The following is a 72089-nucleotide window of genomic DNA, read 5'->3' as shown; positions in this document are numbered from 1 at the left end:
GATCGCGAATAACTCCTATGAGAGACTATGATGTTGTAAACAGGCTCAACAGAGATAGAACAATATAATAAGACGAGACTCCGTATTGGATATTGATCTGAAACCCTACCCTATTTCAGGCTCAATTTGTTGCGAAATTTGGTACTAATAATGAGTTTATTATGGTTTGGGATAAGCTGAATGCCCTCAGAGAATGTATGATACGGTTGGTCCGTTGTTAGCACAGAGATTCGTTGTGTATGCTTATAACATTTAAGTACAACACGACTCTCATCAAAGCAGCATCCGAAAACTAATGATAAAGCATGGATATGTTCTTAAATCTGATTATAACACTCCATCGATTACATGATAGAAATCTGTTCGTCTATAAAACGCACACAAAAGAAGAGCCGATGCCGATACACGCGCATTGTCGCGTATAATTGTGGAACATCGTCACGCCCTTAATCATGTCACGGTCTCTCCATTTTGCATTACTTGTTTAATTTTTCTTTCCTCTTTCAGTCTGGACTCTGCAGTATGAAACGAGATTTATTTTATGATGGTAAGTAGATTTTACCACCATTGACTTCCTAGATTGCGTCTATTTTCATTAATGTACCGTATATTGAATTTGCATAAAAGCGAACAGGTATAATCTGTTACGGCGTTTAATACGAATTTTAATAGATACAGTTAAAAGACGACCAAATCCAGTTTGTTTTATCACAAAGCTATATTTTGATTATTTGCCGTGAAATAGAATACGTGTAAATGGTAATTTTGAAAATTTAGTCGCATTACTGAATTCTTGAAAAGATTCTTTATAACGCTAGAGTATTTGACCGACTACTGCATGGGTGACTAAATACAAGGTATAACTGATACAATTTTGAAAAAGAATAACTCAGCTTACTTAAGTACACGCAATAAATGTCCCGTATAAAGTTTATTTTCATTAAATTATGTGTATTAATAATACAATCACGTTAGGAAGATTTTATCGACGTTGCGGTAGAATTAATTCAATGACAATCTGAATAAATACAGCTGTTCATTATCACGTACCGCACGTTAATAGCTTTTTTTTTTTTTTATTAACATCTGATTTTAATGAGATTGATTCAATGATACATGTATAATCAGTTTCTTAAAAGGAAAACTCTCTTAATGATTTAGTCTGTTTTTTATTAATCGTTCTCAACTCATATTTTGATATTTTAAGTAATTTATCAATGAATCTTAAAAGCGTGAAATAATAAAAACATTACATCGGAATTTGTTTGGCTATGTTTTTGGTGTTCTTATGATGCGGGATTATACTTGACATTTTACGGTCATTACTAATCGTTTGCTTTTACAAAATTTACACGGAAAAATTACTCGGACATCATATATGAGAATGACAAATATGAGTCAGTTATGTAGAATGATTTTATCTCTAAAGTACGGTGTTTTTGTACCAAATGTATTGGTTTTTTGTGTTGCAGTTAATTCCAATTTTAGGACTTGACGACTGTGGGGCCTACTGATAACGGTGTCACCGAAAGCCAAATTAGCACTATGCAAACCACTGACCAGAACTGAAATCTCATTGGATGGCAACCTGTCACATGTAATCTAGGACTGATCATGTAAGGCACCGGTCTTGTTATGGGTGGAAATATCTTATTGATCACGTGACTAAGTTGGCTATCCGCGCCTTTTTTGTGCTTTAATTAGTAAATTGGTTCTGATAATTGTACAGAAATAGACACGTATTACTTGCTAGACCCTCCATATGTACATATATGTGTACAAAACCATCAACCATCAATCATTTTTATAGACACGGGTACGGGCTTAACTGCACATGGGATTGGGTCTATAACGTTTCGTAAGAACGAAACAATGGCGTCACTTGTAAGTATGCCAGTAACTGTAGTCAGATTTGGTTCATGTTATTACTCAGAGGGAGGGAAAATCAATAAAGGGTGATCGATTACGTCGCTCTGTAATGATTAATGACAAAACAAAATGTGTTTGACCATTGACCACCCCCAGGCACCATTGACAACGCTTATGGCTGAAATAATGGACACCCATGTACATGTATCACTGATGTTCCCTGTGTATAGAACATTGAGAGAATATAATAAATGATGTAAATTGGAGGACTGTGAATGGTATTGTTATGGAAAGATGAAAGTGAGGTTATACCTTCGGAAGATTGCGAATTACCTGTTCAAGCTTTTCAGACGAACTGAAATCGGATACCTCACTTGTGATGAAATTATGTGTATACCAGAAATTGCAAGGAATTAAGACACACCTTCCGACAAGAACATTGAAGCTACATATACAACGAGAACATATAGATTATTGCTTGCTGGCACACCCTGAATTAAGGATGCTACATCAAATGGAAACACCTAGCAATCCCTTGTCACTTGTTTAAATGTAAAAAAAAGGTAGTTTTGTAAAACGTGTTGTTTTATTGCATATGTTTGTATTACTAACATGTTTTCAACGAATGGGTGTTTTTATCTATTGACAAAGTTGGTTTTTAAGACAATACTGATTATTTACGTCTTCAATAAAACTTAGGTTAGGAGCATGTTCTAACAGAACCCGTGTTCAAATGCAATGCGTATGGGAACGGTATAACTATTCACTTGTATACATATTTTTTTATAAGCAAATGGTTTTATAATTTAAATGGCCACAGAGATACGACACTAGCATTATTTAGTTTATGTTTACTGCAGTTAATATGCAAAGCAGACCTTGTGTACCTTTTTGATACGTGTTTGCTGTTTCGTTCGAACGAATCTAGCAGTATTTCACTTTCATTGTCATTAGTGCTTATCTGTTTATTGTTTTACGTGTCGTTAATGGCGTTTCCATGTAAGTTCCAATATCTGTTTCATTGACGACATCGACTAATTGTTTAGTTCGTTTGAATTCCGGAAAACATACCTATTATAGGTAAAGCAGCGTTGTGCATATAAGTTTGGTTTACATTTAGGTCGTTAATAAGAAGTTTTTTGTGTGACGAAACACATGAACTCACGTGAAAATGTTGATATTAAGCAGGATATATAACATACTGCAAAAAAGTAAACATTTCGGGAGTTACTTTTTACGTCTTAAGTTTTGTTTTGTTTGTACGTTAATGGCGTTGTGTATATTTTTATTTGCGATTAGAAATTCACAATGTAAGTCTTCCAGGATATGGTGAAATTCGCATTATGGTAAAATGTGTTCAGCATCTTCCACACGCTTCCAACATCACTCACCGTGTATTTAATATCGAAATTAATTGAACAATTTCAGTATTGCAATGACCTATTTTCAACTGAGCCAACACGAAATCCACTTGCGACAATGACGTCACAATGAAACATGTGCATCCAGAAATTACATCATTGTTTCGAAGACAGCTTCTTTTCGAAAAAGATCATCAGTCACTTAAGAAATAAGAATTATTATATAAACATTCGTCAACAGTAGTTATAATATGCGGCGCAGTAGTTGCTGAAAATGAAGGATATTTGATGAATGTAGTATTGTTCGTGCAATATACAGTCATTAGTATCGATCATAGAGTATGAGTTTTTACAAGGCGGCAATACACTTAAATTGAAATACCTATAAAAAAAACATTGAAAGCATTACTCGCCATAATGCAATCAAATCAAGCATACTCTTCTTAAGGAAACGTTTATTAAAACATTCAAATTAATTTGCTTCAAATATACAGTTCTTTGGTGTGTATTATATGTGGGTCTTTATTTTTAATCCCTGATCATACATATTGTACTTCGAGTTTCAGTAAATATGAAAATCCCATGAACTAAATTCTACTATTTCATTCCGCAATGTAAAGCTTGGTTTAACTGTGACCTGCAGAGAATAGTTTTCCTACAATGTTCGTCCAATCTGCATAAGACATTTGAAGAATAAGAAAGTGTGATTTGTTACGATGTAAGAAGTATGACTTGTATGTAAAGTTCTGGCGTGCATGAACTATTAAGCAAGTTTAAGATTTTGTATGTAGAGAATGGTCGTTTTACGAGACATTTAGAACGATTTTGTAATAAATCACACAATTTGTCATGCAACGTTACAAAGAAATCACATTTGTAGCCGTAGTACAGTTACGGTAAATGCATATAAATGTAGAATGCAACTCATTATAGAGGTATACAGCTACTCTGATGATTTAGTTCTTTTGTTTGTGTGATTAGAATAGGAAATCACTAATTCAATATTAAGATTGACAAACTCGAGGAACATGGAGGGATGTTAAATTAATTTTGCTTCCAAGCAGTGTGTATTATTATCAAGTGGAATTTTATGATTAAACCTAATCACTTTTTGTTCGGTATTCCGATTACGAGATAACCAAAATATTCAGTTTGTGTCTCGATGAATCAGATAAAAACCCTAGTATTGATTTGTATCGAAATGTACACCGCCTGCAGTGAAACGGAATATCATAAGAATAACATTAAATCTTTTGTATTAAATTGTTTCTGTGTTTTATCATATATTTACTGGAGAGAAAACTAGATAAATATGTACTGATAGAGCGACAGTAATTGTTCCACCGTGACGTCATAGCTGTTAAAACAAACCTCGGTTGTTGTAACATTAATACAGACACAAGAAAAACCTTTTAATTGTCAGACTTGTTATCTTGAGATGTAACGCTAAAAACAGAGATTACGACTTTTACAAACAAATGGAAAGGGGTTAGATTGAAGAATCATTTCTGTTTTAGTTTAAAAAATCCAGCTTTAATGTAAAAGCTCTGATAAGGGACAAGATCTGTGGCTGAAATGAAAAATACAGAGACTATATTTGGTCTGTTGCCTGGAGCAGCACAAATAAGGCTGTGGACGTGAATTGAGAAGCTAAACTCTGAACAAACAATTTTCAGTTCACAAGGGAATATATCTTGCACACATCGTACTCTCTACTGTGAATGTTTGGCAACTAAACAAAAACTTAATTAGTGACGCAAGGTAGAGTTTCTATAAACTGGAAAGTAGCTAGAGATTATTTGATTAAAATCCAATCGTCAAAAAAAAAAATGAGCAATACGAAGGTTTTATAAAACATTAAGACTTTGCGGATACAGCACTGTCTCAATGGATAGGAAATAATATGTTAGTAAAAAGACGTAACAAATATACAACAATTTAAACATACGTCGATATCTTCTTACAAAAAGATACCAAAAAGGCAATATCAAAGGGCAACTACAAGAATCGAGGAAACAAACAGATTAAAACAAAAGATTTGGTTTTATTCTATTTATAAACAGCCAAGTAAATTTAAGGACGTGCCCCTAATTGTAATGTATGTGTGCTGGAAGCATGAAACATTGGTATAGTATATGCGTCGTCTAGTAATAGCAAGGATCGCATGCAAACTCACTGAAATACCTTGTCAAAAGCACCATGCAGAGCATTCCAACCGTTCACATGATACTGCCAACAGGCTTACTAGACATGATACTGACAACAGGGTTACTAGACATGATACTGCCAACAGGCTTACTAGACATCATACTGACAACAGGGTTACTAGACATGACACTAACAACAGGGATACTAGACATGATACTGACAACAGGGTTACTAGACATGATACTGACAACAGGGTTACTAAACATTATTACTAGACATTATACTGACAACAGGGTTACTAGACATGATACTGACAACAGGGTTACTAGACATTATACTGACAACAGGGTTACTAGACATGTTACTGACAACAGGGTTACTAGACATGATACTGCCAACAGGGTTACTAAACATTATTACTAGACATTATACTGACAACAGGGTTACTAGACAAGATACTGACAACAGGGTTACTAGAAATGTTACTGACAACAGGGTTACTAGACATTATACTGACAACAGGGTTACTAGACGTTGTACTGACAACAGGGTTACTAGACATGTTACTGCCAACAGAGTTACTAAACATTATACTGACAACAGGGTTACTAGACATGATACTGACAACAGGGTTACTAGACATTATACTGACAACAGGGTTACTAGAAAAGATACTGCCAACAGGGTTACTAAACATTATTACTAGACATTATACTGACAACAGGGTTACTAGACAAGATACTGACAACAAGGTTACTAGAAATGTTACTGACAACAGGGTTACTAGACAGTATACTGACAACAGGGTTACTACACGTTGTACTGACAAGAGGGTTACTAGACATTATTCTGACAACAGGGTTATTAGACATGATACTGACACCAGGGTTGCTAGACATGATACTGTCAACAGGGTTACTAGGCATGATACTGCCAGCAGGGTTAATAAACATAATACTGACAACATGGTTAATAGACATGATACTGCCCACAGGGTTACTAAACATTATTACTAGCCATTATACTGACAACACGGTTACTAGACATGAGACTGCCAACAGTGTTACTAAACATTATTACTAGACCTTATACTTACAACAGGGGTACTAGACATGATACTGACAACAGGGTTACTAGACATGATACTGCCAACAGGGTTAATAAACATTATACTGACAACATGGTTACTAGACATGATACTGCCAACAGGGTTACTAGACATGATACTGCCAACAGGGTTACTAAACATTATACTGACAACAGGGTTACTAGACATTATACTGACAACAAGGTTACTAGACATTATACTGACAACAGGGCTACTAGACATTAAACTGACAACAGGTCAACTGGTTGCTGCCATTGCCCCAAATGCTGAACGTTTAGTCGGGAGAAACAACTACCATTTTAAAGGAATGTGTATGCCCCGGTACGAAAACCAAAACATGGAAGTGAAGACATTACCAGGAAATTCGAACTCAAAATCCATCGGTCAACAGGAAGCAGCTGACCAGATAAATTATGATACCTGTAACTGGCTCTATAGAAGCAGATGAGTCTGCCAGCTCAAATATGTTCCCCGCATTAGGCCCCCAACGTTTCTTCATAAATAATATTATTGATAACTTATATTTCAAAATATAAAATCACTGGGTTTTTTAACATTAAGCTATCTATTTAGATATCTTTTCTCGTTGTAATGATAGTGAGTTCCCCGAAGGATAATAATTTTGTTTTCGGTCTGTTTTTAAATTTATGTTTATATTTTGACAGAATATATAGGTTTAAGACGACGATGAATTGGCCTTGGGGGATTTGGAAAACACATGATAACAGCAAGAACACAGACAAATAAATTTTCGATTGTTTAATGCAATATTTGATGTGATGGGAGATCGATAAAAGCATGCCGTACGTTATCGTATATTCATTACAAGAAATGGTACTTATTTGCATGAAATCAGATATCAGAGTCGGAAAACTCTGGCGTGGTAAAAAACAGACAATTTTATTCTTAATGTGTACTTACTGCAATCGAAGACGGAAATGAATATATTGTATTGCTGAATGTTCACAATCTTACTCCAATCATTGATTTTAGGCATGATCTTCTTGCAATGCAACGCTCTCCCATTACCATAATAAAGCAATTTATAATTGACCTCCTTAAGTAGCTGTTATCGATTTACAATAAAATTGAAAGCTATTTTAAACAGACGGCACAGCGTTCCTATTCATTCTCACATAGCCCTAGCGATATCTCTGTCAAGGTCACATGTTACCGCTCACAACAAAGGCAGGAACAGTGCCTTAATGGAAACCAATACATGTTGTAACAAGCAATTCATCAGTTAGAATGTTAAACGTTTACAACAGGAATAATGACCCATCATGTATATTGAGAAACGAAATTCGTAACACCCTGAAAAAAGAAAAACAGTAAAATGGCAAATACATCATATTTAACGTTACTTACATGTTGCTGTTCTTTAAGCGACCTAACTGTCTATACCACAAACGTATTTTATCGGTGCATATAAGATGAGAGAGATACGACAAAGAGGTCATGTGACAAAATTAATGGAAAAATCTATGACGACATACTGACTTTTACCGGTACGTACTATGCATTTTGAAAAGTCAATATACAGAAAAACGTTGGTGCAAGTTTTTAAGACATTTCCTAAAAAATAGATACAATCAGAAGAAGGAAAAGTGTGGATTTAAATGATGTGATATTTACATTGACGTATCTGCACATTGAATACAAAATAAAAAGCAGCAAACAACATAACTATAATTGGAACCAAACTTTTAAAGATTCGTTTATTAACATTTATCATTATATAGTCACAAGGAGGCAAGTACACCAATGCAACATACTCTGTCTCGAGCACCAATACACACTTAATAGGACGTTAAACAAAATCAAACCAAAACCAAACATTTATCATTATAATGATAAAATTTGTCACGTTCCTCGAATCAATTCACTAGAGAGAAGGTATAACAGTGACAAAATAGTTAAATTAGATGTTATTTATATATAGCTATAACGTCAACACAACAACACATACCCATATACGAACGAATATAAGATATTACATCGCCTTGATATTTCTTCATTTTTAGTTCTTTACTTCAGAGCTTCTTAGTTGACACATTAAAATGAAGTTTTGTACATATACTGTGTAAGAAGGCATATATCGATTTACTTCAAGACCCCATAGAAGAAACAAAAATAACAACACTTATGAGACTTATAGACATTTGACACAACCTAAATAATGTATATAAGGGAAAAAACATTATGCAATTATAGACCTCGGTTGTTTGGTCTATCCATACTTTACGAACATAGTCTAAGCAATATTCACTGAGGCTAAGTTGCTTGAAAATTAATTGACGTTGAAGATGAAGTATGAATGGAGATACTGGAGAGAAAATATAGCGGTGTTTAAATAGGTGTAGAATTTAAGTCAGTATCGAATTTTGCCGAGTTTCGAAGCACACATTCTGCGTTATTTTTTCTTCATATTCCACATACCTACACGATGCTTTTAGTGTTTTTAAACACGCCCGTCGAAAGACAGGACGTATTATGTTATCACGCGCGAAAGTGAGCTCGATATCTCAACTAATTTTCAATTGATAAACTTTAAACTTCACAGGTTAAATACCATAAATGAGATGGATAACCACTATTGTCCGACTGTTATTTACGGTGTTATGCCCCTTTATCCAATTGCTGAAACGGTGTCCGGTCGATATCTCTATTTTTGTCAAAGTACATGTATCATTTGACTGTAATTTACGGAGTTATGCCCCCTGAATCAGTGGATTGAGTGTAATCACAATTATCTGACCGTAATTAATACACTTATTCCCCGTGGTTTAATTGATGAAATAGTACAAGCATTCCAAGATGTTTTATTGCACTCTTTGATCTACCAGGTATGTTTTATCTCCTTTATCATGATCAATTACTCACATTTATTTCATATATTTCAACGATACAAACAACTGCTCATTCAACGTGATTACGGGTGTATTAAGTACCGCTTCGTGGTAACCTTGTTATATCATGGGTTACCTGAGAGACAAGAAATCGACAATAACCTTGTGAAGGCAATAAAAGAGCAGAAAAGGGGCAAAGTATACAGGAAGAATTTAAAAAATAAGCAAAAGCTTGACGATAATTTTGGTTTATTTTTCTTACCGGAAGCCTTGTCAATTCAATAATTGAATGGCGTCACGCATCCCACTAAAATAATGTCACATCACGTTTACAGATATTCACATAAAATGATTCTCGAAATTTGGAATGACTTTTATGAACTTCCTCGCCAGGGTTTAGAAAAAAACAGTTGTTCCTGAACTAAACGTCACCGAGATACCTATGTGGAATTAAGTAATCTCTAACACAGTGTAGGTGTTTTATGTGAGACATAAGTACAATGGATCTTGGTTACGTAGAGGGAGATAGGAGAAGTGCAAAGATACATATGTCATTTAAACTTAGTGTAGCCAGTAAACATCAATACAAATCTAAATAGAAGTGACAAAGCTCTCATCCTTTATCAACAAGCTCTTCGTGTGAATCTTCCCTCGAGGCCCCGGATGAAGAAGGCTGAAAATACTATGATAATGTATTAGAGCTTTTTTCGAAACTATAACTGTCTCTATCATTATGAAATATCTTAAATATGTTGGCCTGATCAAAGGGAAATAAGCCACCGTAGCCATTTTTCATGTTGAATTTGACGTTTGTCTTTTACCGTTTTGTTTGTTTGATGTCGTTTTCATTGTACACTTGTTTTATCAACCATTCACTGGCCTCACTGCACCCTCGTGTGTTGATAGGCCGTTAAACATGTAATAAAAGTCGCAACTTAAATTACGAATGATTCTTGCTTGGTGTTATATTTCATATATATACTAGACGATGTAGGAAAACGTGAAAGTATGCTGTGTCATCACATGTCATCAAACATGCCGCCATTTGTCAGAAACATTTAGGGGCACTGTAGCAATATGTCATCAAGGAATCTAGGAAATGATCTTAGCCATTTCAATTGTTGCATACAGACACAAAATGCCACTAAGCATCGTCTTTGTTTACACTGTATGTGCTAAACATTGCGCAGGTTTCAAAGGCAAATCGTAGGTGATGCATATTTGTTGCCTATGACTCTTTTCAGGCATCACGTAATAAGACGTCGCCTCTCAGGGTATCCTTAATCTTCCCCCATAAGTTTTTGTCCATCGAGCTATTTAGTGTGGGGGCTGAAAACGAGCTCCTCTCAATCTTCAAATAGTTATTCTCGACATTCCTTTCACCGTTTACATATCGCATTGGCTCCAGCTAGGACGGAAAACCTCACACAGAACGCGATGTGTTAGTATATAAATGTGTAGATTGGTGTCGTCCCTTTATGTAGTGTTCAAACTGTCTGGGGAATAATCAGGTCACTGGGGCAAATGAACAAATATCTGCATAGAAAAATGTCAAATGCTATATTAAATCGTTCCACATCCCGAAGCTTCTGTACGGTGTTGTAATACCATAAAAGCATTTCGATGCATAACATGTAATATCTTCGACAATCTAGCATTTATTCGTACCCAGATTCTAAACATGTAGCCAAGTGGTTAAGGCGTCTGACATTATGCTACAACTAACCATTCACCACTGGGTCGAGGGTTTGAGGCCTACGTTGGGCAGTCGCAGGTACTGTCCGTTGGTCGGTGGTTTTTCTCCGGGAATTCCGGCTTTCCTCCACCACCAAAACCTGGCACGTCCTTAAATGACCGAAGCTATTACATGTCATAGGACGTAAAACATAAACAACAGAACAAAACTAAAATTAAAATGCTTAATCGATTTAGCGCTTTAGAGTAATCTTACAAATTATATAGGGCGCTATATAAATGTTGTATATTGTTATTATTATCATTATTATAACGTCGTCTATATACTCCTTATACGTAACAAGGCAAACATAACACAACACCTAAATAGCAAGTAGCTGCTCGACCTATAGAATGTTTTTTCTCTGAGCCCGTGCCTCTGCCCTGGTAATGCGTTGTTCGTCCTCTGAATCGTCCGCCAAAGCGTTCGTCACATATTCGTCGAAGACTTTCCATCCTGTTTCCGAAGAATCCGCCATCTTTATCAATTTCTGCCTATGATTAACAATGTCTATACCTTCCTGAATTTTTGCCATAGCCCTCTCCGTTTAAACACTGAGGGAATTATCCTCCTGTAACGCTGACTGCGCCTCGTGTATTTTACTGCTGACTTTGGAATTTAGCTTATACTGCTCCTCGTACCCCTTCTTCTTAAAAGTATAAGCGGATATTTCCGCATTTTTGAAAGGGCCGGTTTCCAAAACGGCCCCTTCTCTGATTCAAATTTCCTGTTGGTGGTGCATTGCCCATGCCGTTGTGGTCACAAATCTATAAAGTATAAAGATTTAGGTCACTTGGTTTGTTTTTTATGGCTCCCCAAAGTTGTACCTTTCAGAAGCTGTCTAAGTGTTGATAAAATGTGCATGTTATGTAAAATATTAATGAAAATCTAATCAAATGATGGTCACCGTAAAGAATACATTCATGGCATGATTGTGACAAAAAATCATGTTTCCATCGCGCCATTTGGCTGTTTTATGGAAGAAACAATCTCAAAAATGCCATTTTCGATGATAACATTTTAGACACAAAAACTGTGTTTTTTAGAGAATACACCCTTTTATGGGCGTTGGATGCAAACCAATTTTTATCCTATTAAACAGTACGTAATATGCTATTGATGAGAGGAAAAATCATCAAAATGTAAGTGGTGGAACATTTTCAAATGTTGGGTTGAATTAGCCTATGGTTGAATTGCCGATTTTCGACTTTCTTTAGATAATTAACAAAAAAACGAGAGTATTTGCTCGGTATGTTGAGAATATGTACACAGATATGAAAAAAAGTGAGAGAAACACTTTTTCATAAAAAAAATCCAAGATGGCTACTTCACAAGTCCCCGTGGTTGAAGACATTGGCTGACAAATAGACAGAACAACAAACAAAACGTGTTCCTTATGATTTTGGTTGGTTTTCGCATTTACGGGAGTGTTCATAGCTACGGGCGATTGTATAATACCTATATTTATAAGTTTGGTTAGTCACATGGTAACGGGGATCTTTCATATCGAGCCCCAAACATACTTTCGACATATGCACTCCGTTGCCGCATGGAAAACTATTTCAAGTTTTGTCGGAATTTCTTTACCTGTGGTTGTAATGGTCGAGGGTTTTCCAGCGTCCTGTAATACCCAAGGTAGTACAAGATACTGGAGATGTGCGCACACATTCCCATCGTTCTCTCTCCAACTGGGCACTGGCAGTAGTAGTCCTTTATTGGGGCCTCAACATCGGGTGAAACGGTGAACCGTATCCAAACGTTATATTTCGTTTGGCTTTTGTGTCGAGAATGTATTTGACATCGGAGAAGGTCTGGGGAGTGCTGGTAAAGCCACACCTCATAGTCTCCGTCATCACTTAAATGTTCGGCGATGTAACCAGGAGCCAGAGATATCTGATACGTTCCACACGTAATGGTTCTCAAGTAATCAAGATCGAGACGGGGAAACAGTACGGAAGATGCATCCATCTTGACAAACTCGGACCTTGCCCGTCTAGATAGATCCGGATCTGTCTTGACTCTCTGAGCTAAACCATTCGGTGTTGTCAAACGGTCCTTCATACGTTCAGCCATTAGCCTATCTTTGGCATCTCTCTCTGGAGATCTCTGGTAGATCGGTCCTCTAATACCATTCAGACAGGCTGTGACGGTTCGAAGCAAAGCCTCGATGACATTGATAAAGCTGTTAGACACCAATTGCGTTCGGAAGAACGTCCAGTGTTTCAGACGACCATGATAGGATTCCACAATCCACCTCGATTTGGTGATAGTTCTGTCAAGATTTGCTTGGACGTCAGAATGTTGACTTTGACCGGGTTTCAGGTATGACGGCATGCTAGCATTGAGGCCAGAGGCTTCGAGAACTGGTAGGACATCTCTAAAACCTCGGTCAACGACAACGTTGTCGTCTGGTTGTAGCCAAGTAACTAGCTTGTCCATGACTTTTTTTGTAATTGTAGCATCATTTTCGCTGCCAGTGAATGGTCCTACTGTGTCCAGAATGTAGCCATCTGGTAAGGCGATGCTCATGAATTTGAGATAGTTTCTCTTCTTCTGGCCACAGTAGGACATTCTCTGGAGCTTGTGGTCGGAGCTTTTCTGGATATAAATATAGGTGCCATCTAATATGGCAGTGGCTTTATCTCCAAAAAATGCTTCTGAAAAGACAGTATTGTGCCCGAGCAACTGTTCTCTTGTCAAGTGATCCGGACCTAGAAATTGTGGGACTATCGATGTGTCTAATGCCTGTACTATGGAGTGGAAAGTTTTGGACACACTTGACTTGGAAATTCCAAAAAGAGAAGAACACTGACTCCAGGAAATGTCGGTTTTCAGTTTTACCCAGAACAGTAATAGAGCATCGTGTGTAGTCTTGGTATATATACCAGATGAAAGATATGGGGAACAGTGCGAGTGGATTTCGAGGAACTGATCTTTGGACCAACCTGTCCAGGCCATGCATGCCGAGTCATCAAGAGAAGAAAAGCTTATTGTAAACGCAGACTGGTTCTGTGAAAGGACGTGCGACACCTCTAGGAGGTCATTAATGATTTCGGACGATTTTGATGGTAACTGAGATTCCAAGGAACCTCTACCATCAAGGACAACCTCTGTAGACGGATCTAAGTCGTTACCAATAAGGTGAATGGAGCAGACGCGGGATGAGGTGGGACACCACAGTTTGTGTGAATAGATCAGGTGATGTCTTGCACGTTTTGGTAAGACTGATGATTTTGTTCCATTTCTTGCAAAGGTAACAAGACAGAGACAGCATTTTTTGTGTGAAGATGATCCATTCAAAAGATCATGAAGGGTCAGCAACGGCAGGATATGGGACGGGGAGTCGTCTTCTTCCTCTATTTCCTGGTTCTGCTCGGGTTCAGGTTCAGGCTGATTTTTGTTCCGAAGATACTTCATGTAGCACTTCTGGCAAATAAGTGCTTGTTCCTTTGCTGACATCAATCCTTGTTGCACCAGCGTATCTAGGAGCCATTTATATTGTGGACTATTTACATTGCGTGCACTTCTGTTCTTATTGCCACTACGTTTCTTGAAGTATACTTGACACCCTTCTCCAACACATTTACCCTCCATCTTGAAACAATAACGATTGGTTTATGAAGCGTCGATAAAGTAACAAAATAGCAAGCCACCGATGATTGCTGTAAACAGCTAATACTTAGTAGTTTGGTACAATTATGCGAAAATGTGTGATAAATAACGAACAACTAATTACACAAAATAACAAGACAATATAATAAATCACATTCAATACCTCCAAGAAGCGCAGAATTGATTGATTACTTAGAACAAAATAAAGTATTTCATATGGATAATCTATCTATTCGATGTGGCGTGGTCGGCAGGCACAAAGAAAGTGAGACAAGTCAGGGTCCCAACCCTGACAGAGCCACAACGCTTTGGAGATGGGACAATAAAACAAGGAAAGTGAGACAAGAATAGCTAGCGTCGAGTCAATGATTCCGTAAACGTATAGACAAAGACAAGAAGATACGGATAAATGTACAAGGCCACACGATCAGAAAATTCAGAAGAGGACAACTTGAGATAGAACAGTATTCATGTATCAGGGTGTCCTCAGTGTAAATCTTTATATCGATACTGTTTATTTAGTCGTTACACATCATAAAACTGTCATGAAAATATCCGCTCTGATATTCAATATAAAAGTTTGTATATAATAAGCTATATAATAGGGTTTCAGACAAGGTTGTTACTCATTTCCCCTTTTCTTTCAATTTACAACCACATTCAGGCGGCGATATGAGAACGTTCCACCACATGGAATTAGCTGATTTTTGGTACACATATGAAACAAGTAAAGCTCTATCCGATTTTCTGATGGAAATTTGCATCCAAAACTATATAACGGGAGAAAATTGCAATTTTATGGCATTTTTCTTCATAATTGTGTCTCTGCAAGTGCATTTTCATCCGAGAATATTTTTTTTTATGTTTTATGAATAAACACGATGTTTTGGAAATATTTATCAAAAGAAATTTATACTATGTTGCGAATTACAATTTCGAGATAACCTTCTTTTATTTACGAACTTATGTCTTTGATGCTGAAATTGACAACTTTATAAAAATACATTTTCACTGAAATTATGAAATCTGGGTGTCGGAAAGGTGTAAAATTATTCTTCGGAAAAGAAAAAACCAGTAGTTGAGCTAGATAAGAAATTATACGGGGGCAGGCTCCTATGGAGAATTAACATTACTGGAAACAGGCCGTTTGAACGGCCGCTATTTGCCTCTGAGATTCACCAATCTCCTCCTTAAAAGCCTCCAATTTGGTAGACATTAACTCCTCTAGTTGCGTCAACAAATTACTTTGCGAACTTGCCGACTCCATGATGTCTCAAACTGTACTGTGAGGTGCGAAGTGCGAAGCTAGAGCATACTCGTAAACTACCCTTAGCATGTGCCTCAATCTGATTGGTCAAAACCTCTTCACGAGACAGGGAACTGCCCTCATATACTCCGTGTAAACAGGAAAATATTTCCCGCTATTCTCCGAAACGCGGAAAAGTAATAAAGTCATTCGTCATCTGGCGACGATATATGACGCATAAAATATCTTGTATACCATACGATATACATACAAAGCGTCATTCGGAAATCATCTTTCAATATTGGGCGAAGCGATTTCCTTATAAATGTGTAGTACAGTGAAAGATGAAACTTGTTTCTATCAGGGTAGTTAATACTCCCTGATTAACGTTCAGCATTCAGTGGTATGGCAATAACTAGTTCACCCGTTGTCAGTATAATGTGACCGGGTGGAATGCTGTGCTAGGTGTCATCGGCATGATATTCCGGTGAGGTAGCTCTATAAAGCCGGCATCAGATCCGTGCTATCACAAGGAGGCAATTACAACAACATACCATGCCTAAAGTACACATACACAAATGCAAGCATACATAACACACATGGATGCACGTCCTTAAATAACTTAGTCGTTAAGCCTAATACAACCAACCGATATATCATACAAAAACAAAACACTCCATCTGTCAAACTACCATCGTGATTGATCCACCGTATAGCATTCCGAAAAATGCTGTGTGCGCAAAGTTCGACTTGTAAAACTTACCAGAACATCACAAGTGGTACCTATGCTAATTTTGACTCCTAACAAAGAACAAATTTTAACAGTACGGGTATTTTTGGAAAGATCTTGTATTTCAAAAAGCAACACCATTCAGAAAGCATGACATATCATTTGTCCACAATCAGACATACCCCCTGGCAAAATTGAGTAACATAAACATTAAGTAACAAACTTCGTACACATCAAGATGGCGACTGAAACAGAGAGGTCTATATTTTATAATATTTACAAGAAAAATCACTTATGATGTCACAAGATATGAGAACAAAAAACATTTAAGCGTAACGTTTAATCCAAATTCTGAACAGGTCGTGAAATACGTTGGCGATATCTATGTACACTTATATAGGTTGGAAGGCATAGAAACTGCACCTTTGTGGAGGCAAAATAAGCTGATATGTACTGTTTGTAGTATATTGCGCACAGTGCATACAACACTAAAGAGTGAGTATCACCTTGGTAATGGTATACAAAGCTGTTCTGGCCTGTTATACGTGGTACCAATCAAGGCGTTTTGTTTGTTTGTTTGGAGTTTAACGTCCTCGCAACATCCAGGTTCATATGAGGACGGGTGCCTATAGGGAGACACAACATCCAGGTTCATATGAGAACGGGCACCTAGGGAGACACAACATCCAGATCATATGAGGACGGGTGCCTAGGGAGACACAACATCCAGGGCCATATGAGGACGGGCACCTAGGGAGACACAACATCCAGGTTCATATAAGGACGGGAACCTAGGGAGACACAACTTCCTGCTTCATATGAGGACGGGCACCTAGGGAGACATAACATCCAGGTTCATATAAGGACGGGCACCTAGGGAGACACAACATCCTGCTTCATATGAGGACGGGCACCTAGGGAGACACAACATCCAGGTTCATATGAGGACGGGCACCTAGGGAGACGAATATACATCATAAAAGTCTGTACACCACACAAATATATATTTATATTGTATGTAGCGCAAACATACACATCACAGAAATATCGCAATTTGTATATGTATCACCAAAAATACATATCGCAAAAATATCACAAAATATGAATGATTGTACAGGAGACATGTACTTTATTATGTTTGGTAATAGACAAGAGTACACATGTACATTCACTCTCATTACCATCTATACATCTACATGATGTATAAAGTGTATCGTGCTGTCACCCAATTGGTAAGAAATATCATTACGTCACACTAATCATTTAGCTGTAATTGATATGAATAGAGTTTCTATCCTCATTAATGTTGTGACTGTGATGTTTATTTAGACAGAAATAGAACGACATGTCACGTACATCCTGTAGCGTTTTCCCGCAGGACCATATAAGGAATGGACAGGATAGACGTTTGTTTGATTTTGGTATATGTATAATGCTGATAGATGTTCCAGGTCAACTGTAAGAGATACGCTTTTATGTACATATCTTACATTGATGCGATTTGAGATGTCTCCTAGGGTTGTTTTGAAGTTTGGACTGAATTGAAACCCTATCTTATTTATAAACCAGTATGTTATAAAGCGGCATAAAACGGTCAAGTGGGATTTGCAGTTACGCATTTTCTGCCTTCTCTCTAACATCAATAACATATCTAGCGTAGCCCAGTTTCTTATTGAAACTAAAAAAAAATACGACCTGGCTTATTTTCTCCGTTAAACTACAAACAAGGTACAAAATGATCATTTTGTCACTTTAACTACAATAAAACATCATACAAAAATGCTCATTTGTGTTTAAACTACCGGCAGTTTTATATTAAGGATTGAAACTATTCTATTAGGTTGTCAGGACATTACAAAGTGCTTACAACTTATACATATAGTTGTTATTCCCTGCTCAACGTTCAGCATCTGGGGTTAGCTACACAACTGCTAAATCCGTTGTCAATACAATGTGACCGGATGTACACATTTGCTGGGTGTCTTTGACATAGTAATTCAATGAGGTAGCACTTAAAAGTCGGCTAAAGATCCGCGTTATCACAAGGGAGCAAATACACCAGCATACCGCATCAATCACACATACACACATGGAGGCACGTTCTTTCATGATTCAAGCTGTTAGTAGGACGTAGGACCATGCAAAACCTATATAATGTTGTATTGCTTTATTACTCACTGTACGGAATGTCTTTTGCAATTAGAAACAACAAGCCTTGGTGTTTCTTAGTTCTTATCGTATTTCATCCCTCATTTCCTCAATATATATTAGGTATACATAAGTATGTGGTAGACACCCCACTTGGTAACGTTATTCTAACAAAGGGCTGACCAATAGGTCGTATGAGAGAATTAGATGGGATGGAAAAGAAGAGATCCTAAATGTTGCAATTGGTACAATGTAGTTATTTTGGTAACGTCATTGTCCTCTAAGCAGAACCTCGTAAAAAGTAGAATCGGTGAATGGTATCCAAGCGATAGAGAAAACCGCCGAGACGAGGTTGTCCTAGCCCGTCTCCGGATGGATCATTCATACTTTACCTTTTCTTATGTATTGAAAAGTGGAGATTATTCTCAATGCATAGCATGTCACAAACCATTTACAGAAAATCACTTGTTATCAGATTACATTGACCTTTAGTCAACAATTGATAGTTTTTGTAATAATATTACAGATGCCAAATCTCTTTGTGAAACAGTAAGTATCTCTACAATTCAAACCTACCTAAAGACTGTTAGTCTATATATAACTCACCATAGCCTCTTTTACTTTCAAGTGGACGTTTGTCTTTTACCTTTTCGGTCGTTTGATGGGATTTCATTTAATATGCTTTGTCTGCTTTTTAATGGCCCTGTTGACCTCTTTTGTGTTGTTGGCCGTCCAGGCAGAACACTGAAAAGACTTGACATTGCGAGGGATTGCAAAAATAGCCACGTACAACAATTAACGCAGAGGAACGATCATCCACAGTTGACATGGGCCGATTACAGTTGAAGCTACATAACCCATACAACAATACATTTGTATACAACACAAATCAAAGATAATTGACACCATTCGATTCGTCTTCTTTATAGCGTCGTCCTATTGAGTCAGCTCTGTCAAAGTATGGGGCTTTGATGTTATTTAATCAATTGTAAATATCAAATGCAGCCTTGTGATGACTTTTTTTTTCAAACGTCAATTCATGCATGTGCAATAGATTTATTCTATTATTTCACCATTTTTTATTTTTTTATTTGTTTTGTATCGTTTTGGAGTAGACATTTCCTTGATGCTTTAGGGGTCGTTAACACTAATTGAATCATCTTACTTACATAATGTATACAAACATGATTATACAAATAATGTATATGAATATCATTGCCTGTGCTTCCCTTAATCTGAGAATTTCTTTGCGTAAATAGTCATTTAAAAATTCTATAAGGAATCCCGCAACATTGTTACAGGCTTGCGGCCACGTTATCCCTTCACTAACGATGTGATCCTCGCCAAGTGAAAACAGCCACCATAACATTGTCTTTAAGATGGTACATATGTAGCCGTACTTCCCGGCGTCGCTACTCATCAGAGTGGCGGCGTTCCCAATTACTACGGTATGTACACGGCTATAATCCCTAATCAACTAATGGCTGTCCGTCTTTATAAGCCCTTAATGTCGGAATTATCTACAGAAAACTGAGATATCAGCCAAACCCATTTGTTATTACTCAAGTAGGATGGGCTTTCCTGAAACACCGTTCACAACAGTTGACATTGGTTCTCCGATATTGCAATTACAAACGGGAAATGTAGATAACAAGCATTTTTGGTTAAAACACAATTTTGTTGTATTGAATTAGGAAATCCTTGAAAAGGGACTGCAGAAGACATTTCGTGGTAACAAAACTGCCGTGATCTACGCCATATTATGTGTTTTCAAGTAGAGTCAACAAAGTGCTTGTTACTCATGACAAAGATCTCACTCGCATTCAAACATTTAATGGACGGAGATTCGTTACGGAACAGATGGAACAAAGATGGCTGTTGCACAAGAATAATTATGTTTTCGTTTTTGTTTCATTACTGGTGATCAAATTAATAAATGCTTCCAGACACATTAAATGAATTGTTTTCCGATTGAACGTCTGAGTTACAGCAAAGAAATGTTTGGAAAATGTTTCATATTCTCCATTGGCCCGCTGTTGCAGAGACTTGTTAACTTGCGACTCTTTTCAGTAACATATTTGCTAATCCTTGATTACGATTTTAAAATGTTATGTTCAAAGTTGTATACAAATTCCACTGTCAAAATGCAGGTTGAACGAGAGGTAGCATCTTAAAACATAATGAATGGCAAGTATGACCAGACATTTCTTTCAAAGAGGTCTGACGAAGGCCACTGTTAGCGCGTCTTGTTACCAAAATGTGCACTTTAGCTATTCACGATATCAAAGTTGAGAAACAGACGATTTCATAATAGCTCCATTTCATGTGTCCTTCTTAAGTTGGAACTGCCAGATATCGTAAGAGGCGACTAATGTGAGGGAGGGGTGACCTGTAGATGTTAAGGGATCATTGAAGAAAACCAAAATGCAATTGCTGTCCCAACATTGCAACACGTGGAATATATTCTGCTGTATGTTCCTTTCTCATTTTTCTACGCTTTCATTCCTGTTATCTCTTTAGGTACCAGTCGTCATACGACCCAGGCTATTAAGAGTACGTGGAAGACTATGGACACGTGTTGTGGTTGCGATCATGATGTCATCAGGATATAGTTATTACGTTTTTTTGTGACATCAAGGTCGAAGTTTTTGAGTTTGCTCATCAATTATAGCTTGTTGTTTTGTTGTCACTTCCCTGGTTCCCGCTATGAGGACGTGACCTTTCTTGGATTTGACTTACAATTACTTGGTGGATATCGTCGATGAAGCAGATGACGCGCACCCTTCCGGAACACCTGGTCTTATTCTCGTTGTACTTTTCCATTGGTCTTCATGTAAATATTTCCCTTGTTCATTTTTTTGCCCTAGTTTTATCGATTTAGAGTTCAGAATAAGGGTTTGTTATTATTTCGTTGTTCTTTGGTATTTTTTTTTGTTTGTTGGATTATTCGGTGATCCTACATGTGACCTTCTCTAAACATGTATACAAGTATTTTAATATTATTTTGAAATAATTCACATCGAATTACCGTGGTCGTTATAAAACCATTATTGATTATCAATTATATCTTTGAATTATCTTACTTGAATCTTTTTTTTTCACGCGCGCAATCCCCTTGCGCTCGGTTATGCCCTCCCTCAGAGCTTTCACTCGCTTTCTTCCTTGTTGATCACCTTACCCCTTGAATGCTGCACAATATTTGCCACGAGCCCCAATCTTCCCGACCAATTTTCTGGTCATGTTTTCTGTCGAGATTCTCAACCTTACTCCATGGTCCCCCTGTAGCATTTACAAATTGAATTTGCCAATCTTGTTGAAGGCTCCGACCGTAAAGTAACAATTTAGCATAACATGATGTCTTCAAAAATGATATTCAAGTAAATTCACTTTACGTTTTGTTCAACTGTTGACAATCTAGTTACAAACTAATGTTCTTCCTTGTCTCCGGAATGTTCCAAAGAAATGATTTCCTCTGGTTTTAAGATTAACACTTAACTTTCGACAGACCATTTACATCAAGACACTTCAGAACGGGTTAATATGCACAAAGGCTCGGAAGTCAAAGATTGCTAGATAAACGTTTCGGGAGAATTAATTTAATACCAACGTACAAAAACCTAAGAATCAATAATTTCGTGGAGATTGGGATTTGTTGGGCTTAGTTATAAGCCGTCGTTGATTGGCCATTGGGCCAATTAGTTTGGATTTGTCCACAGGAAAAAAATGCATATCCCCTACATTACCGTGTAGGCTGTTTTGAAAATGGAAATTGTCCCGTGGGATTGCTTTCTGAAATCCCATTTTAATTTTAAGTGGTTATTATCCTCTTAGAGTAAGCTTGTCTCCGACTCACAGACTTATCTTTCATTCAATTACATGTGAACATAACCAGTTTACTTAATACCAAACACGTAATGTGTCAGTAAATAATTCAGACGTACGGATTTGGCGTACTTTAGAATGAAATATCTCATTATTCTGGGAAATTGAAGTTCAAGTCTGAACTTTTGATTACATGTTTATTAAATAATTTGACATTTTTGCCAGACTTATTAGCTTTCAATTAGAAATCTGGTACCTCAAACATTTGCACTTTTCTTTGGAGAAAACTGAAATCGTGTTACTAACTGCAAATCATTAAAACGAATTTGGGAGATAATTATTGTTTTACAAAGCGTTATCAGGGTAAAGAGTAATTGATGGTTTCTGTCAGAGTCAAAGTACATAGCATCACCACCAGCTTCGTGTCATTTTATCTAATGACAGTAAAAGGTTCCTGTACCACTGCCGAAAAACGATACCTATACACTGAAAACCGGGTTTTCCTGCCTGTCTATAGCTTTAATAAATAACTTCATAAATAAAAAACACACCCATGCACAAGTGTGTTGAAAACAAAACCAGGTCAATAACAGTGTTCCGAATGTAGGAATTCACCATGTTTACGACGAAATCAGTCAGTACAGGACAGAATACTGGACCTTAACTTGTTAAACTGTTAAAACGTTAACCGTTAAATGGAAGTACCCTGGACCAAATCGCTCTACAGTTATATCTACGGCTTACCATAGTGGTATTCTCTAGTGTTTTGCATGAAGCGGGACAAAGATCCTTCATACAAATGTACTTAGTAGAAGTTTTCTGGTACAGGATTAATAAATATCATATACAACGGACTCCAACATAATAGTTGAGTTATAAAAACAGAAGTTCATACTAGCAACACAATATATAGTTCATGGATCTGCTTAGAAATTAACAATAATCAGTATTTTTCCAGTATTAAATCTGATTCATTTTTGAAACAATTTAAATCGTTAGCACACAATACATTATGTGATAAGTTATTTCACACAGCTGCGGTTCGTAGTTAAAAACAGTTGTCTTTTACATGTAATAACTGTACATTGGTGTGGATCTGTTTATAGGGAATTACCCCTGTTGCTCGGTTGGTGTGATCCATCTTTCTATAATTTCAAGAAACCGTCGACATTTTTTCGTATTTTTCGTGAATTGTTTTCTAGCATCTCAGTGCAAAGGTATATAGTGTCGCCTGGGCCACTTTCCTAACAGTTCTTTATAGTTTCAGCGAACACGGAATAGTTCCCTGTGGGTTCTCACAATTCTGAAACTCTGAAAAATTGCTACAGTTTTTACCTTTATCAGGCATCACTCGCAATGGTAAAATGAACGCGTTTAAGTCATTGATCCCTGTGAACTTTCATAACGAACTTTTCCAACCTTTGAATTGGAGCAGGGCTGAATGAGTTAAACATAACTGCGGGTGACATTTTTACAGTTTATCTAAATCTCTAAAACGTCTAACGAATTTTCATGTCCCTGTGGTATCTTGGTGATTCCTAACAGTGACCATGTGTTCATAGTGGTATAGTAGGGTATAGGATCTAATGGTACATACAGGTTTAAAAAAGCATGGAATCATCAGAGTTGTAATGCTGGTTTCACAGTGACAATGATCATTACAGCATTGGGTTCCACATGGTGACGTCATTATATAAAGGTGGTACTTAGTGCTCCCTCGCATTACCATACCAACGTGTACATAGCGTCATAAAGTGAGAGGTCTTAATGGTATCTCACATTGTCAAATAACAAAGCGTCACAATGTTTTGCGGTCCTGATGGTTCCTAGCGGTGCCCAGGTACACAAAAAGCTGTCAGGGTTGGGTCCTGATGGTTCCTAGCGGTGCCCAGGTACACAAAATGCTGCCAGGGTTGGGTCCTGATGGTTCCTAGCGGTGCCCGGCCGGGTACATAATGCTACCAGTGTTAGGGTCCTGATGGTTCCTAGCGGTGCCCGGGTATATAATGCTACCAGGGTTGGGGTCCTGATGGTTCCTTGCAGTGCCCGGGTACATAATGCTACCAGGGTTTGGGTCCTGATGGTTCTAAGTGGTGCCCGGGTACATAATGCTACCAGGGTTGGGAACCTGATGGTTCTTAGCGGTGCCCGTGTACATGATGCTACCAGTGTTTGGGTCCTGATGGTTCCTAGCGGTGCCCGGTTACATAATGCTACCAGGGTTGGGGTCCTGATGGTTCTTAGCGGTGCCAAGGTACATAATGCTACCAGGGTTGGGAACCTGATGGTTTTTAGCCAAGCCCGGATACATAATGCTTCCAGGGTTGGGATCCTGTTGGTTCATAGCCAAGCCCGGATACATTATGCTACTAGGGTCGGGGTCCTGATGGTTCTCAGCGGTGCCAAGGTACTAATGCTACCAGAGTTGGGAACCTGATGGTTTTTAGCGGTGTAAAGGTACATAATGCTTCCAGGGTTGGTGTCCTGATGGTTCATAGCAAAGCCCGGATACATAATGTTACTAGGGTCGGGGTCTTGATGGTTCCTAGCGGTGCCCGGGTACATAATGCTTTCAGGGTTGGGGTCCTGATGGTTCTAAGTGGTGCCCAGGTATATAATGCTACCAGGGTTGGGGTCCTGGTGGTTCTAAGTGGTGCCCAGGTACATAATGCTACCAGGGTTGGGGTCCTGTCGTTCCTATATAGTTAATATTCCTGTACATGAACATACTTTTAGTATGGTTGAGCTGATGGTTCAGCAAAGTGCTGAAGCTCATAACGGCACCAGGGTTACGTTTCGAAGGGTTCATCATGGTGTAAAAGTACATACCCAGTAGACATGGATATGTTACACAGCAGTAGATAGACCCAAGGGCGCTTTCGTCTTGTTATATGGAAATCATCAGACTGGTTTTTAAAGTTGTATCATATATGACAAAATGAAATGTATCGCTATAGCGATGTCACGACAATGAAGAAAACAGTATTAAGTTGTCCATTATGGGCGGCCGTTTTAGGATAAAATACCTAAACGTGCAAAAACTTTTGCACTTAAATGCAAAAGATTTACACTTCAGTGAAAAAACCTGGACATAATGGCAAAAAATCACATAATGGCAAAAACTTTTTCACTAAAGTGCAAATCTTTTGCACTTAAGTACTGTACTTAACGCAAAAATACGTCTTTTGTCATTATGTAGTCATCTTTTTTCATTATGTACCTTCGCACTTAAGTACAAAAGATTTCCTCTTATCCCTCTGATCTTGTCACAATGGATGGTTCCGTTTACCGATGTATTGCGAATGCCCCAGATGTCAAAATGGCGGCGGAGGTTGAGGCGATTCCGGTCGGCTTAATTAGACTTTTTCGCGAATGTTACTGCGATTATCATTGGAATTGTCATGTAGGAAAATTTGTGCAAACGTTAAAAGGCAAACATGGTGCATGGATTCACGACAGAAATACAATGGTTGGCAGCGTATTAATTGGCAAACTACACAGACTCGTAACGTAAATTTCTGACGACGAGAGAATGTTTTTATATATTGCGTCGACAGGGCAGAGGAAGCCGGGTATTAATATTAGTACTACGCCGCCCATAGTCCATTGAGTTATGTTACAACATAATTTAAACAGAACCCTCTAGTAAAGGTCTTGAAGTTAAGTTGATTTTCTGTCCTAATAAGCTACGCGTATATGTTCAAAATTCATTTGATAAAAAGAAATATTTTCATCATTCACAAAATTTGTATGTGTTTGGTAACTGTAAAAACTTCAATGAGATTTAGGCCTGAAAGAAACATTCAGAATAACAAATACAAGTCAAAGCGTAAATTATACCCTTAGACTAACTATTCATATTTTCTAACTCATTAGAGCGCCTTGTGGTTCTGTTGTCACTACCCGAGTTGGTGGGAACGTGACATTACTTGGATCCGACTTAGATTTACGCTTACCCTTTATGAACACCTGGTCTTATTTTCCTTGTACTTTTTCAATGGTCTCCATGTAGATCTTTATGAGTTTTATCATTTTTTTATTACCAATTGTGGTTTTGTTGATATCTCAGTATTCTCTGATTATAAGGGGCCGCGGTGGCTGAGTGGTAAAGGCGTCTCACAGTCTGCTACCACTAGGCCTACACCACTGGCTCGCGGGTTCGAGACCTACGTGGGGCAGTCACCAGGTACTGACCATTGGTCGGTGGTTTTTCTCCGGGAACTCCGGCTTTCCTCCACCACCAAAACCTGCCACGTCCTTAAATGACCATATATATATAGCTGTTAATAGGATGAAAAACATGAACAACCTGAATCTCTGGTTGTTCTTAAATCCGTTTAGTAATTAATAAGCATAGCATCATTTCATTATTATTGACTTTATTACAAGTCCATAGTGTGCCACAACGAGATGTATTGAATTTTGACTAGCAATCATTCCAAAATTGTACTTACCATATGTAGATTTCTGTTTAACCTTTTGCAATTATTAAAACAAATATCTAAAATAACTTTCAACCTTCTTCAACCTTGTTTTAAATCCCCACTTTCGCTACGGATACTCATGATGAGTTAAACGTTAACAAAGCAAAGCCAGGAATAACGGATACCGAGGAGGGACTACACCTGTCATGGTCAGTCGACACTATTAACCCTTTCACCCATATGTTAATTCATTAGACTCTACCATGCATTGATATGGATGAGTCCATTATGGTCTACAGTGGTGAAAGGGTTCAGTATATTATGTATCAGGTGTATTAAACTTTATCGATCTTATATGATGTGTCTGTGAGATTATTTCTCTCCTAGTAACTCAGTTTCTTTTTAGCAGTTGACTTTCAAATCTGAAAGTGTGATGTTGATGACTTGAATTAAAAGCACGAATTCAAGAAATTTCATTTGAAATGTTATTTTTTTTAGTTTTTTGCTTGTTTTGATTGTGTGAGGTTGTGTTTGTGTGTGTGTGTGTGTGTGTGTGTGTGTGTTTAAGAGGCTGATTGAAAAATTAACAACAAAGAAAAAATGTTTGATTGCAAAATTTAACTGGATCAATTATTCACAACATACATGTATAAAAAATAATCAAGAATTAGGTATTTCTGTACAAAGTATTAATATATATAACATATATATGACTAGAATAATACCATTTAACCTGAAAGTACATACAGTAACAAATAATTGATTTCTGAGTAAACTGTACATAATTAATAACACAATACAATAAAATAATTAAAACTTTAACTTCACATATTTCCCAAACTATTAACGTGTGAAATATATTGCAAGACACTAAATATCCTTTTGATTGCAGATTCCTTTCCAAAAGATATGCGGTTCTTAGAAACATGGAAATTATCTTTATTGAATAGTTACATGTATTTACCACAGATAGGCTTAAAACAAATAATACATTTATATATCAAAAATGATTGATATTTTTTTGTTATATCATATGCAAATAAAAACAAATATCATAAAATTTTGATTTTGGAAACATTGGACAAAAAAATACACTATTTTCCAATGAGAATTTGGCAAATATTCGCGACCTGCTCCTAAAAAAATGACGGCCATGCAACAATTTATTTCATTTCACATATCAATAAAATAAGTATGATACATATTGTTTCCTTCATGTGTACATATATAGAGGTTATTTTGAATACTTAAAATCAATTTATACCTAACCATTTAATTCTGAAACATTATCAATTAATCACAGGTGAATCTTTTTTACAATGCTATTAACAGAAATCCCCAAAATAAATAAAAATAAATGTGTGTATCCCGATACATGTGTGTATCCCGATACATGTGTGTATCCCGACACATGAGTGTATCCCGACACATGTGTGTATCCGATACATGTGTGTATCCCGATACATGTGTGTATCCCGATACATCAGTGTATCCCGATACATGTGTGTACCCCGATACAGGTGTGTATCCCGACACATGAGTGTATCCCGACACATGAGTGTATCCGATACATGTGTGTATCCCTATACATGTGTGTATCCCGATACATGGGTGTATCCCGATACATGTGTGTAGCCCGATACATGAGTGTATCCCGATTCATGTGTGTATCCGATACATGTGGGTATCCCGATACATGTGTGTATCGCGATACATGTGAGTATCCCGATACATGTGTGTATCACGATACATGTGTGTATCCCGATACATGAGTGTATCCCGATACATGAGTGTATCCCGATACATGTGTGTATCCGATACATGTGTGTATCCCGATAAATGTGTGTATCCCGATACATGTGTGTATCCCGATACATGAGTGTATCCCGATACATGTGTGTATCCCGATACATGTGTGTATCCCGATTCAGCAAAAACTATCAGATATTTGTTTTTCTTGGACAAAGTCATGTAACTGCTTAATTTTCAGAATAATTTTCTCTGATAAAATGAAATAGTATGAAAATATTTCTCAATCTCTTAGCACATGTATGTACAGAACTTAATTTGTTTACTTTATATTGCATAGTACAAGTTGTTCTTGTCTAACCGACTTAACAAGGGGAACTTTGTTAGATGTGTCGTAATACTCCATGCCATGAAAATGTACTACTGTTTATATATGTTGATATACCATTCAGTCTGAGAAAATAAATATAGGTTCCAGACACAGAAAAAAGATGAGTGTGGTGTCTTTATTTCAACAGATTTTTTCTAATTTTTCCTTGAACAACATAATTCCTGTTTGGACTATTTTCCCCATTGGAAAGCTGAATTCCTCGTTAAGTCAAATGTGGAATTCAAATAATTGAGAGGTACAGAAACTTTATTGCAATATTTTTCTTGATAATATGTTGTGTATCTGGTCTCGTTTAGATAGAAGAATCTTGACATGTTTAAATGCTGTTGGTATCAGGTCATTCTTTCTCACAAAACAGTTTAAACTTGAAGGCCGAATCCCATTCTGAAGGCCAACTCCACTAAATTCTGTGGGATACCATCCTTAAAGCATACGTAAAGCTCAGTCTTGGATCTTTGGCGTCTGAAATGCAAGTAAACAAAATATGTAAGAAGTGAAATTATAAAGAACAATAAAAGCTGCAAGCAATTTAACAACATCGAAAAACACAACTAGTTCTAGTCTGCTGCAAAGTCTAGGCCATTTGACATCTCTGTGTTGGTAGCAGTGTGATACAATTAAATCGTTTATCCTAATGTGATTACCAAGTGGAATACTGACCACCAACAGTACTGTTACCTTGATTTTATTTGTCAATCTTGAGCATAGAAAGTACATCTTGTCTTTATTGGCAATAATTACCACAAATATGATATCTAGCAGTAAACTTTAATTGGAAGCATTATCAAGTCGATGGCAGGTTTAGATAGATTTCATCTTCAAGTTTCTTTAAAAGTGATTTGAATTTATGACACTTAAGCATTGAACTTATATATACAGTTATATATCATTGTAGGCAAAAGCAGCCAAGTGCAAGTATTGGTAAGTTGTTAATATAAGCTCTAAATATCTGGTAAATTAATTTTCTTAATGATAAAGCCAGGAAATCTTGATGTTGACAGACAACAAGAGAACCAAAAGTAGAAGAACATTGGCGCCCAACATAAATGGATATTTATCAGATCTAGAAAAAAGATGTTCTTTGAATTTCTTTGCTCTTCGTTTACCTATAAGTACTATAAACCAGTCCCATGAAGGAAATCCTAAATGGAAATCTTATAAATAACTTCAACCTCGGAATGTCATGCTATTTGCCGCTATGGCAAATGTTACTGTATAAAAATTGCATAACTATATGCGAAATGCTAAATAATTTTGTAATTCTAACATAACTGAAGGTGCTGTCGATGAGGATATTCTCATTAACGTCAGAGGTGTTTTTAACAAGGGGAACATACAAATTTGAGAAAGATCTCTCCAGTACTTTCTGAGAAATAGAGATAACAAAACTGTCAAACTCCAAGATGGCGCCTGTCAACCATTTTGTTTGTCTTGTTAGTCTCAAAAATAAACATGCACAGCTGGGGACCAAGGGCAACTAGCATATCAAATTTCAAAATGATCCCTTAAGCACTTTTCGGAGAAATAGTGATAACAAGAATTGTTTTAAGACGGACAGATGGACCATAAACCACAAACGAAAGGAGATTTGAATAGCCCCCCATCTGATAATGGCGGCTAAAAAGGGTGCTTAATACTATACATACCCAACAACCCAGTAAGATTCTGGGACTTTATGGTCCATGTCAGACTGGGGCAGTTGAAACAAGACCCCTTCCTCACGGATGTGATAGAAGCTTGGATCTGGACAGGACGGAATACGATAGTCGTTCTCACGTTCATCTCTCATTGGGTATTTCTGAAATTTAAGAGTTGCGAAAGTTGTCATGAAGTCCATGAAAGTGAAGTACCGAAAAGATTCAGCTTTGAATTTTTACTTCAAATATATACTGAAATAAAAAAGAAACACAACTTCTGAAATTAATTATGTATTTTGTATTAAATATACATTCATGTAGCTGTATAAAAGTCAGGGAAATAAAAGTGCACCCTGCTCATACCCCTCACCAATGTTAAAAATCAAACAGGTTTGACAAGAAACCCATGCACATACGGTGCGGCTAAAATATTAATATACCTGTGTCTGCACAAACCTAATGTGTTCTTTTTCATTCATAACAGTATCAGTATAAATTTATCACTAACATTCAGACACATCATCATCACTACTTTTGCAAACAATAATTCCTTCCATAATTATGGCACGTTTATCATAATTTTATATAGGATGTGCTATCCCGATGTTTATATGTGCTATCCCGATGTTTATGTGTGCTATCCCGATGTTTATGTGTGCTATCCCGATGTTTATGGGAGAAACACACAAATTCAGGTCGCCCGTCACCTCAGAGTTCACAAATCAACTGTTAGTTGATTACTTTTACGTCTGAACACCACAAGAAGAGGTGATGACCAGCCACGACCAAGACCAAATTATTAGGCTGGCACACCTGCATTACAGGAGGTTAATGGCTGCTGAAATGGCATGGAATATGATTGGTAACATAACCATCCGAATCATTCCCAAAAAGTGATGTGACTAAGTTGCGTGCACTGCGAGAGTACACATTAGTTGACCACTAACAGACGGCCGTCAACGTGTGTACCAGCGTATAGGTGAACGATTCGCTGATGCCCGTGTTCTGGAGCATTGTCGATTTGAAGTAGGTTTGGTTATGGTATGGGGGGGAATCATCCATGGTTTGAAGACACCTTTGGTGATCGTCAATGGGTATTAAATGGCTGTATGCTATCGGGATGATATCCTTAGGCCTCGACCATGTTGTGCCTTTTGTTATGCATTATAATCAAACCTTGCAGCAAGGTAACACCAGACCACATGTTGCAACAGTCAGTAGGGACTTTCTTGCAACACAGAACATCGTTCCTATAGATTGGCCTCCATACAGCCCCAATTTATCCCAGATCAACATTTGTTGGATGAACTAGACATTCAAGTTAGGAATCGCTGTTACCCCCAAATACCCTCCCCAAGTTGGCCAAAGTCCTCGTCCAAGAACAAAATAATATTCCAATACGGAGAGTGATTGTCCCCTGGAATGCGATGCAATGAAGAAAGCAAGATAATTAGAGGTGCTATTGCTGTTCGAGGAAGACAAACAGGGTATTAGGGCACAGTTTCAAAACTGCTGTCATTTCAACTTTGATTCATTTAGGGAAATATCAATCATGACCTCCTAACAACCTTTTGTTAAAAATCCCCAAAAGTTTATAATCGCTCTCTCAGGTTTATAGAACTATATATTCACTTCAAAAAAATCGTAATTAAAAATGTTCTAATATCGGTGTTTACCTTTCGATATCTGTATCTGTCAAACATGTGTTTGATCTGGGTACAGCAGAGGTGAAAATTGTGAGCAATATCCTTCTCCAACTCGTTTGTCTCCAAAGTCGGGCTGACAAACACCCCGTCAATCTTGTCAATGTGTAAGAAGTGGAGAAGACAATTCTCAGCACCAACAGTTAATCTGTCAAAACATTGAAAGGTATTTGTGTAATAAGTTGAAATCTTGTAGAACAATGAAAATCATACGAAAGAATCGTACAATATCTCACAAATGAATTCCAACAGAGCGGGGACAACATGGCAGAACCTAGCTTATAGATCATTTATTCAGGCATTGCGTTGATTTGTTTTGGCTCACAAAATGAAAACTCAAATAAAGTGTAGCTTGTGGAAATAATTTTGTTGGTCTCGCAGAAATGAAGAACATGTCTCATATTTTTGTTTTAATAAAAAGTATAAATGACAATGAAGACAAAACATATGATAACTGATATCATAATATTTCAATACATACTTTATTTTCCTGCTTTTCAGAACGTCCTGCGCCATTTCATTACTATGGCTGTAGTCTACTTGGAAAAGTCGCATTTTTGTAGGTGTTTCTTTCTGAAATAAAACAACAAGCACATTTTGTAAGCCTGATAATGTTTGCAAACAAGCCAGTTCAAAATGAATGCTGGTAATATTTAAACAATATTATGCTTCATATACATGTATACCGAGCTACCAATAGTATAGTATGTATCATTTTTTTCATATGATTTGTTTTCTTTACTTTCAGACTAGTAGATTCTTTAAAGTCTCTATCAACTGCAAAAAGTAGTATTCTCCCTTTTACCCAGTAGCTAAATAACAACAACAAAATTAGCAATAATTTCCTATTCAAATTTCATTATCTATTTCCATATTGTTACATTACATCTCTGCATGACAGTTTCATTTGAGTTCAATCTTGACTTATTTTCAAGATTATAAAGCTGTATGGCCATTGGCATTGAAAGACAAAAAATTGAAAATCTACAAGTACATCTGAAGACATGATGCCCCATTAGCCCTGTGATTGACATAGCAATAGCAACAGTGACCTTAGCTTTGACCTTGGGACCCTGAAATACAAACTCATCCAAGGTCTTCTTGTACTTGACCTTTACAACTTTGGTAAAAATGTGTTAAAAACTGAAATTGGTAGAGTCATGACAAAAGTAAAGATACAGGTCGGGAGGATAGACATGGGTAGCATTATAAGTGCCTGCCCTCCCCTCTCCTCATAAAATGGTATGGGCAATAAACAAAATCCACCTGAAAATGAGCTTCAGCTCCCGCAAATATGCTAATCAATGCCACTTATGTGGAAGGGCCTATTCCTTTTAACAAACTGTTTCAAACAGTTGGAGATAAATCTACTGGGTATAAGACTTTACTAACATATTCACCCCTGAAGATGCATTTGAACTCTTCCAATTCAAAGGCTGGAATAGTTCATTATGAAATTTCAGGGGTGAATGAGTTAATAGTACTCAGATGAATGTTTACCTTCATAATACTGCCTCCGCTAGAGTTACTAGTAGATGAACCGTCCGAATGGAACGAGTCTTTCCTCGTCAGAGTGTGTGTCTGTCTCCTTAGGGAACTGGTAAAGTCACCTAGTAAATGTACACACAGTAAAATATACAAGAAAAAACGTAACACTGAATTCTTGTCATGATAATAGTTAAAATGACCATGAATCTCCCCTATTGGTTCAAACAAAGTAAGTTGAGGCTATCCAGAATAACATAAATGAGATAAAACTTAGATAAATGCAATGAAAAGTCTCACTTATTTCTCACTAATTCTGAGAGAAATTCTTTTGTATCAAATCTCACTGAAAATACTACTAAGATATGAGAAAGAAAATCTCACTATTTTTATCACAACTCACTGAAAATTCCAAAATATTACTAAGATATATGCAATTAAAAATCTCACTAATTCAGAGAGAAAATCTCACTATTGTTTATCAAATCTTTCTGGAGCAGAAACTGAGGTTTTAAGGGCCTTTACTCCTTGAAAACTACTGAGGTAGCAAAATCACAAATTCCTTTCTTCATGCACATTTAATATATATATAAGATGTACTTTAACTGTGCCAAGTTACAAAAAATTCCAACAAACTTTCAAGGAGGAGTTGCACTAATTACTGCATAGGATGTATTTTCACTGTGTAAAGGTACACAAAAAGAGCAGCAAAAAAGCCGACACTGTTTAGGAGGAGGTGCACTTAAAAGGTGTCTGGACCATAACATTTAAAGGGCCATAACTCCAGGAAAATAGTCAAAATGCCAATTCTTTTCTTCATGCAGATCTGCATAGGATGAACTTACTGTGTAAAGTTACACAAAAAAAAAAGAGCAAAAAAATCACACTGTTTAGGAGGAGTTATACTTACAAGGATCTTTCATGGACAGACAGACAGACGTTTACGGGGGTATAAAACGTGACTCTTACTTGTAGTGTTCTTAGAGGGAGAGATGGGTGACAAAGTGTTGTTCCTCATGGGACAAATCATGGTCTGAACAGGACTACTGTAACTGAAAATAAATCAGAATTCAAGTTTGTATGAAAGGTAACTGAGATGCTTCCCATGTACAGATTTGTTAAGACAGGGGTGAGAAACTTGAGTGACAATCAACTTTTCCTCCATACTATAAAATAATATAAACTTTATTTATTTTACAACAATCAAGAAACAATTTATTGCAACTTATTCAATCTTTCTTGTTGGTTACGGATGGCAGCGTACAGATGGTTTTAATTTAGAAGGAAACCATAGCACACTTGGAGAAAACCCATGTGCTTGGACAGGTAATCCCAATATATTTTCAAGACTGATCAGGGAATCGAAACAGGCCGTCTTGGTGAAAGGAGAGTGTGTTATCCACTGCGTCATCTGACCATCCATACTCAATAATATCTGTCTGATAATCCAGAATTAGGCAGATGCACTAACCTAACTGATGTTTGAATCTTATACAGACATAATGCAAATGTATGATATCATAAAAGACTATATAAGACAAATCTTTCAAACATCTTTCATTCCATACAATCTTTAATTTGCAGACTGGATAGCACCAATACATGCGCTGTCAAATCCAGGTTTGTAAAAAAGTGAAGATGCATATGGTTGATAAAATTCATGCATAATTATTTTATCTCCCACAAATTTACCTGGTATCACAGTGGGCAGGCAAGCCAAGGGCGACTATCTGCATCAGTGTAGCCCGGCACTGGTCTATGTAGAATGGATCAGGCATACACATGGCGGGCAATCTGAAAGACAATCCAAGATCAACGTTTGTTAATGTGAAATGCAACCAGTGGAATCAATGTTAACCCTTTCACCCTATGTAACTTTAATAGACTCTACCATGCATTGATATGGATAAGTCCATTATGGTCTACAGTGGTGAAAGGGTTAAGTTAATATTTCAAACTGATCAGAAATCTTAAATTTGAGGAGAACAAAATCCACCTGATCATGAAGAGATGGAAGGCCCCACATAATTATTTTTTGCATCTTTGGAACTGCAGCTTTAATTTTGGAAAATATTCAAGCATATGGATGCATTTAAATCTACTCTTCATACAAGGAAGACTAGGAGTCAATGACCCCTAGTGATGTGTTCAGTGAATTAAGTTCTACGTACCCCAGTTGATGAGTTCCTAAATGGAATTCTAGTCTGGCCATAAGAGTAATAGAAATTCAAAAGAAGAGATGACCAGACAACATCCAATGGGGATAAGGAATGTGAGAACATGAAATGACCTGCTGTTTACCTAGTCTTTTGTCAACCCCCTACCCTAACTTATCGGAAAAAGTCTAATGTAGAAGGGTACTAATTATTTTCTTTGGACTAGCAGAATAATCCACAAACTAGAGATACAAGTAACTCTAGATTCACTCACTTTGTTGTGCATCCTCCTGCTTCCAACAGTACACACAGCAGGCTATGTTTCTGTAAAAAGATGATAAACACATTAATAGAAAAGAAAAAAAAATAATATCATGAGCTCACTATAAAATTTAGATACTGCCAATATGTCATTCTTTTTTCACATTTTTGTTTGTAAAATGGCAAGGGTTTATAAAAATGAGGTAAGGTCATTTTTTATTTTTTTTATATTTTACATTTTATGTGCAACCTTCTTGCCAGCCTTTAGAGAAAGGAGGGAAACGGTAGGATAAAGAAACAAGCTTTTTTTGTTATCAATCACATGTAATTGGGAAGCACAAGCTCTACATGATCGTCCGCTGAAATCGCTGAAACTATGATCCCCTTACACTCTCCGATAAATTACTACATACAGGTAGGTTTTAATTTACTCTAAGCAAATCATGAGGAATTGAAATTGAAATGTCATTAGTTTCCTCCTACTTATTTTAAAGTCCTAGTCACAGTCATCTGACATAGCCAATCATTTGTTTCAAGGGAGGTTACTCTTGCATTTATTTATGGAGATCAAATCCAATCTACATGTATTGTGATTTTACGCGAGTAACTGTTTCAGTATCAAGATGATAATAATAAATCCATTCATCCCTTAAAAGTGTCAGCCTCACAATCAAAATCAATCGAGTAAACCCTTAAGGTCATAGGAGTGTATTGATAAACGGAAATAGGAAGTGCATCCCTAGTTGAAAATCCAATGTAGGGAGACAGTATCACAATTTCCGCATATTCTGATGTTTGATATTAAACTGATAAATATTGCATGTTTATTATTGACAGAACAGTGTGTTCTCTCAATATTAAAGTATTTCAAAGCAATCCAGGCATTAATTCATTTTTTTTTTATCAATGAGTCACATGTGTCCATTTTTCTGTACTTCAGGAAACTGGTTACCTATTTCACTACTGTGAAGTTTTTCAAGAAAGATAACTCTTTACATGCAATTACTATATGTACATGGTTTTATTATAAAATGTCAATTTTTAAACGTTTATAGATAATTAATTTTACACAATTTCAGCATTTATTAAATTGATATACATTAATTCAATACTAATCTATGTCAGTATCATTTTTATTGACATTATTTTGCCTAAAATTGTGTCTTTCATTTTTTTTTCAAAACTCACTCCTTTTTACATAAATTTTCATTTCAAATCCTTTAAATTCTGACAACCTATATTTTTTTTGTGGCAGAAAATTTTCTTTACTTCAACGCAATATAACTACAAAATTGGAAGAAATTCTACTGAGAAATGGTGACACAATCCTATTACCTTAAGACTTTTTACAGTGAAACTCCACTTACTCCAATTTGCATTTCTCGAATACCCTGTTCCTCGAATCATTGGCTTGGTTCTGATCATGATCTTATTATTATTTGTGTTGTGCTGTCTGTCATCCCACTCGACCAAAACATGATGATGTCAGACAAACCTCTGATTCATGTAATACCATGTATTCCTCTACCTTTGATCTGGCCCCCACTTGGTCAATTTAGCAGGGTTATACTGTAAGTTCGTTCTCTTGTGTAGAGTTATACCTCATTCAATTTCACCTATTTAATACTTGTCCGTAGCTTAATGTATAAATATTCTACATTTTTAACAGCTCCTAACAGTTATTAAGGTTCCAGGTAATAACAACTTTATGTCAATTGAAAACATATCTGCAAGTTATGGGACTCTTCATTTCCTTACAGACTTATTACTTACTTGAAGTTTAGGATACATTTTAAACAGTTCAACCTGCTATTGAATTCACCTTCATAATCAATGGTGAAAACAACATATTTCTCTTTCAACGCTGCAGAAATGATTATGATACTTACGTAGCCTACGATGAGCCAGAACCAACGAGCCGTGACCGGTTCTGAGTAGCCAAACATCTGTTCTTCACCGAGGTCGTACCATTGACGTGTCGGATGAACCTCTCGCCAAATGACAAGTTGATCCATCCCTCCGCGGCTGCTCAGGTTTAATAGGTTGTGGTACCGTAGGTACAAATGAAGGTCACAGAGGTCATTCTTCGGTAGGTGATTGCACAGTAACTTGGCCTGACAAAAAACAACAAGGTGAAACCTGTGTACAGACCCCACTCTAATGAAAGAAAGACCATTTCTCTCATGTCTGTGTGGTGTGTGTAAGATAGAGCTGCCTAGGGTTAGAAAGGGGTTAGAAAGAGATTTCTATCCAATTTCATGTGATGTGACATCACAATGGCTCAACAATGATGTAATGTCACGAATTTGGAAAACTCTGTGCCGCAATGTGTGGAAAAGGGGATGTAATGAAATTAAAACCTTTTACGATATATTTACCATACATGTAAGAAAATGAGATTAATTTTTCACCCTCAGGTTTTTCAAATTTAGCAAAATACTCAGTAAAGCCTTGGACTTAACCATTTGAAAGCCTGTCGGGTGGAATTTCCCTATCCTACACCCCTAGGAATGAAAAAGTCTAATATTATCACTTGTCCAAAGAGAGATAACCTGTGCAGAGAGATTACCTGTCTAGAGCAATCACCTGTCTAGATAGATCAACTGTTAAGAAAGTTCACCTGTGTAGAGAGACACCTGTCTAGATAGATCAACTGCCTAGAAAGAATTGTAAGTTTTTTTTGGAGCCATAAATAAAATATCACAATATCAAAAAACATGATAACTAGTTTCCACATACCTTGTAAAACAGACACGATCCTAAGATGGTATAAGATCTCCTACATCCATAGAAACTGTCAGACTGAAAAAATAGAACATCACATTCCCGACTTCTATAAATTCAGATTTAAAATAAAGAAACACACTCAAAATTTAATCTCTAATTTCTCCGCTTCATATCAAAAGTTTGTTACTTAAGCGCAAATGAGTCGGAGATAAAATAGAAATCAAACTTTGGGAACAAGCAATAAACTCTTATATAAGGTATAGGGATTTATATTTTTTATTTTTGAGGGGGCTAATATAAGAAATAACAAAAATCATAGTTACTCAGACCAACTGTATTCATTTTTCATTATATTTTTAGGTCATTTAAATAATTATATGGGATTTATATTTTAAGAACGTTCAAATGGGACCTTTAAGTGCATTAGGGTGTGATAGAATTGTTAGAGTCTGAGGTAAAAACTAAGGTCGGTCAGGGTACCTGAAATATATATATTTTGTTTTGCCTAAATCTATCAAATGTATATTATAATATAACATAACTGCAGACATTCGTAAATATGTGTAATGTACTCACCATATCAAAGAAATCGGCAGCTTCAAAGCTATTCACTATTTTTTCTATTTTGTCCTGAAAAAGTTTAAACAATATTACAGAATACATCCATTGAAATGCAAGTAATTCATCTAATGTTTTCTGTTCAATATCCAATTTCCTGAAATAATAATTATTTGAACCTTTTTCTTTAAATCACTGTACTACTGTGTAACACGAATTGTAAAATTAATCATAATCTTAATTAATATGGTGATTTTTTTTTATATACAGTGTTCCTTATCCCATACAAACCTTCCAGATTTTTTTATTCCGTAATACTGATCAACCACTTGTGTACCAAATCGCACATTTGTGCACTAGTAGTTATTTGATGAAAAATGTTCTCATGCTCAAACTGTATGTTCTGATCCTCTTTCTTGTAACTTGAAAAAATCACATTGGCAACAAGAATATAAAGAACATTTAAAGCCAAGCTACCAGTTTATGAAATGTTCTTTCTCTATTGAATCATTAGCTGTTGCGCCAGATCTCAGAATCTTTGTTTGAGTTTGCAAACAGTTTTATGAATTTTTGACATAATGGTCTACGTCTTTGAGGGTTGAAATAGGGTGGGTGGGATAGGGGGAGAGGTGGGAGTGGGATGTAGCAGCTAAAGTTTGCATTTCTGCTCCCTTTCTAGCACCAGTGATATGATCTGGTTCAGGGGAAATAACCCATAGACTAAGGTATAGTTACCAGGTAGATGCACTGACTAATCTATGTAACATGTTCTATTATCTGAAATGCCATTCTGGTTGTCAAGCTTTCAAGCCACCACTTATATGGTTGTCCCCCTTCCTTGTCAATCCAGCAATCACTAATTTAGCTGTCCCACCGTCCAGTCATCACTAATCAGGTTGTCCCACCATCCAGTCATCACTAATCAGGTTGTCCGACCGTCCTGTCATCACTAATCAGGTTGTCCCACCGTCCAGTCATCACTAATCAGGTTGTCCCACTGTCAAGTCATCACTAATTTGGTTGTCCCACCGTCCAGTCATCACTAATCAGGTTGTCCCTACGTCCAGTCATCACTAATCAGGTTGTCCCACCGTCCAGTCATCACTAATCAGGTTGTCCCACTAGATAGCCAGTGTCTAAGAGGACTATTTGACTTTTTTCTTACCGGTATATACAATGCACTATTAAAATTGTCTGTATAATTCATCAGCCTCAATATCAAACCACTTTTGCTGGAAACAAATATGACTAGACTATCAAAACTACATTGTATTCACTTTGTTATTTGGGATTGGGTTTTCATTTAGGTGATAATTTGATTTCAACCAGAAATTATACTTAAATACATGTAGCTATAGAAAAGGAATTCAAGTGGTCTAAGTTGGAGATAATAATAACAATATCTTAAGATACAAACTTACCTTAAAACTAGTGTAGAGAGGTAAATATTGCACATTGTTGAAACAGCTGAGACATTTTGTAGCACCAAGTCCCAATGAGTGGTTGGGGAGTGTGTTGGATTGCAGCGTACACACTCCAAGACTGTGATGGAACAGGCAGAAAAAACTGTCCAGCTCCTGGACGTGGTCAGTGGAAGAAAAGGCCTCAGTGACGGACCCATACTGGACACGCAGAACCCGTACGATGTCTTCTACTAGAGGGGGTAGTATTGCTGGAATAACTCTGCAAAGACCAAAAAAGAATAATAAAAAAATTGTAATAATCATAAAAATTAAAATACACAGACATACTTGGAAAAAATCTTATCGACACGATAAGATTTTTTCCAAGTATGTCAGTGTATTTTAATTTGAAACTTATCAATACATACTGCTTCTGTTATCCTTATTTTGCTACTGTTGAATGATTTTGAAATTTATAATATTATGAATTATGAAAATTGAAAAAAAAAGTGGAAAATAGAGTTTCAAGCAGTTTTCCCTCTTTATGTTGAACCCATCAATGGGTGAAAACACTAGTAACTGTCTTCTAGCTTGTTTACTTATGCTCATTGTGCCGATCACACAGACATTATTTGATTTATTTCTAAGTAATACAAATATATATACAATCTATATATATATTGCATACAAATATTTTTGCATTAATATTTATATAATATATAATATATAACATCAATAACACAAAAGATCCACATTGTGATAAATGTTTTAGAGTATATTTCTTTCAACTCATTACCTTTATCACAACTATTTGTATGTGTCTGTTTTCATTATTCCAGATGTATTTTTACAAGTCGTTTACTCACTGTTTGGTTGCAGTACCTGTTGATTAAAGTACAGTGTATACTAACATACAACCTGCTCACAACTTTTGTGACATGAAGCTCCATCTGTACATGGAACTTACTTTTTTGCTGGATACATAACAAGCAATAGGCCATTTTCCTCTGTGTGGTAACTGACGTGGATTGTCTCCCCTTCATGCTGGATGGTGGTTCTGAAAAATCATATATACCTCGGTAAGTGTGTTTTAAAGACATTAATTCAGGGGTTGGGGGAGGGGGGTTCAAAGTAAAACTGAAAATCACTATACTCAATGATGTACATGTTCCTATTTCACTAAAAACATGCATTTGACTCTGATTTAATGAATCTCATATTGGGCATGTGTCTTTTATCTATTTTATTACCAATTTTTTAAAATACAACATTTTTTATATGTTTGATTTGAGTTTTTATTTCAGTTTTTTAATCGTCATTAGAGGAGGTCAAAGAGATGGACTTAAAAGAAAATTTAAGAGATAGATACTTCAAGTTTCTTGTTTCCATGTTTCTAAATCTATTTTGTCATACTTTTTGTACAAAGTGAAACTTTTTCACAAATCACAAGAATTTAAATCAAATTAATTTCTAAAATTCTTTTCTCTTTCAATTTTTCTTTTTCCAAAATACTTTGGAACTCTCTTGAGTAAATATTAAGTGCCATTGCTCAAAAAGCGGAATAGTATATAATGCATGAAGTATCCTTTTACTTTTTGACAGTTGATTCTGAGATATCCAATAAAAGTTGATGGATGGTGACAAAACATCCTCGTAACTTTTGCAGCAGGTCGTGATCTTTGTCTGCTGGGTATCGGTACAGAACATCTTCCTGTTGAAAAAAGAACAAAACTGTTTAACTTGATTCTTGGAGTCACAGAAAGTTTACAAATAAATAATCAATAAATCAACTTTATACTCACAAAAATAGAATAAAAATAACTAAGAGACCAAAGAGTAACTTGGATATCCAGATGCTAAAATCTGATTTTAATATTGTACATGTATTGCAAAATAAATGCTCCAGAGCAAATTTGTGTTAAATAATGCCAAATTGACCGTGAGAACAGAACATGTTTTTTTATAGATCAACCTTAAAGCAAACAGACTTTAGAAAACTTATTCAGCTTCAAAATATTACAAAAATAATGAACTTACATCACAGACATTTTCCTCAGATTTGAGTTTTTCTGTGTCGAGGTAGACAATTGAGTATTGGGTTATCTCCCCTGGTTCAGTTGGTTCTGCATCATCAAAGCAGATCCCGGTTACAAGTCTGACTAGAGATTCCTCGTCTGTCGACACTTTCTCCTTAACCAGGACTGGAACAGTGGCCGACCTGGACACATCTTGTAACACAATCCGCACCTGAAATGTGACAACACAATGCAAATATAGAAGCTTATTATATATATTTACATTTGCATGGCATTGTCACTAGATAATCTACTTGAAAGCTGTGTCATTGATGGGACTTTAAATGACATGCATCACGAGACACTACTCTTAGCCAATCAGCATGCCACAGTATACTGTTCCAGATATTGAACAAATTTTTTTAGACTGTCGATAAGGCCTGGATTTTATACTTTAAACATAATTTGTAAGCTTTAAAAAAAGTGAAAGGTGGCGAACGCATAAATATATGGCATTGAACTGTTTTTGTATGGCATTTATGATCAAATTAAATGGTCGACACACCTTTGCAAGCAGACAAATCATAATGACCACAGGATGTAGATTTTGTGTGAGTATGGCCTTGAATGAGGGAGTTTCGAGGGAAATTGATATTTTTTTGTTAAAATTAGTGAGTCTCCCTCCTAATGATGGAGGGTTGACAGCTATGATAACCTCAGTTTGGACCCAATTGCTACGCCCTCAGATAGAATATCCATGTGCCACATACCTCCGTATGACAGACTCTATTATCATTACCTGCTTGCTGTCTATGATGCTGGTGAACACGTCGTCAATATTGTCCCAGGTGACCTCTCGCCCGTTAACCAGACGCAGGCAGTCTCCTTCAATACCAACATAGAATGTGTAAATCATATTGCAATTGCTTCTAAATGAAATCCAGATTTTGTACACTACAAAACAAGTACTGGTTTATTCATATACAACCTTTGAGCTCTACAATTCAAAGGTTGGAATAGGACATTATGAAATTTCAGGGGTGAATGAGTTAAAATCTCCTAGTCTGAATATTTTATGATTTTGAAAAGACTAATAATACAAAACAACCACCTACGTTTCTGCAAAGTCTGTGATCCATCTAGAATTTGTTATGAACATGTATAGTGCTCATTTACCAAATGAAAAGACACTTTTGCAATCAGAAAGTCTACTAGACATCCCATATGTGAAAATATTCTGAAAGATATAACTTTCTGAATGGGCCAGAAGAATAACTACTTTGTATGTTTGCCTTCCCTAACTACATACCCTAGATTTAAGTGACTACCTATGGGTAGTTTTTTTTTTCCACAAACGTTAAATATGCCCTGTCAAAGTCTAAAAATACTGTTTCCATACTAAATTGGAGTTTACCATCTGGGTAAAAATATTTCCACCTAGTAACTTCATACATACACTACTGTAATTATTCTAAGTCTAAAAGCAGAAACACACATTTGCTGCTTTGTTGGCCTTACACCCACGTACCTTTGAATTACTAGAGTAAATACACTACATGTATATTAATACACAAGGACTGAAATGCTACCACACACTCTAGATCTAATGGTCAACCATGCAGGACAGGCAATCTTTTTGATACTTACCTATATGAATGTTAGATTTTTTTGATGCAGGTCCATCCCGCACAAATCCTCGAACACAAAGTCGCATACCATTTTCTTTTCCTCTTTTAGCACCGGACTGAAAATGGCCTGGAACTATTCCCAGCAAACCTTTGCACAAAGCCCTACCAACATGGCCAACCTTCCTCGACTTATCCACTGATATCAATTTAGAATTCTGCAGATTTAACTTCAAATTAATTTCTCTTATATTTTCCATATTGAAGAAATCCAGGGCATCACAATTATCTTCTATTGAACAAGTACACACTAGATCTGGTTCATGTGTCAAACCATTTCTGAATAAATGATAATTTTCTTTCAAATTCTGTTTGTGTTTGGTTGATTTTCTGCTACTGTTTCTATGTTGAACACTTTCTGAAGATAAAGTTGAGGTAGAGAATGGAGGATCATCATATTTTTGAGTTAGCCGAGATAGGTTGTCCATCTCCGTATCTGTCCCGTAGCCTGTATCGTCAGTGGAAAATCCATTGTGGGCTGCTCCACACACACAAATCTGTCCACTAGATGACTTTTTCAGCTGTCCAGCTTCCGGACTGACCTCTAAGTATACAACATGACCTTTGCTGTTAGCTCGAGATGTCCAAAATGATGACGCATTTTTGTAAACACTGCAATTCAGAAAGATTAAGATCAATCAGTTTACATATTATGACATATATGTATTGTGATTAGGGTGAAAATGATATTTGATACATTGTTCAAGGGCTGTACAATATATTACCACCACTGTGTTGGGTAACTGCAATAGAGAAACTTGACTTATCCGACCTGAGTATTCCAACATCCCATCTAATACAACATAATGCTGTAATCCCACATCTAATGAAAACGACAAAATAAAAACCTGTGTATTCTGAAAAACTCTCTTATCTGATTAATGCCTTGTGTCCCATTAGACAGGTTTTAACTGTATAATCCAGCTATTCTGGGGAATTGACTGGTTTAACTTTTAATTTTTCTGCATTCCCAGTGAGCTTTGAACAGTTTTATTTTCAGTTAGAAAAAGGAAAATACCCAGATTTGAAGTTGAGTGAATGTCTGGTGTTTGCGCCAGAGAAAACTCGATCGGGCTACAAGTACCTTTAAACACAGACATGTACATGGGCCTTTTACAAACATAAGTTGCAGGTCAACTTCAGCAGAAAACCATTCCGTTTATTCTGTTAAATATCATAGCTAAAAAAAATGTAGATTGATGTAATTTTTCCCCCCAAACATAAATTCAGAATCGTTGCATCTCAAAATCTACAGGGAAAAAACAATTTAAGAATTAAATATCTCCTACCCTCTTCCCTTGGACCCACTTTACAAAGATTTGAAGACGTCTTCTTCTATAGGGTGCTCGCCAATTTAAATCGTTTTCAATGTCAGAAGAGGAATACAGCTGAAAGATATTACTATTTTTATGACGGACTGAATTTAACTGGCGTTTGTAGAATGAAGGGGAAAACTATAAAAAAAAACCAGGTAGATACAGTAGCAGATATGTATTTGTTCTTCAATTTTACTGTGTGAATAATAAAAAGAAATTTAGAAACGTCATAAGAGCAGTGAAATATTGTCAGACGAAATTATAGTATCGTTTATGATTGTATCCACGGAATTAGATTATTATCTAAGTCCGTGTTCTATCATAACATGTCACAGTTGTCAAACTGATTCAAGTTGTCCATGTAGCAAACAACTAGCGATATATGTTATCCTATGTGTATTTAGCTTAGTGTAGAAAAATATCATGAATTAGACCTAAGTAAGAAATATTTTCTCGAGCAAAAACATCGATGATCATCTTCGTCAGGGACTGTCTTCGTGTACCTGTTGCTAGATCACCGCCATTTTCAACTTTCACTTTCAACTTCTACTTCCGCTTTCAGCTGATTGTAACAAGGAAAGCGGATATAATACGGATATTTAAAATACTTTCCAAACGATCAAGAAAACACGTAGAAATATTATTTAAGAAATATTTTTAATTTCAATCAACTGATATAGTTGAAATATTATAAAAAAAAATGAGTGATGAATATAAACAACATATATATCAGAGTGCCTGCATAACCACGGACTTAGATTAGTTATCTAAATCCGTGGCATAACACAGTAATTTGTATATATATACTGCACTTTACTGGGGCCACACGCCTACAAAAATGTGTGGTAATCCCGGATAATCTCCGAGAGGAAAACACAAGCTGTTGTAACAAAATACTCAGTAGATCATTAGTATAATCTCCAGAGAAAGACAGCACAAAACGGTAGTTGACAACCTTATAGTGATCTGTACAGGAAACTTCAGGCATTGACAGGCATTCTGTCTGATATCTTTTGTAAACACTATAACCCTGACTTACAAAGCCTGGTTGTCTTAACCAACGTGTTATCTAAAATACCCGATACTAAATTTCGCTTATCCTTTTAAAAATCTTACACCAGATTCCATGTTACTGGTCTTTTTACAAGTTAAGTGATCCAAGATATCAATTTCTTTTTTATTTCAATTTTCAAATATCCGAGATCAAAATGTTTCGATTTTTCGTTAAGCTTATAATGCTTCGACTGTCTAGGCAGCTGTTTAAATCATGTAGTTTTGAACATGAACCAGTCATTTGATTTAATCAAACGCAAAAGTAATAAGTGTAGTTTAGTCATTCTAAATGTATGGGTCTTTCAGCGTGTCATCTATCGAGGATTTTTTTGATTCATTTTACATACATGTTGTTTATACTTTTTGTTTCCCTAAAAAATCAATTTGAAACTGAATTTAGGCCATAGTATTATTTGTAGTCATCTCTGCCTGACTTTTTCAATGATAGAAAAGTATTGCTATAGATAAATTTACAAATAGAAACTAAATATAACAAAATATATTACAGCATTTAAAACTTTGATAGAACCCAAATGGACATGATATACAAGTAGTAATTAAATGTATTTTAATCACCAAAATTAAGGCTATATGCTACCTTTTGCATTTGTATAGGTGATAACACATTTGTTTGTTATTTTTAATTAGATTTATCGAAAAAATCTAAATTACCCAAGTAATTGCTGATATTCGTGTATTGAGCAAACCCACTTCGTGATTCATTAAACGATAATGTACATGGTTATTTAGTGTGGAAATATTTTGGCAGGGATGTACACATATCACAGTAAGGTAGCATGTTAAACATTAAGACATCTTAATATGAAATAATATCGATAAAAACAGATGTATACATTAAACATGTACTGTAACATGATAGCACGTACATTTCAATATTAACTGAAATGCAAATTTCGTTTTACTGCAATTTTATTTAAAATAAACATCTGTTCATGTACGCAATTTCAAAGGGAAAGTGGAAAGTAATGCATATTTCTAACATGTGGATCAATTTCAAAAGAAAAAAACATATCATTCATGAATTCAATTTGTTATGCTTGGATTCTAGAATGTCTATCCTTGTCAAAACTACATATACGTACTCTCATGGTTTACTAGCCGATCGTGATTGTACAAAACCGACTATCGTAACTTTATCCAGCGCTCTATTAAAGTAAACACGGGGCCTTATTTACAATATCATCGCAAGTTTGGTATTCACGGTAAATAAAACTTCAAAAGATGGTTCTGACATTGTTTGACGTGATATGCTATCTCGCTAAGTACATAGATTACCAATGATATGTATATATCAGGGCTGACCTCTAAGCCCGTAAGTAATGATAAACGTCTATTGATTATACTCGCTATACTAAATTCACTTTCTTGAAGTTTTCGACGTCTTATCGACTAACTGTTAAGGGTTGGGCTGTATGTATATTGGTACGGGTATATCAACAACACTTAAACTATAGCAGGGGTTCGGATATCGGAGATAAATTTCCGCTCATGGTAAAGTATGTTTAATTCATAAGCATACACTGTAGGTCGGCGGTTCATGGTTCGAATTTCTGATAGAGCATTCCAAGTGCATCCCGCCATTAGACAGAGCATTTTAGTCTCCAAAACGGCAATCAATAATATTCACGTTAAATAAATTGACAGTTTTTCTCATATTCGTTTTATAGAAAGCAAGAGAATACCGAAATATATACATAAAAAACAACGTTCTTCAAACTCAACATCGAATGAAACAATGGCAAAATATTAACAAAATAATGATTTTTACGGCGACTCTTCAAAAGTACAAGGAGAATAAGACCTGGTACTCCTGATGGGATGCGCTTTCCGCTATGTAATATAGGTCAAATTCAAGTAAAGTTCTGGAACTGGAGAAAGAGACAACGGAAACACAAAGCATATGCAAATACCAATATGCATATCGAGCAGCCATTAATATTCATCAAACTACGTCGAATCAGCTTCGAAAAAACTATAGTTGGAGTAACAATGATGTTGCTATCGGGGAAAGGGATGTTCACGATGGGAAAATGAAAACCGTCCCCCTTTGCGGAGGATTTACCAAAGAGAGCAAGCTTAGATTTCGTGCTCAAGCCGTATTTCTTGTTCCATTTATAAATTAATAATAAAATCTTATTTCGTCAATGATTTGGAAAAAAGTTGAAGAGACTTGGAGCCAAATTCTGCTTTCAGTGTTAACATTTGACCTTTTGATCGTTTGGCATGACTTAAGTGAGTTACAAGAAAGTCGCTTTGAGCACAAAATCCATGCTTGAGCATGAGAATGGTTTCATGAATACGGGCCCTGGGCACTAAGGCACCATAATATTATTCCTTTGCAGTTCGTTTGACCAGCACTCATCTTTTTATTTGCTAACATGGCTGCACTAGAAAAAACAACATTTCCTTGCTATGTGACAGATCGAAAACAAAAAGATGCTCCTTTTCCATCAGAGCTTTTGGTGTTGATATGACGTCTAATTTAGTATCCCGCTTCACTGATATATCTCAGAAAGTACCAATGCGTGTTTATTTCCAGATCCCTATGAGATTAAGAAGGGGTTTCCGTATCTACCATTAAAACAACGGGTATCATTCGAAGCTTAATATTTTTTGCGAACTCCATATATCCATTTTATACATGTTTCCCCATAACAAAATCTAGCTTCATATGTACGTTTTTGTACACATTTCCCGATAAAACAAGTTTTTGTTTGGAAAATTTAATAGTTTGAATTGCTGTCTTGGAATGTGGCATCGATAGTAGCAATTACACGTAGTAATTTCCCTGTAGATCCAGTTCTGTCAAACTTTCTCGGTGGAATGGTAACCTTTGTAAACTTATCAAATTCAAATTCTTTAAAAAAAAACAAAAAAACTCAAACATGAGTGATTTTGTCTTTACTGTGTGGCTCATTAGGGTTATCATTTTGAATACTAATACATGATTATTTTGTTTTCATGTTCATTATTTATAAAAATATAAACTATTCATATTTCATTTTTACAATCATGTATTATCAATACCACTGAGTCCAACATCCAGCCGTAAAGCTGCAGTAATTTAACAATACGTAATTATACTGTCTGAAGTTAGTTATTTTGATTCCTGGAATATGCATATTTTGTTTTCAGCTTTGTTGATTTGAAAATACATCGCTGATTTAAAATTTACCTGTTCCCTAGTGTTCACCATGTATTGCATAGTCGAATGAATTTCATCAGGGAAACTCGGTATATTTTTATACAAACGTGAATAAAGAAATGATGAAAACTAAATACAGTGTATGCAACTCTTTAACGATATCTCCTTACCTGTTTGAAAGAATCGTCTGCACGCTGTCAAAGTCGTTCCCGATGGATGCCTTTGATATCGGAATCCGTAGTCCAAACATTGTAGACAGCTGTTACTACCACCATCGGATTTTCGGAGTAGAATTTCCCTGGTTCTGGGTTATCCGATCACAAGGTATCAAAAATCCACCTTTTAATATACTGGACGTCACAGCGCTTCCATCCCTACCGCAGCAGCAGAATGTACGCTTGGGGGCGATACATTGCAGTCGTTTGTTCGTAATCTCAAATTCAGTATGGCAACTTCTGAAAATAAAATTGATTAAGCTGATGAAGCTTAAGCACTGTACACATGTAATTCTAGGTGAAAAAAATACAGCACAGCTTCATGTACGTACGGCACTGGAAATTCAAATAAGTGACTTCTTCCGGATATTTACTTAAAGTCAACATTTACTTTAAATGTGTGAGGTCTGTTTAAGACAGAGAGATGACACCTCTGGATCAACACACCGCGGTTTCAGTTACAAGAACTGTACCATCACACGTTCATACATACATAAATGTAATACAGGTACGGTAACGGAGTTGCCGAGAAACTCCTTTCTTGGTTCTATTTTGCTTCATTTGTTTATTTCTTGTTGTTGTTGTTGTTTGTTTGTTTGTTTTAATATTGTTTTTGTTTGTTGTTGTATTTTGTTCTTGTTTTGTTTCCCTTTGTCTTTTGTTTTCCATTTTCATTTTTCGCTCTTCCTTTTTTTCATTATTTTCTTTCTTTCTTTCTTTAGATTTCTGGTTCAGGTCAACACAATATTGTTGGTTTTGACCGTACGGTGACAGGGATCATGTTCTAAGATCTGATACATGCAATACCTGTATGCTTATGTATGCATGCTCATGTGTCTCCAACACCCCTTATTTTGAGGGCGTTTTAATGAAACCTTTGGGTAGTTAGATGGTGCAGTGGATAGCGCTCTTGTATTTCACCAAGGCGGCAAGAGTTCGATTCACCGATCGGACGTGAACAGGTATGGGGTCACCTGCCCGACCATGTGGGTTTTCTACGCTAACATCCGGGCCAACGAGAGTGATTAATATAAGTTGCACACTAGTAACTTGTTTCATAATTATTGTAAAATAAATAAAGTTATACATTTATCAAACCTGTACCAGATCGAGATTCCTGATGCTGTGTCGTCAGATCTTGCACTGTGGTGCGTTGTAGCGGAACATAGTTAATTATTGAAATTTAGTCAGATTGTTTTACAATATTTTGATATACAAGCGTAAGTTAATCTTAAGTACTTTAATGACATGACACATAAAACAGATTGCAACCCTATACACCACTTCCATTTTTTTTTTTACAATTAATAACAGTATTTATGTCCTTGTATTGAAAACATCCGGTCCAAAAAATACGTAATTAGTAGGTATCTTTTGGGGCAATTCATAATGTCTGCTTGTTAATTTGTTTACACATCCCGGATATCTTTTTATCTAGAAAATTTTGATTATTTTTACAGCTACATGGCGTCTATAATCATCTAGTGTTTTTTTATTTTTTTTATATAATGTTTATTTATGTATCTCATTATTCCAGAATCGAAAAAAAGTAATAAAAAAGTCACAATCCTCAAATGAAATACATTACAAGGCAAAGTGATTTACTCAAGATCATGATGTACTGAAATAAATCAAGCAGACACAATTCTTTGCCTTACACCAAAATATAGCGAAATTCGATATAAAGAGTTCAACAGAGCTAAACCATAATATTCCTGCCAAACGCTACATTTAAAAAGACACACGAGATTGCTTCGTATGTAAATGCACGTTTACGAATCCATCAGACAGCTGATATATACATAGGTGAAACGTAATACGCAACTGGGCTTGTGTCGCAGAAAGAGAAGACATAATTCTAATGTAACCAAAATGTTATTAGCGAGGGGTGGTCGAGCTCTGAAAACTGTTTGAAACATCTTAATACACAGCACATAAAACTCGTAACATGAGAACTCCACAAAATTAGAAATGAACATCTTTGTTTGCTTTTCGCGCCGTCATTTCAGTTAAACTGACATTAATGCGTCTCCGACAATGTTTGACAAATTCACAGCTCCTTACTAAGCAAATTAGATGTACCCTACGGAAACAAGTACTTCATATATTGGCTGTAGTGTTCAACAAAGGCTGGTGACAATGTCTACTTACAAGACGTACCCACTCCCTCCTCCCGTGTCACCCCCTGTCAGGGTATTTGTAAATAGAATGTGAATAAACAAAGATGAAAACAAAGACGGAATATTTTGACCGAGAACGGTAGGACGGCACACATGTGTGATTAAATTCACTTGTACCATTCAGGGTATGAACTAATGGATATTTTTTGCAAGTTCTCCCTCTTCGATATCTCTCTCCCCCCCCCCCNCCCCTACCCCCGGGGGGCTACTGGCGAGTCATTCGGTGTGGGTAGTCATACGATTCTAACCAAAATATGTAAATTTCAAACAATATCCCATGTTCTGCAGTTACCCCGAAGGAAAGTCTAAAAATTATATCTTGGTCGGGGATATATTTTTGAAATTATTTTTATTAAATTAAGGTCTTACTTTTTTTTAACATAATTTATCGATTTAGCATATCTACCTATCTATCATGTTAAACTAAATCATATAGATGTACGAACCTTTGAATTTAATGGCTTTCCATATTGTGAACTATATCATAGATAAATGTTTAAATAACCTATAAAATAATTCTACAATTAACGCTATACACTAATTATCACTTAATGCGTATTCATCTTAACAAATCTCATCATTACAAATATAATTCATTATAAAAATGACTTAACACCTCATTGAGGACTGGTTTTAATTATCATCCGACACCTATTGGGATATTTAATTGAAACATCAAAATTTAATTAAATCATCAAGTTAAAGTATTTGAATATCAATAAAGGTATTTTTTAGTGAACTTACCTTGGCAAAGTCGTCCTCTCGTAACAGTTAAAACACAATTTACATAATTAACAAAGTTGTATGTTCTGCACTGTAGCACTTTATCACAGACTGAAAACAGCACATTAAAGTTATATCACAACTAGTACGAGGAAGCTTGGTCAAGATAAGTCCGTTCTAGTGTCCATTCAGTGTCCGAATTAATTGACTTCGGCGTCCGAGTTGACGACTACGAGTTGTGTACAACAGAATACGGTCACAAGTACATTCATTATTGGCATTATCAAGCGAACACTTAGGCTAATCTGGGTGTCAGGTAAATTTAAATATCCATATCTATCGTTTGGCAGCGCAGTGCATACCTAGGTATATTTGAGGTGGTCAAATTAAACAATAGCATTATTATTGAAACTTAAGTCCATTTTCATAAACAGCCCCCACGATAGCTTTTAAACTATTAGCAATATGATCGCCCTAATCCTGTAATTATTTCACATATCTTGATACTTAAGAAAAACTAAACACTTTCCTTATATGCCTGTGTATTGTATAGTCGACCGACTGAACTCATTTATCGACTAGTATTAACAGTTGACTGGTGGATAAAATGCTAATACAATTTGTCATGTGTTTAGTTTATATACGAAACGGCGAGTTTGGGGGAGTAAGCACTAAAGCGTTTATCATAATACAAAATACTACCAGAGGAATATTTAAACGGACAGGTAGCGAAACATGTAATCAACACATTAAGCGGATGATGGGATATTTCATACATGTACAGTATGTCTGATTGAGGTCCAGCCCTGGCCTGCCCATATTACACGAAGGGGGTATTTTGTAGGTAAATATATGTACACAAGGCGATATAGATACGAATCTACAAAATGCACACCTGGCCAAAGCTTACTTCAGCTTAACGTAACTGCAACGTAAACTAATCTTTGGGATTATTTTCATAATAATTCCACAAAATATATCAGTCTCAAAACGTTCAATTTTCATAAATAATTTCGCTGAAATCACTGATAATATTTTGTAAAAAAAATTGAAGAGATCGTTTGGAAAATCAATTCATATCAATTATCCTCAGGACCTGACAATACTCTGGCCGAATTCGTTCTACGAACCGATGATGCATAAGTGTTGTATAATCCTTATAAAGTTGTTATCCTTCCGCTGGGCAAAACAACACGGTATACACACAACTATTAGGCAACACCTGAGTACCACTACCACAGTTCAGTCCATTAAGCTGAAGATATTTACTTTCTCTCTAAGCTTATTTTTGTTTAATTATTTTCCAATTTTATACATAGCCGACGGAAATGGCAACATATATAGATCGATTGAGATACACTACAGCCGATAAAAATAAAAGTTTTGAAATTTGGCAGTGTACCAGACATTTGAACTATGTTAAGTAGTTTAAATATTTAAGTATTAAATTAAATAAACATGTTCCTTTATAGTCAAGCTTAAATAGCTTTGTGAGATATTATCTTCGATTTTCAATTTTATTTAGTTATTATCTAGAAAAAGATCTATTTAATTAAATATATGTTTTTAGTATCTGTTTGATGAGAAATTTCTTGAATTTCATAATTGCACAATATTACATTTTGTTTTTAATTAAATAACCGATAACACTCTGCCTCATTATGTGAAATGAGATCAAAACAAGAAACAAATAAATGAATGAAATTGAATGAATGAATGAATAGATAGAAAATAAATAAGATATAACCTAGATCACAACTGCAACACACAAGGGCAAAATCCGAACATGAATTGTGCATGAAGACATTAAAGCAGAACAAAAGAAATACCAAAACAAAAGGGAGACACATCATGACCTGCACACGTGTGGAAGCAGGTGTTCCGGAATGGTTAGTGTTTCCGGCGACACATGTTGCACCACTAATGATATATTATATATAAGCTTAACAGAACGGGTCGTGTGCATTTACTCAACCATTTGATTAACATGACATTATGACAAAAGGAAAAATAATCTGAACTCAATTACAATGTGTGCATTTTTTATAATTGTAAAATAAAAAATGATTAATCATCTTGACAAGAATGACACTGAGTAACTACATAAATAAAATGTTAATGGTTTTAAAACTGACTCGATTGTAACTAAGTTATTCGACATGTATATTTTGGTATTATTATGAAAACATTGTTTATTATATTATAGAAGAAAAATAAATCTGAACTGAAAATTATATTTTTGTTAATATAATATAGAAAATAATGGCACACTTATCTCAAATGAATGTATAACTAGTAAATAAGATGTAAAATTTCTGTTGTGTTGAATTTTGGAATAGTATATACATGTAATTCTATTGAAAAAACCTACCTTTATAAGTTGGTAAATACGCGTTTAAATAATCACTAAATCCAGTCAAGTCACATGTATTTACATTCTGTTTATGAACTTCGTGTACAATATAACAAATCAAGAAAAGTACATTTTTATAGTTATGAATTGCTCTCGAGAAAACTGTTCCCCTTATGTCAAGTGGCTATCCAAGGTTTTTAATGAGACACACACACTCACCGAAGCCCTTGACGAGCGACAAACGACGACAATCATTATACCTGCTATCAGACACAACGTGCTTATTATTTCTGCAGGTGATCGCGAGAGATGCTTAATTAACTCCCTTGTCTATGTAAGCCCCATTTACAAATCCCTATTGATCCACGACTTTCCCTGACAAGTCGATGGATCATTTCGGTCTGTTATTCCCTAACCTGCGTTCTAGTGGCAATTACGACCGGTCGGTTACCCGACCTGTGAGAGGGGAGCATGCCCGGATAAATGGACTCTTACCTGGAGTGACGCCCCTGTCATAAAACGACAAGTAAATTCACGTCAAATGTGCATTAAGGACATGACACATTTCAACAACACAAAGCGAAAGCATGGGTGGTAGTCACGTTAAAACCAACATACCGATCAGGATTAAAAGCATATTAAAAGGGATTTACTTGATAAATAATTGAAAATGAAGTTCGATTTTAAGAATACTTGAGATTAATTATAACACTATAATGGATTAACATGTACCCCTTAGTGCTAACGGCAATCCATTAGGTAACTAATTAGACTAATTTTATTTTAAACATGTTTTATTCAATTAGAATGATATTAAATGCATGTTGGCACTCCAGTGATATGCTTCTGTTATGATGTCTGCTTGTGGTAATTTAACATGATAACTACCAGAAAAAAACCAAACATTTTTATAAGAAATATCCGTTTTCAATGCGTAACAAATGCACAAGCCCATTTAGTTTTCAAAGAGATTTCATTTCATATGAGATCTTTCAAACGGTCTTATTATTTTTCTATTTCAGCGTGGATGAAACTAACTATAATTCTTTGATACCGCATGAAATAAGTGTCGTTTTCTAAAAATAACATTAACCTTTGCACCCTGAAATACACATCAGTCAATGTATTATCGTTTTTGATATTTAGTAGAGTACTTTTTCTTTCTCCTTACTCACTGGGCAAAGGACCGTAGCTGTTAATAGGACTTTAAACGAAATAAAACCAAACCAACCTCAATCCACTTTGACATTAAGTCATTGAATAGAATTGCGAAAGTATACCAAAATTGATTAAGAAACAAACTTGCTAGAGTGATGACACTGAATCGGTGAAAACTTACTATAAATAGCAACGATGACATTGGCCTTGACCTCGGAACCATGAACACAGTTTTATATGAGGTATTTTCCTATTGTACTTTTGTTCAAAGTTCTTTTTTTTTTACAATAAATTCACTTAATATATATGACGCTGAATCGACTGACAGAATTATAGAAATAGTACCTTGATTTTGGCACTCTGAAACACTAATTGCTTCAAAGAATTTTCATACTTGACCTTTAAATCAAGTTTTGTCAAAATCTATTGGGGAAAAAAATCACTAGCCTGACGATAATGAACTAGTTGAATAATATTTTATACAAATACAAAATATAGGAATATAGATATAAGCCTTGACTTTGATATTCTGCAATGCAAACAAATCCGAGGTGTAGACATTCTCAAACGTAATCACAAAATAATCAAAATTTGTTTCAGAAATAAAGTCGTTAGAGTGAGGAAACTGAAACTCGAGAGGAATAAATACATATGTATATAAATATTCACCACAATTTTGCCAACATTTCAGCGACGTAATCTTGAAATCTATGACGTCACGTCTATTGTCCTAACTATGCCCGACCTATTAAACCACGTGTGGCATCATAATTGGAATTTTATACCATACACTTGTTATAGGCGACACAAATATGTTATGACCGTAGTCATTGCATATCATAAGTGATAAACTTCAATATGTTTAACACGAAGATAAGAACATTCGAGGCGACAAATGTTGGCCTCTCTGCAGATCAGAAATTTTCGTTTGTGCCTATAGCTAAGGACCATTGCAGAAAACCAAAATTGATCTGCTTTGCAACACTCTACACATCTATCGCTTCTTTTTTCTCGCATACGCTCTATTCTGGCTCTTCTTCCCAGGGAATCACCTTGTTTATCTGGTGTCAGTATAATTTGACAACATAGAGTGTTTGGCTTTCGTGTCCAGGATGTGGCGTTTCAGTGAGATGACACTCTATAGTGACTCTTGAGTGGCTCATCGTTAGGATACAGCCTCCATACAACCTTAGCTGTTGCTGTTTATAGAATAAAAAGAAATACAATGCTACCGAAAGTTAAATATCACATAACTGTTTATAGATATATATTTTCATGTTCACTGCAAGGTCCTCTATACACATTACAAGGAGAAATTGCGTTTATAGCGCTATGAACGCAATTCGATAAGTGTCATTTTGTCCCCGCCTCGATAAACACGAGACAAGCATTTTGGTGACATTAAGCTGTTCCAGGAATCTTGTTTGTGCTGACGACACAGATACTTCAATATCGAAGACATGAGGGCAGATCTTTTTTTTTGGGTCAATAAGAAATAAATATTAAGAATGTAAATATAAGGATTGAACATCGTTTTTCAATGTTAATACAGGTATGAAATGTAACAATGTCGTTAAGTTCTTATATGAAAAGCACATAAATGACATGCAATGTTTATTGACGCTATGATATGTTTAATATTGTTTGTAGAAACAAAACCCCATCTGTTTACAAAATATTGGGTATGAATTCTTCGTTAAGTGTCATATTTCTTACTGACAATGTCGGCATGAAAGCTTGCCAGAATCTATATTGACAGTGTACATAGACAAATACCTCATATAGATTTCTTAACACATCCTCAGACATCCGTATACAAATCTAGACTGGGTTTCCTTGTCACTTCTTCACGTAATATATGATATCCAAGTGCTGTCGCTGGATTTGAAATACAATGTACACATTGTTTGGTAAACATTCTTTAGTTATTACAGTACTCACGCCTATTTTTCATTTCTAAAATATAAAACAAGTATTGAATTAATTCAATAACGAAACGTTTTAATGACATTTTTACCGTCAGATTATAGATCCTATATCACATGCCATATTATATTAATCACAGTCATATGAGTCGATTTCAAAATGCATTAATTATGAACAACTAAAACATTGTTGTCCATTTCACTGCAAAAAATCTTTCTCTCGTTCTATTTAATTTTTGCCTAACTTTACAGACATTATCTGTCGTGAATTACAATACTGTAGTTAGGATAATATTCGGGACATTGGTCGTTTCTTGATTTTCGCGGTACCCCGATTATTGCAAGTAATGTAACATTACCGATATGGTTCTCTGGCAACGTTAAGAACACCCGTACCACTTCGAAAATCTGTAAGTACGCATTGGAAACTATTTCCGGCATTAATATTGCTTCGATAAATCGTATATGAAAATAAAACTAACCTTGCGAGACTTTTATAAAAAAAAAAATCAGGTGAAGTTAACCAATTAGAAACAACAATAGTGGTATGAGTGTAAATATTTAGCAGGCATAGAATGGGATTCGAACTATGTACTCCAGATTGTTGTACTTTCGCCCTAACCGACTAATCTCGAGCTGCCTGGTATAGCTTTTTTAAATTGAAATAAATAGACGAGGTTACAGTCTTTACGAAAAGTCTACTCTGCAGTGGGACATTATCAATGCTATAGAGTCTCAACACATACAATAGCGTTATAACGAATCATGCTTGTCTTAAGCCATTAATATTATGAAGAAAAGAAATGTCAAAATTATTATCCACCTTTAAAATCTGCCAGATATGGTAATTCGAGTTGTGCCATAATATCATTCTGGAGTTTCATTTGTATTGCACACTGTCTATGTCGGAACAAATTAGCATGTATACAGTTATCCCAGTGATTATTATTATAAAATATAATACTCAAAATGTATACAATTCTACCCACCTTATAAGGGATATCAGCGATGTTGCAAACGAATGCACCAAATGTGCATTACACGTGTTTGTGGAATGTTAATGCAGTGATCTAGGGTTCAACATAAACCCCCATGACAGTCAGACACACATAATAAATTACAAACATTGTCCAACATGTTTCTGTTACACAAAATCCCTTTGATACCGATTTTAAAGCAGTTTTATCTAAACCGAAGTAGACATCATACTGTTTTGTTTGAAGACCTATTGACATTACCTGAAACCATGTGGAGAAACGACAGGAAACCGATAAGGACATTGTTATTCCCGCGATACGACACCTCTCGACCATCATGCTAGATTAAAGTTCCTTTATATCTCAGGCAGGATTAATTATTCTACTTCTTTAGAACCTTCACATTCGCTTGGATACCTAGCAAAAAGTAAACTTTCATTATAATTCTTAAGATTATACAGATGTTTTTCTGTTTTCTTTCCCACACGTATTGTGATAATTTAGGTTATTTAAGTACATGTATACGGTGACGTGATGAAGTGTGGTTAAGCTAGGATGTCGTTGATCAAGGCATGCTACTCTCCGTGTTATTTAAAATAACGCTCAAAGGAAATAGATAATATTGTTTTTATTACTTCTTTGACATACTATTGAAGTGAAAATTCTCGCGTGTAGAAATGTTCGATTTACGACTCTTTAAACAGACTGTAGTGTAGAATATTTGCAAGTGGATATACTTTGCGCTAGTTTACTTAACAAAAAAAAAAGCCAAAACCCCCCCAAAAACGATGAAAAAATCATTTCCATATCACTAAAATTTCAACTTTTCTAGTATGTTGGTTGGCTTAACAAACACACATTAACACACACAAAATTGAAATCACGTTTAACAAATCAAGAAATTAAACTTTTTTTTTTTTTAATATGTTGTATTCAAAAAAACACCAAATTTATATAAACTGGTCCTTTTTGTTATACATTAGTTAGGTTTCGTCAAATAATAATTTATATACAAATCGTTCCTTTTTCTTGATTCTATCATTCAAATGTACAGTATGTACGTCATGATGGTGTTAAGTTCATTCATTTGGATAACCCACAAAAATGTTGTAAATAGAAAATGTAAAAAGTGACAAAACAAAAGTTACTCTAAGATAGATTCTGCCAAGCTTTTACGTTTACTTCCACAAAATATCTACATCATGATGGCATTGATATCGCATTCTAAACAATTCTTGTGTGATATCTAAGCTGTGTGTCGGTCGGAACGGTTCTTTTAATGTGACAGGGTTGAGTGTATTGTGTGATATATTATCTGTGTGTCGGTTTGGACGGCTCAGTCCGTTGTCAGTATAATGTGACAGGGTTGAGTGTATTGTGTGATATCTCAACTGTGTGTCGGTTAGGACGTCGCAGTCCGTTGTCAGTATAATGTGACAGAGTTGAGTGTCTTGTGTGATATCTAAGCTGTGTGTCGGATGGGACGGCTCAGTCCGTTGTCAGTATAATGTGACAGGGTTGAGTGTATTGTGTGATATCTAAGCTGTGTGTCGGTTAGGACGTCGCAGTCCGTTGTCAGTATAATGTGACAGAGTTGAGGGTCTTGTGTGATATCTAAGCTGTGTGTCGGATGGGACGGCTCAGTCCGTTGTCAGTATAATGTGACAGGGTTGAGTATCTTGTGTGATATCTAAGCTATGTGTCGGATGGGACGGCTCATTCCGTTGTCAGTATAATGTGACAGCGTTGAGTGTCTTGTGTGATATCTAAGCTGTGTGTCGGCTGGGACGGCTCAGTCCGTTGTTAGTATAATGTGACAGGGTTGAGTGTCTTGTGTGGTATATAAGCTGTGTGGCGGATTGGACGGCTCAGTCCGTTGTCAGTATAATGTGACAGGGTTGAGTATCTTGTGTGATATCTAAGCTATGTGTCGGATGGGACGGCTCAGTCTGTTGTCAATATAATGTGACAGGGTTGAGTGTCTTGTGTGATATCTAAGCTGTGTATCGGTTGGGACGGCGCAGTCCGTTGTCAGTAATATGTGACAGGGTTGAGTGTCTTGTGTGATATCTAAGCTGTGTGTTGGTTTGGACGGCGCAGTTTGTTGTCAGTATAATGTGACAGGGTTGGGTGGCTTGTGTGATATCTAAGCTGTGTGTCGGTTAGAACGGCTCAGTCCTCAGTATAATGTGACAGGGTTGGGTGTCTTGTGTGATATTTAAGCTGTGTGTCGTTTGGGATGGCGCAGTCCGTTGTCAGTATAATGTGACAGGGGTGGGTGTCTTGTGTGATATCTAAGCTGTGTGTCGGGTAGGACGGCTCAGTCCGTTGTCAGTATAATGTGACAGGGTTGGGTGTCTTGTGTGATATTTAAGCTGTGTGTCGGTTGGGATGGCGCAGTCCGTTGTCAGTATAATGTGACATGGTTTGGTGTCTTGTGTGATATGTAAGTGTCAGTATAATGTGACAGGATTGAGTGTCTTGTGTGGTATCTAAGCTGTGTGGCGGTTAGGACGGCGCGGTCCGTTGTCAGTATAATGTGCAAGGTTTGAGTGTCTTTTGTGATATCTAAGCTATGTGTCGGATGGGACGGCTCAGTCCGGTGTCAGTATAATGTGAAAGGGGTGGGTGTCTTGTGAGATATTTAAGCTGTGTGTCGGCTGGGGTGGCGCAGTCCGTTGTCAGTATAACGTGACAGGGTTGAGTGGCTTGTGTGATATCTTATCTGTGTGTCGGTTGGGACGGCGCAGTTTGTTGTCAGTATAATGTGAAAGGGTTGGGTGTCTTGTGTGATATCTAAGCTGTGTTACGGTTGGGACGGCGCAGCCCGTTGTCAGTGTAATGTGACAGGGTTGGGTNTTAGGATGGCTCAGTCCGTTGTCAGTATAATGTGACAGGGTTGAGTGTCTTGTAAGATATCTAAGCTGTGTGTCGGTTGGGACGGCGCACTCCGTTGTTAGTATAATGTGACAGGGTTGGGTGTTTGTGTGATATCTAAGCCATGTGTCGGATGGGACGGCTCAGTCAGTTGTCAGTATACTGTGATAGCGTTGAGTGTCTTTGGTGATATCTAAGCTGTGTGTCGGTTAGGACGGGTTGGGTGTCTTCTGTGATATTTAAGCTGTGTGTCGGTTAGGCCGGCGCAGTCCGTTGTCAGTATAATGTGACAGGTTTGGGTGTCTTGTGTGATATCTAAGCTGTGTATCGGTTGGGACGGCGCAGTCCGTTGTCAGTATAATGTGACAGGGCTGAGGGTCTTGTGTGATATCTTATCTGTGTGTCGGCTAGGATGGCTCAGTCCGTTGTCAGTATAATGTGACCTTGTGTGATATCTAAGCTATGTGTCGGATAGGACGGCTCAGTCAGTTGTCAGTATACTGTGATAGCGTTGGGTGTCTTGTGTGATATCTAAGCTTTGTGTCGGTTAGAACGGCTCAGTCCGTTGTCAGTATAATGTGACGTGTGTCGGTTGGGACGGCGCAGTCCGTTGTCAGTGTGATGTGACAGGGTTGGGCGTCTTGTGTGATATCTAAGCTGTGTGTCGATTGGGACGGCGCAGTTTGTTGTCAGTATAATGTGACATGGTTGGGTGTCTTGTGTGATATCTAAGCTGTGTGTCGGTTGGGACGGCGCAGTCCGTTGTTAGTATAATGTGACAGGGTTGGGTGTTTGTGTGATATCTAAGCTATGTGTCGGATGGGACGGCTCAGTCAGTTGTCAGTATACTGTGATAGCGTTGAGTGTCTTGTGTGATATCTAAGCTGTGTGTCGGTTAGAACGGCTCAGTCCGTTGTCAGTATAATGTGACAGGGTTGAGTGTCTTGTGTGCTATATAAGCTGTGTGGCGGATTGGACGGCTCAGTCCGTTGTCAGTATAATGTGACAGGGTTGAGTGTCTTGTGTGATATCTAAGCTGTGTTGTCAGTATAATGTGACAGGGTTGGGTGGCTTGTGTGATATCTAAGCTATGTTTCGGATGGGACGGCTCAGTCAGTTGTCAGTATCCTGTGATAGCGTTGAGTGTCTTGTGTGATATCTAAGCTGTGTGTCGGTTAGGATGGCTCAGTTCGTTGTCGGTATAATGTGACAGGGTTGAGTGTCTTGTGTGATATATAAGCTGTGTGGCGGATTGGACGGCTCAGTCCGTTGTCAGTATAATGTGACAGGGTTGGGTGTCTTTTGTGATATCTAAACTGTGTGTCGGTTAGGATGGCTCAGTTCGTTGTCAGTATAATGTGACAGGGCTGAGTGTCTTGTGTGATATCTAAGCTGTGTGGCGGATGGGACGGCGCAGTCCGTTGTCAGTATAATGTGACAGGGTTGACTGTCTTGTGTGATATCTAAGCTGTGTATCGGTTTGGACTGCTCAGTCCGTTGTCAGTATAATGTGACAGGGTTGAGTGTCTTGTGTGATATCTAAACTGTGTGTCGGTTGGGACGGCTCAGTCCGTTGTCAGTATAATGTGACAGGGTTGAGTGTCTTGTGTGATAACTAAGCTGTGTATCGGTTTGGACGGCTCAGTCCGTTGTCAGTATAATGTGACAGGGGTGAGTGTCTTGTGTGATATCTAAGCTATGTGTCGGATGGGACGGCGCAGTCCGTTGTCAGTAATATGTGACAGGGTTGAGTGTCTTGTGTGATATGTAAGCTGTGTGTCGGTTTGGACGGCGCAGTTTAAATTTGTTGTCAGTATAATGTGACAGGGTTGGGTGGCTTGTGTGATAGCTAAGCTGTGTGTCGGTTGGGACGTCGCAGTCCGTTGTCAGTATAATGTGACAGGGTTGAGTGTCTCGTGTGATATGTAAGCTGTGTGTCGGTTTGGACGGCGCAGTTTTAATTTTTTGTCAGTATAATGTGACAGGGTTGGGTGGCTTGTGTGATAGCTAAGCTGTGTGTCGGTTGGGACGTCGCAGTCCGTTGTCAGTTTAATGTGACAGGGTTGGGTGTCTTGTGTGATATCTTATCTGTGTGTCGGATGGGACGGCTCAGTCCGTTGTCAGTATAATGTGACAGTCAGTATAATGTGACAGGGTTGGGTGTCTTGTGTGATATCTAAGCTGTGTGTCGGTTGGGACGGCGCAGTTTCTTGTCAGTATAATGTGAAAGGGTTGGGTGTCTTGTGTGATATCTAAGCTGTGTTACGGTTGGGACGGCGCAGTCCGTTGTCAGTGTAATGTGACAGGGTTGGGTGTCTTGTGTGATATTTAAGCTGGGGGTCGGTTGGGACGGCGCAGTTTGTTGTTATAATGTGACAGGGTTGAGTATCTTGTGTGATATCTAAGCGGTGTGTCGGTTAGGACGGCTCAGTCCGTTGTCAGTATAATTTGACAGGGTTGGGGGTCTTGTGTGATATCTAAGGTGTGTCGGATGGGACGGCGCAGTCCGTTGTCATTATAATGTGACAGGGTTGAGTGGCTTGTGTGATATCTAAGCTTTGTTACGGTTGGGACGGCGCAGTCCGTTGTTAGTATAATGTGACAGGGTTAGGTTTTTGTGTGATATCTAAGCTATGCGTCGGATGGGACGGCTCAGTCCGTTATCAGTATAATGTGACAGGGGTGAGTGTCTTGTGGGATATCTAAGCTGGGTGTCGGTTGGGACGGCGCAGTCCGTTGTTAGTATAATGTGACAGGGTTAGGTTTTTGTGTGATATCTAAGCTATGCGTCGGATGGGACGGCTCAGTCAGTTGTAAGTATAATGTGACAGGGTCGGGTGTCTTGTGTGATATCTTTAATGTGACAGGGTTGAGTAGTATAATGTGACAGGGTTGAGAGTCTTGTGTGATATCTTATCTGTGTTCAGTATAATGTGACAGGGGTGCGGCTCAGTCCGTTGTCAGTATAATTTGACAGGGTTGGGTGTCTTGTGGGATATCTAAGCTGTGTGTCGGTTGGGGCGGCGCAGTCCGTTGTCAGGATAATGTGACAGGGTTGAGTATCTTGTGTGATATCTAAGCTGTGTATCGGTTGGGACGGCGCAGTTTCTTGTCAGTATAATGTGAAAGGGTTGGATGTCTTGTGTGATATCTAAGTTGTGTGTCGGTTAGGACGGGGCAGTCCGTTGTCAGTATAATTTGACAGGGTTGGGGGTCTTGTGTGATATCTAAGGTGTGTCGGATGGGACGGCGCAGTCCGTTGTCAGTATAATGTGACAGGGTTGGGTGTTTGTGTGATATCTAAGCTATGTGTCGGATGGGACGGCTCAGTCAGTTGTCAGTATAATGTGACAGCGTTGAGTGTCTTGTGTGATATCTCAGCTGTGTGTCGGTTAGGACGGCGCAGTCCGTTGTCAGTATAATGGGACAGGGTTGGGTGTTTGTGTGATATCTAAGCTATGCGTCGGATGGGACGGCTCAGTCCGTCGTCAGTATAATTTGACAGGGTTGGGTGTCGTGTGTGATATCTAAGCTGTGTATCGGTTGGGACGGCGCAGTCCGTTGTCAGTATAATGGGACAGGGTTGGGTGTTTGTGTGATATCTAGGCTATGTGTCGGATGGGGCGGCTCAGTCCGTTGTCAGTAAAATGTGACAGGGGTGGGTGTCTTGTGTGATATCTAAGTTGTGTGTCGGTTAGGACGGCGCAGTCCGGTGTCAGTATAATGTGACAGGGTTGGGCGTCTTGTGTGATATCTAAGCTATGCGTCGGATGGGACGGCTCAGTCAGTTGTCAGTATAATGTGATAGCGTTGAGTGTCTTGTGTGATATCTAAGCTGTGTGTCGGATGGGACGGCTCATTCTGTTGTCAGTATAAAGTGACAGGGTTGAGTGTCTTGTGTGATATCTAAGCTGTGTGTCGGTTAGGACGGCTCAGTCCGTTGTCAGTATAATGTGACTGGGTTGAGTGTCTTGTGTGATTTCTAAGCTGTGTGCCGGATGGGACGGCTCAGTCCGTTGTCAGTATAATGTGACAGGGTTGAGTGTCTTGTGTGATTTCTAAGCTGTGTGCCGGATGGGACGGCTCAGTCCGTTGTCAGTATAATGTGACAGGGTTGGGTATCTTGTGGTATATCTAAGCTGTGTGCCGGATGGGACGGCTCAGTCCGTTGTTAGTATAATGTGACAGGGTTGAGTCTCTTGTGTGATATCTAAGCTGTGTGTCGGTTTGGACGGCGCAGTCCGTTGTCAGTATAATGTGCCAGGGTTGGGTATCTTGTGGTATATCTAAGCTGTGTGCCCGATGGGACGGCTCAGTCCGTTGTCAGTATAATGTGACAGGGCTGAGTGTCTTGTGTGATATCTTATTTGTGTGTCAGTTAGGACGGCGCAGTCCGTTGTCAGTATAATGTGACAGGGTTGAGTGTCTTGTGTGATATATTAGCTGTGTGTCGGTTAGGACGGCGCAGTCCGTTGTCAGGATAATGTGACAGGGGTGGATGTCTTGTGGGATATCTAAGCTGTGTGTCGGTTGGGGCGGCTCAGTCCGTTGTCAGTATAATTTGACTGGGTTGAGTGTCTTGTGAGATTTCTAAGCTGGGTGCCGGATGGGACGGCTCAGTCCGTTGTTAGTATAATGTGACAGGGTTGAGTGTCTTGTGTGATATCTAAGCTGTGTGTCGGTTAGAACGGCGCAGTCAGTTGTCAGTATAATGTGAAAGGGTTGAGTGTCTTGCTGCCGTTTCCAGGTTAGGAAAATTCAGTAAGATGGCATTTATTTACCAAATCATGTGTTGACACTGTCTTTATATGACCTAAGCTGTTGCGATAGCAATATATAAACAAACAAACTAAATAAACAAAATCTATGTTTGTTTACACAAATTGATTAATTTGAAATCGGATTATTCCGTGTCGTAAAATTAAGTGTATTCCTGTTCAGTGACACCCTTTAGAAATGGTTCCTTGTTTTGAATCTATCATGTTAAGTGTCATGCTCTGTGAGTTTACGTTTACTTAAATTGAGAACACAGTTTACTGGGTTTAATTGTCATATAAACGTACTGATGTACCCTGTTACTCTAGGATTTAGGATAACCTTTGTCAATGTAAATTTGAAAGGATTCTGTACAAATTAAAAATACTAAATTGTACTTATTTTGTCTGATGACGGCCATTTTAAATTCCAAGAGAAAAATGTTTTTGTTTTAGTTTGACTATTAATGAAAATATCAGGACTTTAAGATTGACTGTCATGCATAAAAAATCGGGAAAAAAGTTGATATATGACTGGTGCCAGATGTGACGTCAGTATGAAACCATCACTCTTCCGGAGTACTTGATTTTGTTAGATCTAATTCATATTATTACATATATCTTCCTGTTTCCTTTTGTTGCCTGGTGTTTATGCGGCGTTATACATACAGGTTCTTCATTTTGCTTAAAAATAACCCTAAGGTGAAAAAAACACAAACTTAGTACTAAAAACTTTATGGTCATTTCAATAAGAACAAAGAAAACATATATTCATCGCAACAAAAAAAAGCTCTCGTAAACCAGCAAAATTTCAATGGATATCTATTAAAGAAATATTGAAAATTTACTACTCTATAAATATATCGTTGACATTTCTAATGTTTATGTTTTTATAGATAAAACAATAGTACACGTGCCATTAATTTTATTATAAACATAATTCTGTATTAGTGTATCTGTGCTTGACAAATAATATAAGACAGACAAAATAATATAATTAACTATTGGTCATAGACTCCATTTTATCCAGCCTCGTTGTGCTATATAGGGTTAAAAATTGAATCACTAATATTATTATAATAATTGTAAACACAAAATACAGAAACATTCAATGACGTCATCAACACGTGACCGCAAAAGATAATGCCTTAATTCTTACAATGATACAATGATATAAATTTCACACGATGATTAATGATAAGATTGATAATAAGATTGTACAAAATGATGACATGCATTAATCCTGAAAGAAGACTCATTGTACCGTATTATACAAGTATATAATCGCTATTCCAGTCAACAGTCCACGGAAACTAGGATTGATTGTGAAATGATGGATTATTGTGACAATGTTGTGCAAAAAAGATCAGTCTGTTCTCTAAAACACTGGCTTGAGAGTGAAACAAGCACATAAGAAGTGACTTTATAGATAAGCCTGGATATTGGAAAAACCTGACAGTCATAGGTGTCGGCTGACTTAATTAGAATGGAAAGTAAGACAAACAGATGTGATGTATCTGGATTGACGATGCTAGGTAGTTGGACAACTAGATTAGTGGTGGCCGGATTAACGAGGCTGGGTAGTGGGACAACTAGATAAGTGTTGGCTGGGTTGATGAGGCTGAGTACTAGGACAACTAGATGAGTGGTGGTTTGATTATCGAGGCTGGGTAGTGGGACAACTCGATTAGTTTTGGCTGGGTAAATGAGGCTGGGTAAATGAGGTTTGGTAGTGGGACAACTAGATAAGTGTTAGCTGGGTTGATGAGGCTGGGTAGTGGGACAACTAGATAAGTCGTGTCCAGATCACAACCAGTGGAGAGGTGCCTTGATGAACGAAACAAGATACTGGAACAACTATATTGGTAACGCCTGGATCAACGAGACTCAACTGTATCTGCAACATATGCTATTTATACAGTTAAGAACAAATGGTGAGGACGTCATCATGTGGTATCGTATGATAGTGTATTGGTAACGTTAGGATGAAATGCAGAAAATTATTCTGTGACATTAAACCATAAATGTCTTAGGGCCAAATGTCAGCAAAGTCAGGTTTAATTGACCGATTGCAATGAACTGTGACTGTCTTATGCAATATACGTAAAGAATTTCAAGAATACTAATGCATTAAACCTTATGTGTAATATCAAATATTTACGATTGAGATAACTTTCCAAAGAAACCCAGTGATTAAATGCTATAAATTACATTAGCCAATCAGTTCGGTCACTGTTCTTTCAGCGAAACAGAGACCGTCATTGCGTGTTCATATAGGGTCGAGGTGTGAAGAAAGTGAATAGTATTTGTTTTTTCATTGTATGGTTATATTCCAGGCACGCTTAATGCTTTGACCATGTGTTATCAGCTACCAGGTGGATGTTTTAACATATGGCATGCAAAATTGGTCGTCAAAAATAACCGATTAAGATATAATGCACGTGCTGACATATACGCCGTGAAACTAATTAGGTGTTCTTATGATGTACATGAAGTACAGCTGAATTTACCGATTTTATAATTTTACATATTGTATTCGTCTACATCTTCATTTATTTACCTACGTAAAAGTCTCGCAAAAGTGTTCGTCTTTTGATGTATCGGCTATATGTCCAAACGCATTGAAATAATATCACATATAGAATGTACTGCTAATTGTCACGATTGAATGCTGTGTCATTCCATTACAGTGGATGTTGTGTTAATTTAAACTTAACCATTTGTATTTTCGTTTGGTGCCGAAACGGAATAACAATTCGTTGTGATCAATAATATTGTGTTATATGTTCTTAAGTATAAATTGCTTGCATCAAGTCAACATTATTTAAGAATCCCCGTAACACTGTCAAAAAATGTTAGAAACTTGTTTTCCCGGCTCGACTATAGCTTTGATAAATCTTCTCTGAAAATAAAACATAACATGTGGGAATTGTATGAGAATTCATAAAGATGAAATAAACAAAAGTTAATCAACAAGTGTGTTCTGAGTGTAAAACAAACCAGAGGTGCTAGACCGGGATTCGAACCCTAGACTTCAGATTGGTGTCAACAGAAGTGCAGTGGGGCAGGGATCCTTAATTCACATAACTAACAGGAAATAAACTGCTATGTACATAATCATTCCTGTATGAATGAGAAAGACATTCTCAGCTCGCCTCGACCGACCAGTGTGGAAGCAGGAATGATCTTGGCAATTAAGCTTCGAGGACAAACATTTTCGAGGACAGACATTCTTCTGTCTATATCAAACAGAATATTTATGTCAAGTGTTCTATGAAAGAAGCACTCAAGGATTTGCACAAAATGTAATATCACAGCGTGTGTTGTCTGTCTCATCTCGCGACATAGACGCATACCTCTAATGTAATAGTACAATGTAGGTAAGGGGAGAAATACAAAACCCTTATCTAACGGTATATTTATCTTACAACACAAGGCACCTAACGTTCAAACCTAACTATACATTTTAAAATCATGAACTCCGTTCCACATAAACTCGTTCCACTCTGTTTTTATCGTCTTTGCGTGTTAGTATGTTCCACCTTTTTAGTTTGAAAAGTTTCTTTATTTTATCCTGCTTCAGTTTTCTCTAAAACTGGCTGTTCTTTGCTTCAGTTCTTTTAAGAAGTCCTCACTAGACACTGTATTCACTATCGGGTCCTTTCGCCTAGGTGTAGTTCTTATTGGATCTGGATGGAAAACCTCGTCTTCCTCGGTGCTCTCACTTCCCTTAAATGTCACGCGATTGTCTTGGGATTTACTCTCTGAAGAAGTGTGTTGGCGCTCTGTCCGTTTGACAGGCTTGCTATACAGTTCTTCAACATTGGAAGTAGGAGACTTTTCGAGCCCTTGGCTCTCAGTCGTCTGCGTTTCTATATCCTGGTATCTAACTGAATTGCGCTTCGGGGGTGTTTTAAGAGAATATTGCCCTCGGTAAAATCGCAAGCCTGTTTGGTCATCGAAGCTTATGCTATGCTGCTGCTGATGCCTAAAAGCTGTCGTTTTAGCAGTTTCGTCGCTCTTCGACCTGTATAGTTGGTCATGGTATAGGATATTAGAGGAATAATGGTGACTGTCGATTTGCCTGGCATCTCTATAGATTCTGTCGACTCCATTTGCCAAAGGTTTTGCCTGTGGTCTCGTCCTCCTGTCCAAAGACGACGCGTCTGTGACAAGGGTATTGACCTGTCGAATAACATATAAATATAAATTCAATTTATTTGTAAAATAAATACATTTGAGTAAGATGGTAACTTTATCATTACAAACTTGTGTTTTGCATATTATATAAGTTGGCTCTTGCGTAATCGATAGTAATGTCCCTGTTCCAAAACAGCACCCAACTGTTGACCATCTATTATCTATTTATAATTATCACGTGTTAATGGGATGACCACTCTCGTGTTACAAAGGGATAGCCCGTAATCGGCTTATTAGGTCATCATGTCCTATAGTCAAGCTTGACCAATCAGCATAGCGTGTACACGTGATCAGCTGGTGTGGTCATCATGTAACATGGTCAAGCCACCTAGCTTGACCAATCAGCGATATGCGCACCCCTAAGAGAGTT

The 72089-nt window shown here is 36.9% G+C and overlaps 2 protein-coding genes across 5 annotated transcripts in view; one reads left to right on the top strand and one right to left on the bottom strand.

Annotated features, from left to right (window-relative positions):
- LOC110466709 (putative carbonic anhydrase-like protein 1) overlaps positions 1-1736 on the top strand; it is a 98330-nt gene extending 96594 nt beyond the window's left edge. Inside the window, exons 9-10 of the mRNA XM_021523414.1 lie at positions 508-547; positions 1473-1736. Of these exons, the coding sequence (XP_021379089.1) occupies positions 508-547; positions 1473-1495 (63 nt within the window). The 3' untranslated portion in view covers positions 1496-1736. The remainder of the gene's footprint in view (positions 1-507; positions 548-1472) is intronic.
- A 27006-nt stretch (positions 1737-28742) lies between these two features.
- On the bottom strand, positions 28743-60166 carry LOC110466730 (protein inturned-like). 4 transcript variants are annotated; one of them, XM_021523449.1, is made up of 19 exons: positions 60150-60166; positions 50528-50812; positions 44785-45434; positions 43937-44022; positions 43160-43369; positions 42715-42833; positions 42090-42179; positions 41141-41402; positions 39738-39791; positions 39174-39236; positions 38324-38548; positions 36448-36497; positions 35710-35811; positions 34987-35069; positions 34033-34142; positions 33014-33105; positions 32506-32680; positions 30839-30990; positions 28743-29654 (listed from the first exon to the last, which is right to left on the bottom strand). In XM_021523449.1, the coding sequence occupies exons 2-19, from the start codon at positions 50605-50607 to the stop codon at positions 29552-29554; spliced, it is 2706 nt and encodes a 901-aa protein (XP_021379124.1). In that variant the 5' UTR covers positions 50608-50812; positions 60150-60166; the 3' UTR covers positions 28743-29551. The 4 variants fall into 4 exon arrangements, with proteins under 4 accessions (XP_021379124.1, XP_021379123.1, XP_021379122.1 ...); XM_021523448.1 differs by lacking the exon at positions 60150-60166 and adding an exon at positions 56048-56227; XM_021523447.1 differs by lacking the exon at positions 60150-60166 and adding an exon at positions 53497-54151.
- Between the last annotated feature and the right edge of the window lie 11923 nt (positions 60167-72089).

The sequence above is a fragment of the Mizuhopecten yessoensis genome, unplaced genomic scaffold (genome assembly GCF_002113885.1).
Source record: "Mizuhopecten yessoensis strain PY_sf001 unplaced genomic scaffold, ASM211388v2 scaffold11143, whole genome shotgun sequence".
NCBI lineage: Eukaryota > Metazoa > Mollusca > Bivalvia > Pectinida > Pectinidae > Mizuhopecten > Mizuhopecten yessoensis.
The sequence above is the reverse complement of the archived record's forward strand: the minus strand, read 5'-3'. Positions and strand labels throughout refer to the sequence as shown.

Bases quoted from the DNA above. Each gene is read 5' to 3' on its own strand.
- LOC110466730 (XM_021523449.1), bottom strand. From the start codon at position 50,607: ATGTTTGGACTACGGATTCCGATATCAAAGGCATCCATCGGGAACGAC. The intron at 38,549-39,173 runs GTATGTGGAAAC...GTTTTTTGTCAG, and splicing joins GATCGTGTCTGTTTTACAAG to GCCAAGTTACTGTGCAATCA. The intron at 32,681-33,013 runs GTATGTATTGAA...ATGTTTTGACAG, and splicing joins CTGAAAAGCAGGAAAATAAA to ATTAACTGTTGGTGCTGAGA.